This window comes from Lolium perenne, chromosome 4 (assembly GCF_019359855.2).
Source record: "Lolium perenne isolate Kyuss_39 chromosome 4, Kyuss_2.0, whole genome shotgun sequence".
NCBI classification, from domain to species: Eukaryota; Viridiplantae; Streptophyta; class Magnoliopsida; order Poales; family Poaceae; genus Lolium; species Lolium perenne.
The window spans coordinates 153674520-153745381 of record NC_067247.2 but is presented as its reverse complement, the minus strand read 5'-3'; the positions used below and the strand labels follow the sequence as shown (position 1 = coordinate 153745381).

At 44.6% G+C, this 70862-nt stretch overlaps 4 protein-coding genes and 1 long non-coding RNA gene across 9 annotated transcripts in view; 1 reads left to right on the top strand and 4 right to left on the bottom strand.

The window, feature by feature from the left end:
- LOC127294201 (probable alkaline/neutral invertase F) overlaps positions 1 to 3724 on the bottom strand; it is a 4750-nt gene extending 1026 nt beyond the window's left edge. The window contains exons 1-4 of one of the 2 annotated variants that reach the window (XM_051323955.2): positions 3485 to 3724; positions 2026 to 2439; positions 1184 to 1615; positions 1 to 521 (exon numbers count right to left, since the gene is read on the bottom strand). The exon at positions 1 to 521 is cut by the window's left edge and continues 38 nt beyond it. In XM_051323955.2, the coding sequence (XP_051179915.1) occupies positions 1 to 521; positions 1184 to 1615; positions 2026 to 2403 (1331 nt within the window). In that variant the 5' untranslated portion in view covers positions 2404 to 2439; positions 3485 to 3724. Of the gene's footprint in view, positions 522 to 1183; positions 1616 to 2025; positions 2440 to 2776; positions 3005 to 3484 lie in introns of those variants that run through there. The other variant, XM_051323956.2, reaches the window with a different exon arrangement.
- A 12121-nt stretch (positions 3725 to 15845) lies between these two features.
- Positions 15846 to 41171, bottom strand: LOC127294200 (uncharacterized). 3 transcript variants are annotated; one of them, XR_011742929.1, is made up of 5 exons: positions 40811 to 41171; positions 40648 to 40730; positions 40391 to 40516; positions 40220 to 40275; positions 15846 to 16546 (listed from the first exon to the last, which is right to left on the bottom strand). XR_011742929.1 is itself a non-coding variant. In XM_051323954.2 (4 exons), the coding sequence occupies exon 4, from the start codon at positions 39422 to 39424 to the stop codon at positions 38342 to 38344; it is 1083 nt and encodes a 360-aa protein (XP_051179914.1). In that variant the 5' UTR covers positions 39425 to 40275; positions 40391 to 40519; positions 40648 to 40730; positions 40811 to 41171; the 3' UTR covers positions 34371 to 38341. The 3 variants fall into 3 exon arrangements, 2 of the variants coding, with proteins under 2 accessions (XP_051179914.1, XP_051179913.1); XM_051323954.2 differs by lacking the exon at positions 15846 to 16546 and having other exon boundaries at positions 34371 to 40275; positions 40391 to 40519; XM_051323953.2 differs by lacking the exon at positions 15846 to 16546 and having other exon boundaries at positions 34371 to 40275.
- An 894-nt stretch (positions 41172 to 42065) lies between these two features.
- Positions 42066 to 44507, bottom strand: LOC127294199 (uncharacterized). Its single transcript, XR_007846429.1, has 3 exons — positions 44347 to 44507; positions 42521 to 42759; positions 42066 to 42402 (listed from the first exon to the last, which is right to left on the bottom strand). It is a non-coding gene; the product is annotated as an uncharacterized lncRNA (long non-coding RNA).
- Positions 44508 to 49262: 4755 nt separating this feature from the next.
- On the top strand, positions 49263 to 55305 carry LOC127294198 (uncharacterized). Of its 2 annotated transcripts, XM_051323951.2 has the most exons (15): positions 49264 to 49446; positions 49562 to 49715; positions 50161 to 50255; positions 50852 to 50913; positions 51003 to 51094; positions 51176 to 51311; positions 51413 to 51499; positions 52311 to 52404; positions 52834 to 52941; positions 53255 to 53355; positions 53460 to 53525; positions 53616 to 53703; positions 54016 to 54076; positions 54162 to 54225; positions 55020 to 55305. In XM_051323951.2, exons 1-15 carry the CDS (start codon positions 49371 to 49373, stop codon positions 55146 to 55148), a joined length of 1413 nt encoding a protein of 470 aa, XP_051179911.1. In that variant the 5' UTR covers positions 49264 to 49370; the 3' UTR covers positions 55149 to 55305. The 2 variants fall into 2 exon arrangements, with proteins under 2 accessions (XP_051179912.1, XP_051179911.1); XM_051323952.2 differs by lacking the exon at positions 51003 to 51094 and having other exon boundaries at positions 49263 to 49446; positions 51147 to 51311.
- A 7001-nt stretch (positions 55306 to 62306) lies between these two features.
- Positions 62307 to 64000, bottom strand: LOC127294197 (transcription factor PCF3). Its single transcript, XM_051323950.2, has one exon. The coding sequence runs from the start codon at positions 63685 to 63687 to the stop codon at positions 62548 to 62550; it is 1140 nt and encodes a 379-aa protein (XP_051179910.1). The 5' UTR covers positions 63688 to 64000; the 3' UTR covers positions 62307 to 62547.
- Between the last annotated feature and the right edge of the window lie 6862 nt (positions 64001 to 70862).

The window sequence follows — 70862 nt, the reverse complement described above, 5'->3', positions numbered from 1 at the left end:
TTCTTGGGGTCGCAGCCAGTAATTATTCTCCACTCATGGTTCTCAATTGCAGGATAGCAAATCTTCAGAGGCACCTCGCCCACTAGTTCATCCCACCTCTCCTCGATCAGATCCATTATTGCTGATGACTGCTCAGGAGTAGCCAGAGATGATATAATGGCAATACAGTTTCCAAGAGCAAACCACCTGAAGTCCATCATGGCAGGGCTGACGTTGCCAAGAAAGTAGCCTCCCCGGCATGGCATGAAATCAAACACCCAATCAGGGATTGAATCTGGGATGACATTGAATTTATTCACAGCAGTGTGGGAGTACTCCTCTGTTTTGTATCTATAGATATTGTTTAGATGTGGGAAGTCCAGCCAGAAGTAGTTTCTCATGTGGTAGGTTAATGCATGCAGCCGTTGCCCTATCTTCTCAATGAAGTCCTTCCCTTCACCATCTGGCTTAAGCATTTGGAGAGCACATCTTAATGCCATGTAGAACAGAGCTTGGATCTCAATAGGATAACCATATATACCCTGAAAATATAGATTGCATTTGTAGCATTACAGTCATGTAAAGATAGGGATATTCACTTCCAAATCAAATTGAAGTTGTTACTCAAAATTCAAGCAAGCAACAGGAAACTATTATATATTTCAGAATATTGTTTGCCTTTTAGAAATATTATTGCAAGTTTGCAACTCAAAAGTCAAACAAGCAACACTAAAACTTTTAGGATTATATTTTAGAATCCAAATCACCTTTTGCAAGTATTGTATTTTCTTAACTGTCCTAAAAATAATTGAACTTCCTACTAATGAAAAGTTGTATCTCACATGCCCTGTCTTAAAGATAAATAAATTAACACATACACCATTATCTTTAGAAGATGTCACCCTCTTGCTGTCTTGCATAATCTTTGCTAATTAATGGTTCCATACGACAATAATAAAAATAAAGGGAAACCTAATATTCAAAATCTGTAACTCTGCAATACCACCCAATCAGAGTGTGCTGTCTATCTGTAAATGTCTTTTTAAACAAAGTTATCTGTTTAGGTAAAAATAAATAGATGCTCATTTTGGTTGTACAAGAAAATGATAGCCAGTCTTGTTCTGTTACTGCCTCAACTGAATTGTGCTAGAACGTAAGTGTATATAATTCTGGATATAAATAAATATAATTGAAATGCACGTACCATTCGACGATCGATCATTGAGCACCCATCTGTGCAGAGCAGAGTTGGGAAAGTATCGAATCCCTCAGATAAGCAGAGATTCAGTATCAGTCTCATGCACTTCTGACAATCAGGAGATTCTGACAAACTAGCATCTCCAGTATACTTTGTATATGCCCGGAGCAGAATAATCCACCAAAATCCAGAATCCACTGGTGCCACCCTGCCAATCGCGCTCTCACCAAAATCTGCAACTAATGTTTCAGTGTTTCTGCTTTTATTACGGTCCACCTTGAAACTTGCAGGCATTGCTCCTGCTCCAAGCTTGAACCGGTCTACCATTTTTTCTGAGCTTTGCAAGTGGAGAGTTTTCAACAGAAAGTTCTTCACTATTTCGGGCTCGTTATTCATTAGAAAAGCTAATGCACTAGGAACAAAATCCCGGACGAAAACCTACCATTGCAAGGATAAAATCAATAATAGTACAGCATCAGATATTGGTTATTTAAGAAAAAGTAATATAAATGAAAATGCAAGAGAACAATGACTATGAAGCAAACAGAGTATCTGAAGCCATACAGCCCATGAAAAACAAATTCCAATGCAAAATTTCACCAATTAATCTCTGATAATACAGGGACCAAGTGAACACCTTCTGTTTTATCAGTTTATAACAGATAGTGTCCGCAAAAGGCCACATAATAATGTAGTGTTATCGCTATTATACATACAGCAGATGGAATGAAGGAAATTACAAGGCAACTGGATGTGCTAAATTACTGATATAGATACATCTAAATATCAGAATCTAATAGAAAAGAAAAAGGATGAACTGTGTTCAGATATGGGAAAGAGGGTTTTACCTGATCATAATTGAGCACTTCTTCAGATGCATGATCTACCGCAGCAATTGTACCAACTGGTTGGCCCCGAAAATACACTACAGATTTCCTGAGTGCCTCCCATGCTTCATTCACAAGGGGGTGTGGCCCACTTGGCTCACCAAAGTGTGTTCCCATTGAGAACGGTGAGTCAAACCCAGTGCGGAATGCAGGTGACTGCATTACACTATCAAAGCCGTCGTTTGGCCGATGGGTGTGGGTGAGCTCACTCCATGACTGCTCATCAAATGACCTCTTCCGCTCCAGCGTGTACCTTGGCTTGTCAATTAGTAACCGTGAGAGATCGAGATTGATCTCAGCCTCTGACGCAATGGAGACATGCGATGAGACTCTCTTCATGATTCCACGTTTTGGTCAACTGTTTCAGTTAAGCTCCTACAAGAAAATTTAACATCAGTTCAGGTTCAAACAATGGTTAATTGCAGAAAGTTTTCTTTTGCATTATAAAGTAAGTTAAATTATCACCGAAAGGTAAAACAAAGTTTACAAAAAGCTATACTACCTGCAGCAACTAGGTGTGGATAAAAGAAAACTTTGCATATACGAATAGTAAGCTAGCAAATAGTAATAGTTGGCCAAGAATCAATCAGCAAGATACAAGTATTCACTAACAATGGGTCGAAATTTCTCACAAATCCGAAGTGCTCTGACCGCTTGATGAGCCAACCAAAGTGCAAGTGTGCAGCAAAGTTGCTGAAGAATAATAACTCACAGGGCATTACGCGTCTGTTCCCAACTATATATCGGGGCAATCACTGGTCAGCTGCAATGAAGAATCAGTGCACTGGGCAGCAGCAAAGTATTACAGTACTACTAGGATCAAACAGCACCCGCAGCCACCAGACTGCGATGAAATCAGAGCCCGCTTAGGAGAGCGCTGACCCAAACAACTAGGGCCACCGACACAATAACCAACCAAGAGGCTGGATCTGAATCTAGAGGAATGAATGGCTCATGCACAAGAAAAAAATGGAGACACCGTCAGCTGGAAAGCTCAACAAGTCCAAGAAATTTATTCGGCCGCCGTCTACTATGACAATGACAGGTAAGATTTGGAAAGCTCTGTCACCATATCTTTCGTAATCCAAGTTTGCTAGTACCTTGAATCTGAAAAGCCCGACTATTGCAGGGAAAGCGAAACGGGTTTTTCCTCTACGGAGACCACAAGCAGAATTGACGCGGAAATCCAGCTCGGGAATCGGCACTTGACTCTAGCGCTATCGCAATCCATTGCTGAATTCATCACGCATCTAAAACCGAAACGTCGGTACACTAACACCAGCGATCCAGATCCATGCCCGGCAGTCAGCTACATCGATCAGGCTCCTACCGGAACCTGATCCGTCCACCAAGAAAACACAAGAAAGCAGGAAATCGATCGCGGGAAAGAAAAACAGAGGAATCGCCGGGAAGGACGCACCGTGGGGGAATGGACGCGGCGCCGGATCGGGCAGAGGGAGGAGGGGGCGGCGGAGTGGGGGTGGAGTGCGCGGGCGCGGGGAGGAGACGGCATGTTGGGGGCCGGAGCTGGGTGTATTTATAGGGAGGGCGCGAAATGAGCGTCGACCTTCCTTTTTCTCCTGCTGCTGCCGCAGCTTCGAAATCTCGCCGGTGATCGCCTGCCCGTTGTTGTTGCTTCGGTTGTCTTTTTCCTTTCCTTTTTGGTGTTTGTTTTTCTTACGAGTATATTATCTGCAGCGTGAATGGAATGGTATGATTTTCTTGAATTTGTTTCCGGGTAATGTATAAGATATTTTGTTTGTTTGTTTGTTTGTTAGGATAAACGGATTTGGGGATAATGTAGATTTGCCTCTTTTTTTCAAGATCGTGATGAAAAGCTGATTAATTGCCTTAACAATTACTACACCGTCTTAGATTAAGGAGCATTATCGGTGGAGGGTGGCTGCTAACCTGATATATGACCAATGAGATCCTTTTTTTAGGTGCAAAAGTGGCCAAGAAAACCTGACGTCGCAAAGTGGATAAGCAGAGGATGGTGGTGATCATTATTTCAAGATTTAAATGCAAAAGGAGGGCGGGCCACCGTGGCTGCTATGACCAAGACCATCCCACGAGTCAAAAGATGGGGCAAATGGGGCATACTTCTTTTTTGAAAGAAATAACCTCAAGAAAATATTGAAAAAAGAACAAAAATGCATTTTCTTCACACTACCTAACATGGACTCTCAGGAGGTCACTCATCCCTAAATTGCTAGATCCTATGGAGATGAGCTTTCAGCAAAGAATGTGCATGTTATTGGTATGGATAGCCTAATAATCCTATTGCACATTGAGCCGGTATGCCACATACTTCTAGAACATCGAATGCATTTATTTATTACTCAAAAAAGGTAAATGTTGGCTTTGTCTTCCACGGTATACATCTAGGAAAAATCCCCAGCCTCCCGAGCCGTATGATCTTCATAAAACATGAAATAGCGTCCATCTGATCATTACAATATACCCACCACCCATGTAGCAAAAGTTTTATAATATTGCAGCGTCACCGCAACATTTTTTCGTGGTGAGTTAAATGTACGAAAAATATCACAACTTTTCAAAAACACCAACGTAGCAAAAAAAATTACGAGTATGCATAAAATCCCACTAGTCGTAGAAAATCCACGTATTCGAGGCCAAATCCTCGAAAAAATTAACACCTATATGCAACATGAGAGGGAAATGTTTGCAGCTATTCATGATAACACAAGATTTGCACGAGGTGGCTAGAATCGTGGCACCATGTGGCTTTATGTTTGCAGTAAAATGCGCACGAGTTTAAAGCATTAAAGAAACACTCATGCATCAATAAAAATCCATGAAAACTAACATTGTGCTAGAGCACCGATATCGCCGGATGGGGCTCGCCAGTACCCCCTTGGCGCTAGATCTAGTCACCATAGGCTCACCCCCCATAGTACCCATTTGTTTCCCTTGAGTTATGTAGGAGGAAGTCATCAATTTCAATCTATAACTCGAGATCACCCTGAGGCAGTCCATGGTAGCAGAATGGGAAGGTGTCGGCTGCAAGGATTGGCGAGGAACAGACGCGAAGGAGATTGGGGATGGATAGAAGAGCGGTATCACCAGAGATGGACGATAAAGGGCCGCTAGAGATAGATGGTCCGACTGCTGGCTTTGGGAGAGATAGGATAAAAGAAGAGGAGGAGAAATTAGGAAGTCGTGTGGGCTTGCGAGTTGGAACACTAGCATTTTCCAAAGAAAATAAGGCCATGCCTTCTGGCAACGATGACATGGTATGTGTGGTGGGAACATAGGCCGACGACACAAGGTGAGATTGTTCAATCTTCGGCAAGATCAACGCATACAATCTTTACGTTGGCTCTATAAGCTACTCGAGAGCTAGAAAGAAGAATGGAGAAATTGTTATACACTGTTGGACAAAACCAGGGGAGGAATTCGTGAAGTTAAATGTGGATGTTGGATTGCTTCTAGATTTAGGTACATGGAGAACTGGTGCAATGATCAAGGATTACCGGAATTCTTCATCGCAGAGTTGCGGTATTCATTTTGTATCTAATGCTTCTACCGCCGAGGCTCATGCATTGCGAGACGGGTTACTACACATGTTTCTCTTTTTTAAAATAAGAAAATGTGAGAGGTGATTCCCTGATAGTGCATTATATTCTATCACAGTAAAGGATTCGATTTCAGTGCAATGAAAGCTCATTAGCTACCCAAGCTGTCAATTGTTAAAGGTGTCCAACCTCAAAAAAATGTTAAAGGTGTGCTGCTCTTAAGCACCACACGTGGTGTGTTAAATAACCCAAGGTGGCCCACTTCATCCATAAGAGGGAGAATATATTATTGATCCCGTGGAACAAGTTTTGTTAGGGCCTTGTTTATTATAATTCCAAGAACTAATGCACAAATAAAAAGATTAGAACATTGTGTCTTTTTTCCATGTGATTTTTTATGTTAATTTCAACCTATATAAGTATGAGTAATGGCAGTTATCCATGAAACTTAATCCAAGTGAGCTCGTAGGCAAAATACTGTGGGCTGCAGATTCTACAAATAGAAACCCCAACTTAAGAAAAAAATAGTAAGTTTAGTCATCCTAAAAAAAAACTTTAATCCAAGAAGCCACTAACAATTAATGCAATTTATCCTTCCCAGGTTGTAGCAATGAGAAAGAATTCAGTCGGAGGGAAAAGCAATTGTCTTGGACTAGGGTTCCTCCCTCGCGCAGCCGTCGCCGATAGGCCCTCCCCGCCTCCGTCCGCCCCCCTCCTCTCCCCCGACGTCCCGGCCCTCGTTGTCGCTCCCCGCGGGCGGCAGCAGGGCGCCAGAGCCTAGCTCCTCCCCGTCCCCCTCCTCCATCTCCCCTGCTGCCGTCGTCGGTGCGGGCCACCGGGCAAAGCCCCGTGCGGTGCCGGCGGAGCTGCTCGTCCCCGTGCGCTTGGAGGGGGTGGCGCGGGGCCTTCTCCTTCAGCGACGATGCGCCTCGGCCTGGGAGGTTCCGGCGGCGGCGCGGTTCTTCGGATGGCGCAGCAATGGGCGGGGGGCTAGCGATGGCGCGGCTGCTTGGCGACGAGGTGGCGCGCGGCGGTGCTCTCTCGGCCCAAATTCGAGCCCTTTGGGGCTCATCTGGGGCTGGGCGAGCCGGGCGTGGGCGCTGCCGGACTGCTTCTGGCAGGAAGGGGAGGTGGCTGGACCGGAAGTTGGATGAGGTGGAGGCGCGCATCCAGCAGCATCCCGACAGTGGCTTCACGAGCATGGACTAGGTGGCTATGTGCTTGATGAGGACATCCCTACCTCACTACTACCTCCGTCATTACCAACTGAAGATGAACCTGCTGTGAAGCTCAAGTCCAATGAAGTCAGGATTGGACCAATGACACGAGCTCGTGCGAAGCTACTTAAACAACAGGTGAACTTGTTCCTGAACGATACTTTGATTGATGAGAACTTTATACTACCTAAGTCCTATTACTTATGTATCATCAGGTATGAAGAGGAGACAAGCATCGCACGAGGAGGAGAGGAGCAGCTGGACGTGAAGATGGACGTGAAGCTGGACATGGAGCTGGACATGAAGATATCTCATGGACGCGCGAGGGAGGAGCGGGAGGAATGCGCGAGAGGAGAAGAAGAAGTCCAGGCCGGTCCAGCGCCCGGTCAGACCGGCCCCCACGCCGGGCCGCCCGGTCCCTGGCCCGGTCGACCGGCCGCCAACCGGCCGCCAACCGGAGGGAGCGTATCGTACCGGGCAGAAACCGGAAACTTCGCAGTTTCCCGGTTGCCGCCCGGTTGACCGGACCACCGACCGGACCGGCCGGTCCACAGCCCGGTCGACCGGATTCCAGACCGGACCAGTCCGAGTCTGTCTCGACCAGATCTATTCTGGGTCGGTTTTACTTGTATTTTTTCGACCAGAACTCGTCCCGGACGCCTATATAAGTGCCTTGGACGACCCCCTAGCTGCTTTAGACCACGTTTAAGATAAACCCTAGTTCTTAGTTGTTTGCTCTAGCAAAACTATTGAATCCCTACACCATATTGCTTGATATTGTGTAGATCCTGAAAAAGTCTTGTGTGATCTGCTGTTCCATTGGGAATTAGACGATTGCAACTTACCGCTTCGTGGTCAGCGGCTACGTGCGCAAGTGTGTGGAGTTGCGAATATCTTGCAGGGTTGAGAGCTGTTGCATTGGCGACAGGGACCAATCGAGAGATCTCGTTGCGTCATACAAGTTATCATCCACTTTATCGTCGTCTTTCTCCGCTGCCATCACCCCGTGATCATCATCACCACCGTTGCTTACTGAGAAGATCGGGCCACCCCTTATCATCTTGGTATCAGATTTCCAGTTTTCCACGGTAAGCCATCCGCAATCCACCCCATAGTTGAGTTGTGAGTGTTTTCCTCTACAGAAAAAGCCAAAAAAAAATTAGGGTTAGGGTTTGCCATAGCCATAGCTTGCACTAATTTCGAGTTTTAGTTGCTTTTCGTAGTTGTTTTTGCGTAACTTTATCTTTCATCTAGTATTTTAGGGTTTGAGTTTACTCTATCATCTTGTGTTTTTTAGTCGTCTAGTGTCAGTTTTTGTTACTCCGGGTCCACATAGCATACAGTGTGTTTGTCCAAACCATAGCTACAGCCTTTCGATATACATGACTAGGAACTTCCCCAGAAGAGACTAGTTTTACCGCTCGACAGGCTGCTCATTAGGGTTTTGGTGCTTTGTATATCTTGTTGGCCGTGTTATCAAGGAGTTGAGTCATAAAATCAAAAAAAAAGAGAAAATAGAAAAGAAGCAAAAAGAGCTACATAGCTGCGTGTGTTACAAAACGAATATACAAAAAGAAAAGTGTCGTGCTAGTTGAATTCAAGTGAAGGCCTAAGTTTTTCTTTACTGCACCTGTAGTTGAGCAATCTTGTGCCTGTCTCGTTGAGCTTTGCTAGCGTCTCTCTAGTGCATTGCAACCTTTCCTCCATATAGTTGCATTGCCCCATTATATCGCCTTGTGTGAGTATCATTGGTTGTCTACGGTCAGCGCTAGAGCTTGTTATTGGTGCAAATAGGTAGCCTACCTATAGCCCCACATATACCCTGCTTTGTCGTGTGATTGTTCTTATACCCTTGATATTCGCTTCGCTACATCCGTGCACTAGTTGTTACTACAAGTGGTAAGCAATACTAATTTACTTTGGAACGGTAAGATTTCCTTTTCTTATCAGTTTTGAGTGAGTTGTGAGAGTACCACCATATATTTTTGATTTAGTGCACTAACCTACTAATCATGTCTGCTAGTGATAATAAGATTGTTAACCAGAAAACAAGAATTCGGCAGATATCATCACATGGAGGGAGTATGAAGCTCTTCGTAATGAGATGCGACGTGAATTCCGCACTAAGGATGATGAGCTTAAGGGTACAGTTGACGAGATCAAACAAACGCTGGATGCTACTAATGTCACCGTCACTGGATTGGCTGATCAAATGACGGATATACAGCGCAATATTGCAGATATGCGCCTCGCTATTGAGAATTTGACTGCACAACAACAACAGCAAGACGATGATGAAGATTCTGAGCTTGAAGATGACGCACACAATGCTCGTGGTGCGCCTCGTGGTCATCGTCCTCGTGGCTGGGTTCCACTTGGCCGCAATGGTCGTGGACAAGATGAAGAAGATGGATTGGGTAAGCCCAAGTTTTCCATACCCAAGTTTGAAGGAGGAGCTGATGTTGAAGAATATCTCACTTGGGAGCTCAAGATTGAGAAGTTATGGAGCTTACATCCCAACTACTCTGAAGATAAGAAGATCAAGCTTGCTTCTTCTGAATTTGATGGTTATGCATTGCGTTGGTGGGATTCTTTGGTTCGTAACCGCGACGAAGATGGTGCACAACCTATCCGTACATGGCGTGCTATGAAGGAGGTTATGACTTCTCGTTTTGTGCCGACAAATTACATGCGGAATATATTTGATAAGCTAACAATATTGAGGCAAGGTGTGAAGACTGTTGATGAGTACTACATGGAGATGGAGATGCTTATGCAGCGTGGTCGTGTCCGTGAGTCTCTAGAGATGACAATGCAGCGTTTTCTCAATGGATTGAAGTATGATGTTAAAGGCATTGTTCGTCATTACACCTACACCAATATGAATCAATTGTTACATCATGCACGAGAAGCTGAATCACAGTTGGCTGAAGAAGCAAAGGTTAAGGGACGTGCTACGGGAGGTGGGCGTTTTACACCCCGTGCGCCTTCAACAGCGCCAGCGCCTTCGACGCGCTCCGCTCCTTACTCTACTCCGCCTAGCAAACCGGTCTCCAATGTATCTAATGCAAAGAAGTCCGAATCTGCTGCAAGTCCGAGTGGTTCTAGCATGTCTACAGCGCGCAACTGCGATATGCTTTGCCATACATGTGGTGGCAAGGGTCACTTCAAGAGAGATTGTCCTAACCGCAAAGTCATGATTATTAATGAGGACAATGAGTATGAGACTGGAGATGATGTTGATCCAAATGCTCAAGATGATGATGACTATGACACTGATGGTGAAGATGCCTATCCTTCTGATGCTCGTACCATTGTTGTGTCGCAGCGTGCTCTTAATGTGTTGCCTAGTGCATCTACTCAGTGCTGCAATTTGTTCCAAACCAAAGCTTTAGTTGGTCCTGACAAGGCTTGCAAGGTCATTATTGATGGCGGGAGTTGCCGCAATTTAGCAAGCAAGGAGTTATGTACCAAGCTGAAGTTGAAGTATCTACCGCACCCGCATCCATATTATATTCAGTGGTTGAGCGACAATGGTGAGATGAAGGTAAACCACATGGTGCGTGTTGAGTTTGAGATTGGACCGTATAAGGATTGCATTGATTTTGATGTGGTTCCTATGACGGTTTGTCACCTCTTATTGGGTCGGCCTTGGCTCTATGACCGTTCTGTGCAACACAATGGCTGAGCCAATACATATCACTTGGAGTACAAGGGCAAGAAAATTAACTTACAGCCTATGTCACCACAACAAATTGTCAATGAGTCTCGTCAGAAGATTGAAGTGAATTTGGAGGATGCACCTCTAGATAGGCGAGAGAATTGTAATGTCGTGAGTGATATAACGAAAAGTGAGAGAGTGAATTCCTTAGTTTCATTAGCCACCAAAGAAGACATGAGAGAATTTAGTGAGGATCCTATGGCCATGCCTCTTGTGCTTTTGTACAGGGGTACGGTCTTGGTTACTAACGATATAACCCATCTTCCTCTTGGTGTTTCTAATGTTTTGCAGGAATTTGGCGACGTGTTTCCGGAGGAGGTACCCGCAGGACTGCCACCTTTGCGAGGTATTGAGCATCAAATTGACTTGATTCCCGGAGCTTCGCTGCCCAATAGGGCGCCATATCGCACTAATCCCGAAGAGACGAAGGAGATACAGAAGCAAGTACAAGCGCTACTCGACAAAGGTTATATTCGCATAAGCCTTAGTCCTTGTGCTGTTCCTGTTATTCTAGTTCCTAAGAAAGATGGTACTTGGCGTATGTGCGTAGATTGTAGAGCTATAAACAACATTACTATTCGATATCGTCATCCTATTCCCCGTTTAGAAGATATGCTAGATGAATTGAGTGATGCTGCTGTGTTCTCTAAAATTGATTTGCGTAGTGGTTATCATCAAATTAGGATGAAAGAAGGGGATGAGTGGAAAACAGCCTTTAAAACAAAATTTGGTTTATATGAGTGGTTAGTAATGCCTTTTGGGTTAACTAATGCACCTAGCACTTTCATGAGACTGATGAACCATGTTTTGCGTGCATTTATTGGCAAATTTGTGGTTGTCTACTTTGATGACATATTAATCTACAGCCGCAATGAATCTGATCATACTATACATATTCGACATGTTTTGCAAGTGTTGCGTGATAATCAACTCTATGGTAATCTTGAGAAGTGCACATTTTGCAAAGATAAGGTCATATTTCTGGGTTATGTTGTCTCTAAGCATGGAGTAGAAGTAGATGTGTCTAAAATTGAAGCTATTCAAAATTGGCCTACTCCCATGAATGTGAGTCAAGTACGAAGTTTCCATGGTCTAGCTGGGTTTTATCGCCGATTTGTGCCCAACTTTAGTACTATTGCTGCACCTTTGAATGATTTGACTAAAAAGGGTGTTGTTTTTGAGTGGGGTGCAACCCAAGATCATGCTTTTGATGAACTTAAGAGACTGTTAACTTCTGCACCATTGCTTGCACTTCCTGATTTCAATAAGCAATTTGAGATTGAATGTGATGCTAGTGGTATTGGAATTGGTGGTGTGTTGATGCAAGAGGGTCGCCCAATTGCATATTTTTCTGAGAAACTTTCTGGTGCTAAGTTGAACTATCCTATATATGATAAAGAATTGTATGCTTTAATTAGAGTTCTTGAGGTTTGGCAACATTACTTGTGGCCAAAAGAATTTATCATACATTCTGATCATGAAGCTTTAAAATACCTGAAAGCCCAATCTACTTTGCATAAGCATCTAGCTAAGTGGATTGAGTTCATTGAGTCTTTTCCATATATTATTAAGCATAAGAAGGGAAAAGATAATATTGTTGCTGATGCTCTATCTAGGAAGAACATGCTATTAACTCAACTTGATGTTAAAATTCCTGGTTTAGAGATACTATGTGATTTGTATGCTACTGATCATGATTTTGCTGAACCATATCGCTTATGTGCTCTTGGTAAAGCATGGGAAAAATATCACATACATGATGGGTTCTTGTTTAGAGCTAACAAACTATGTGTTCCAGAATCGTCTGTGCGTTTGCTCTTATTGCAGGAATCACATGCTGGAGGTTTGATGGGTCACTTTGGGCGTGAGAAGACGCTACTCATGCTAGCTGACCACTTTTATTGGCCAAAGATGCGGCGGGACGTGGATAGATATGTGAGGAGATGCATTACTTGCAACAAATCCAAGTCCAAGCTGAAGCCTCACGGTTTGCATACTCCTTTACCGGCACCTACTACACCATGGGAGGATATTAGTATGGATTTTGTGTTGGGTTTGCCGCGTACTAAGAGAGGCCATGATTCTATATTTGTGGTAGTGGATAGATTTTCTAAGATGTCCCACTTTATTGCCTGCCACAAGAGCGACGATGCGTCGCATATTGCTAACCTGTTTTTCAGGGAGATTGTACGTCTACATGGAGTCCCGAAGACTATTGTTTCTGATCGTGACGTGAAGTTTATGAGCTACTTCTGGAAGACGCTTTGGAGAAAGCTGGGGACGAAGCTGCTGTTCAGCACTACTTGTCATCCCCAAACTGAAGTGGTGAATAGAACATTGTCACAACTGTTGAGATCCATGATCAAGAAGAACCTGAAGGAGTGGGAAGAGTGTTTGCCGCATGTGGAGTTTGCTTACAACAGGGCGGTGCATTCTACCACGGAGCTATGTCCTTTTGAGGTGGTGTATGGTTTCAAACCCATTACTCCACTTGATTTGTTGCCTTTGCCCATACATGAGAGAGTTAATATGGAGGCATCAAAGAGGGCAGATTTTGTGAAGAAGATTCATGTGAAGACTAAAGAGTTGATTGAGAAGAAAGGCAAGAGCAATGCTGCAAGGATGAATAAGAAGCGCAAGGAGATGTTGTTCAAGCCTGGTGATTTGGTCTGGGTACATTTTCGCAAGGATAGGTTCCCGAAGCTGAGGAAGTCTAAGTTGAAGCCTCGTGGTGCTGGTCCTTACAAAGTGCTTGCCAAGATCAATGATAATGCATACTCGATAGATCTTCCAGAGGATGAGTTTGGTGTCAGTAATTCTTTCAATGTTGCTGATTTGACACCATATGACGGAGAAGACCTTGGAGCGTCGGGGTCGACGCCTTTTGAAGGGGGGGAGATGATGAGGACATCCCTACCTCACTACTACCTCCGTCATTACCAACTGAAGATGAACCTGCTGTGAAGCTCAAGTCCAATGAAGTCAGGATTGGACCAATGACACGAGCTCGTGCGAAGCTACTTAAACAACAGGTGAACTTGTTCCTGAACGATACTTTGATTGATGAGAACTTTATACTACCTTAGTCCTATTACTTATGTATCATCAGGTATGAAGAGGAGACAAGCATCGCACGAGGAGGAGAGGAGCAGCTGGACGTGAAGATGAACGTGAAGCTGGACATGGAGCTGGACATGAAGATATCTCATGGACGCGCGAGGGAGGAGCGGGAGGAATGCGCGAGAGGAGAAGAAGAAGTCCAGGCCGGTCCAGCGCCCGGTCAGACCGGCCCCCACGCCGGGCCGCCCGGTCCCTGGCCCGGTCGACCGGCCGCCAACCGGAGGGAGCGTATCGTACCGGGCAGAAACCGGAAACTTCGCAGTTTCCCGGTTGCCGCCCGGTTGACCGGACCACCGACCGGACCGGCCGGTCCACAGCCCGGTCGACCGGATTCCAGACCGGACCAGTCCGAGTCTGTCTCGACCAGATCTATTCTGGGTCGGTTTTACTTGTATTTTTTCGACCAGAACTCGTCCCGGACGCCTATATAAGTGCCTTGGACGACCCCCTAGCTGCTTTAGACCACGTTTAAGATAAACCCTAGTTCTTAGTTGTTTGCTCTAGCAAAACTATTGAATCCCTACACCATATTGCTTGATATTGTGTAGATCCTGAAAAAGTCTTGTGTGATCTGCTGTTCCATTGGGAATTAGACGATTGCAACTTACCGCTTCGTGGTCAGCGGCTACGTGCGCAAGTGTGTGGAGTTGCGAATATCTTGCAGGGTTGAGAGCTGTTGCATTGGCGACAGGGACCAATCGAGAGATCTCGTTGCGTCATACAAGTTATCATCCACTTCATCGTCGTCTTTCTCCGCTGCCATCACCCCGTGGTCATCATCAACACCGTTGCTTACTGAGAAGATCGGGCCACCCCTTATCAGTGCTCGGCCGGGCCAGGAGGGCCTGGTATGCCCCTTGCCGGCGTGTCCGGACGGGTACCGTCATTGGTGGTGGAGGCGGTTCCCTCCCGCGTGGCCACTATCTCGTTGCTCCTCGGTCTCGAGATCCTCCTTGGTCCCGCTGGCCTCGGTTTGTTCGCTGCGGTAAGGCGGCGATGGTGGTTCTATAGCTGTGGGGGGCGCACGTTGGTGGGCTGTGAGCTTGGTGGAGCACAATGGAGCGTCCGGGGCAAGGTTGAGGGTCGAGAGAAATCTCTGTCAGGCTGGCCGACACCGATGTGGTGACGCCCGCGGGTGCCACCCTTCCTTCCTGAAGGGCGTTGGGTGAAGCCATCCCCCCTTGTCCCTATGCGTACATGGGGAAACCCTAGGTCCTGTCCGGGTAGCAGCGTCATCGTCGTCGCATTCCTTCTTGAAGGTGCTGCTTGATACGCGGTGTTTCAGAGTGCTAGGAGCGTGGTGGGAATTCTTCGGAGAGCCCAATGGCTTTTCGGCTTTCTTTCTCTTTTCTTTCTTTTATGTTTTGTCTTGGGCGTGACTGCCTCAATAGTTGTATCGTGTGGTTGCTATATTAATATAGCGGAGCGAAAGCCTATTTCGAGGAGGTAGCAATGAGAGAAAATTTTGGTTTTATGCGAAATGTCTGAATAAAATGAATCAGATAGTTGCATATTGCGATTTTGCTTTATAATTTTAGCGTGACGTTCAATCCACATCATGGCACATGCGCAAGTCTTATGCCACCTTTGCTTCACGCACTTATAGATCCACCACCTGTGTTAAAGTCTTCTATTACCACCTTTGCTTTGCACATTATTTAGTCCCACATGTCAAGTCTTCGATACCACGTTCGCTTTCCACACTAATAATCATGTTTCTTTATAATTGATCACACATGTGTATCACTAATTCACCCCTCAAGCCTGAGCACACCAATCGTCCAACATAATCCTATATATTAATATATGTTTTTTCCTCAACAAGTATATATCAAAATAGATGTGTTAAGGTGAGCTTGAGTTCATGTCAAACTTTTCATTTGTATAGAAGGCACTCATCTTCTCGCTTCATTTTTTTGCGAGGATCTTCTCGCTTCATAGGCCAAGTTGTCACAGTTGATAATGCATATAAAATGTATAACTCGGGTCAATACATCATTAGTTACTAAATTGGAATTCTTATGTTAACTGATGTGGCAAGTTATTTGGATGCTTCTTTTCTTACACTAGATAACACCCCACGCGTTGCTGCGGGAACATATAAGTATACACTCAACAAATATTTACAGAAATAAAATCAACGCCAAGGTTTCCAGTGGATAAGTAGAGAAAATTATTCACCTGGTTACCTTGTTCATTCAGCAACGAATTTCATATATGATAATATGATAGGAGAGTATGAGTACAAACAGACACTGGACAATACTAAAACTTGCAGAACCGTTGTCCTACTGGAGTCAACGCTACAAATAGACACTTGAACAGATATCATTTTACTTCCTTCTATAAAAATATGGCACGCGTTTTGCATGCTCTCGAAAAAAAGATGTTCATCAATATTGATGTTCTTGCTAACTGTAAAAGAACACAAAGGCGTATTAAATTTATAATCAGTAGGCAGCAACAAATAATTAACCTATACTGGGACTAATAGAAAAGTAACAATGTCAGCATTTTGTAGCAGTTATAATCAATATAGAGTTAATCCCTATCATAGTTTCCACATAATATGATAACAGGTACGATAGTGCCAAATCATATAGATGGCAAAAGAGAAAACGTGAGAAGAAAATAGAGGCAGCAAGAGTTCACCATCTTCTTTTTAAAAACACTCACCAGCTAGCTTGCCAAGAACAGTGCCTATCAACTGCTTGATACCAAAATAATCTTAAACTGCAACCACATAAAGTGATTGGAAGATGTGGAATCAAGAAACAAATAATTGAAGTTCAAAGCATTGCCTCACCTTCTTGGATAAAATTCCTTCTGGATAAGAAAGAAAGCAGTGAGTCTATTGATAACCGCTTCATGATCTGCTTCATGATCTGCTAATGCACGAAGCAAATAAGAGAAAGAAGATCATAGATTAATGGACAAACAGAACATGTCTGCGTGTGCATATCCACAATTGAATTCTCGAGTTTAATTCATTGCATTGTCAGATAAAGGAAAGCAAAAAAGAATGCTTGGAATATCCACGACATTAAAAATGTAAAAAAGAGAAATAAAAATTTGCACGGCCAATTAACAAAGGGAAACCTTTTTGGAACTCGACAGGCTTAGATTTAGTACTGCACATACTAAAATATACTCATATGTTCATGCACTTAATTTCAGTGGCGGAGACAGAGCAATAAAGCTGTGATGTCAAGTATATTAAATCTCTAAATTTTGTATTATTTCCTGAATTTATACATCAATTTGTGTGTGTGTGTGTGTTTTTAAGGTTTTTCTCAAAACCTGTGTAGTCAATTGACTACAGTGACTTAACGTGGCTCCGCCACTGCTTAATTTAACCAAACAAACGCCAAGAACGGGATCAACTGCCACAGCATATGTGCATCCATAACAGGAGTAAGCCTGTGCCATAATTGTACAAATGAAAAGCATTGTTGCAGACGTTGGTTCACAAAAAAAAAAGATTAGACCGTCATGGGCCTAAGAAGTGATGAACTACTTTGGAAATCTGAAAATGTACAGCACAAGCAGATAGAGCACAGAACAGACGCTTGTACTGAAGAGGAAGAAACCAAGATAAAACAGTAGGTATCCACGCTAAGTGCCAAAGTGAACTATGAAGTCTCTTTGCTTATATGCTCAATGTCAATACCAGCTGCAAGCTCATTCAGTTATAAAGTTAGAGAGCCCCGGTCCCAAGGCTTCATCTTGTGTCTGTCGTTGCCTATTCGACGGTACCTCGGAGGAGGGATCCTCACGAGGGGGAGAAGAAGTAGGGGCCATAGGGCGGAGTGCACACGGGACGGTGGTACGCGATTTACCCAGCTTCGGAACACCTGCACGAGGACAGAGCCTACTGCTGCTTGTCTGGAATTATCTGGGCGCTTTCGCGTTGTTACAATGAGTTGTGGTCGTGCCTCTAGGGCTCCCGGGATCCGGCTTATAAAGGCGCACGGATCTAGGGTTTACATGGAGAGTCCTAGCCGGATTACAGATTGCCTAACTACGGTACAATGTCTTGCCGTGTACGTCAAGGATCCGCCTTCCATATACGTCGTACCGGATCCGGGTTCCTCATGGGCCTCCTCGGATCCGGGTTCCTCCGAAGGTCGGTGCGGATCCGGCTTACTGATCCTGGGCCGGACTTCATCCTTTATGATCAACAGCAACTGGGCCGCCCGATGGGCCGCATGCCACATCACCGTCTATGGGCCACCCGGGCTTGCCGGATCTAGGCACTGTCGATGGTACACCCATGAAGTATACCCACAATAGTAGCCCCCAGAGTTCTCCGAGTTTCACCTCCTGTTTACGCCTTGCTAGCGCCTTATGGTCTCCGGCAATGTTGGTAATGCGGAGAAACTTGAAGAACTCCAACTTCGTATTTTCTTTTTCCCAACACTTGGTCGGAAAATCCCCCCATCCTGCGGGACTTCATCCATCGACAGCGCACAGCATGTCTCCGGGTTACTCCCCTGCAGCGGACAAGGATCCGATTATCTTTGCGCTGCAACCCGGAACCTTAAAAGATTCAAACGGTTCCGCCAATTCTGGCGCCATTTTTGCGCGATTTGAGCGGTAACTTATCCTTAGCCATTTTTACCGTTTAGGGTTTCGACACGTGTCGCGCATCCAACGGTGCGATGCTTGCGTTCCGACCACAGGATGCAGAACACGAATCTCCTCCCACGGCCTATAAATATCCACCGTCGACCCCTAATCTTCTCATTCACCCCCCCTTTTCACCTCTCTGCGCAGCGCCGCCGTTGAGCCTTCTCCCCGCCGTGCCGGAGTCCGCCGGAGTTTCGCCGGAGCTGCTTCACCACCGCACCGAGTTCATCCTGTTCTTAACTTCGGCGAGCCACCGCGCAAAAACCTCGTCGCCGGCGACTCCGACCACCGCGGAAACCATTACGGTGAGTCCTCGAGCTTCGTCCCTGCGCCGTAGTTGGTAGAGATGAATTTTTAGGACGACGATGTGGATCCGACTAAGTCATGTCTTCCGCCAATGATTCATTTTTAGATGTCTTCTACGACTCCGCCTCCAACCTCTGAGCCAATCATGGCAACCCCTATCTCCTCCGCCCCTCCTCCCATCGTCCCGGTCCACCTGGGTCCGACCAAGGACTCCGGTAAGGACACCGAAGGAACCTCTGCTAACCCGGAGAAAGCCTCCGGGGAGGAACAGGCAGAACAAAAGGCGGAAGAAATCGCCGCCAAGAAATCCAAAGCTCGTCAGCGAGATTCTGAAGCCAAAGGGAAATGGTGGCCCTGCACCACCACTGAAACGGAACTGAAGAACTTGGAAGCGGAAGGTTTCCTGCTTCCCGGAAGCTGGCGAACAGTTCCGGGTGCCCAAGCTCCAGCCCCTCAGGATGGCGAAATGGTGGTAACTAAGGCGCTGGTGGAGCGAGGTTTCTCTTTTCCGCCATCGGATTTCTTCTCGGAAATCCTAAAGGCGTACGGGCTCCAGCCCCACAACATATCGCCAAACAGCGTCCTGGCGATCAGCAACCACGTCACTCTCTGCGAGGGCCATCTCCGGGTAATTCCCGAACTCCCTCTTTTCCAATATTATTTCTCCGTCAAGAAGGAGAAGATCCGCCAAACCTCTGAGTTGGCAACATGCGGGTCCATCACCTTCATGCTCCGCCCCGGCCGCGTCTACCCCCATACCGACCGCCACGAATCCGCACGCTACTGGTCCGGAGGCTTCTTCTACCTGAAGGACGTCTCCGACCCAGCGAGCAAGAGGAACTTGCCATTATTCAAGAACAGCCCCGCCAGCGAAACTCCGGCATGGACGCAATGCCCTCACCTCTCCGAGTCACCTCAGCTGACCCGCGCTGTTAGGCGGATCTGCAAGCTCACGGAGGGGGGCCTGTCGGGGAAGGATCTTACCATGTCTTGGTTCACCAAGAGGATCCAACCACTTCAGCATCGGGACCGCCTGATGTTCCATTACACGGGGCGCGACGATCCGATGCGCGCCACAAAAGACAACCTCTCCGCCGACGCCATCGATAAGAGGATCCGGCTCCTCATCAAGATTCCGCGTGAACTTCACGTTCACGTGTGTAACAAAGACATCCACACCAACGGTTCCGGGACCGCGGTACGTTATCTTGACGCGCCTGTCAATTCCTTCATACCTTAAATTTTGTCTAAGTCTTGGTTTGGTAACAAAGCTCGAAGCCCTCGAGGAAGGCGAACTCGGAACTCTCCTCCGGGCCCCGCAAACCGGCAATACCGACCCGGAAGCCGCGTCTGAAGCGGAAGCTCCCGAAGCTCCGCGCCTTTCCAAGAGGAAGAAGGCTGCCCCCTCCAGCCCTGCAGCCAAACGTGCCCGCGAAGCGCCCAGCATCGCGGCTACCCGTAAGTTAGAGGCGGAGAAGAAACGCCTCAAGCTTATCGATACCAGCAACCACGCTCAACCCAACATCCAGCAATTCTTTATACCAACTGGGTAAGCATTTGGTTTCCGTAACAAGATCTTTTTGCTGCTGTGAGTTAACATACACTAACTTGTTTATGCTCCTTATTCTTTTATTGCAGCAGAAGCTCCGGAAGCCAAGCCCCCAAGATCGCCAAGAAGAAGGTCAAGCCGTCTCCGGCTTCTATTCCAGTTACCCCAGAAGTGGAGGTTCCGCCCAAGGCCTCTTCCGCTGCCAAGTCGGATCCCAAGGACGTCATCAACATTGATGACCTTCCGGAGGATCCAATTGTCGAATCTGACAAGGGCGATTCCGGCAAGGGCGCCTCCTCATCTGCACCTCCGCCTGAGCAGCCCATGGCTACCTCCACTGAAGTTCCGCCTGAACTAGTTGAGCGGAAACTCCTCTTGAGCGGCGCCACCGGGACGCCCCAAACTCATCCCCACTTCTTCCCCGTTCTGCAAAAGGTCTCCCTTTCACAACGCCACACGGAAATTTCCTCCATGATGGAGCAAGTGTGGGGGCCTGCGAACACGGAGGAGCAGGAGCTGAATGAGCTTGAGGGCGGCATCAAGGCGTTTTTCGCCAAGCACAAGAATGTGCGTCAGGTAACACCAGCCCCCAGGCATTGGTTTATGCATTTTTCCGAGTAACATGTATGAGCCAATGTCTTGAACTGTAGATTGTAGCGGAAAATCAAATTTTTCACATGCTAAACATTTTAACTTCTGTCCAGCCCCCACAAGTTTGAATTTCCGTCTAATCCTTAATCTGCTCTCACAGAACACGCGGAAACTGCATGAAGATTTGCGCACCCATGTGCTGGAGCAGAGACAAGAAATTGAACTGCTTCAAACCAGGGACGCAGATAATCAGAAGGCCATTGCGCTGCTGGAGACCCGCATCAAGGGTTTTGAAGGTAATAACTCCGACTGAGCCCCCAGTATCGTCAATGTAACTATATTAACTTTTGTTGTTTGAAATTCCGAGTTCCATATGAAATTGCCAAACGCCCCTCCATCGACTCCCTTTCCGCCAAGATCGAGGTTCTTGAGGCGGAAAATGAATCCCTCAAGAAGTTCCTGAAGGAATCCTCCGAGGAGGAGGCCAAAAGGAAAAAAGAACTCTTGGAGAAGCATACCCAAGAACTGTCGGATCTCGCTGAGAAGCTCAAAAGGAGTCAGCAGAGAATCCAGACCTTGGCCGCCAAAAACAAGAACTACAAGGCGGAGGCGGAGGCAATTGACAAGATTATCTTCCGTAAGGACCTCTTTTTTCTTTCTTTGTGACTCCGACCTCTTCAGACTTGTGCTTCTGTTCGCGGAAAAAACTGATCGTATTTTTCGCAGCGAGCCTTGGTTTTGAGTGGACGAAAGATGCCACCCTCAAGAGAACTGAAGCGTACTAGGAGGCGCAGAGCTCTATTGATAGCCTCTTTGAAGCATGTCGCAAAGTCGCCAAATCGCTATCCCTGAAGAGAGCCGGAACTACGGTGATCGACACCATGACCAAACTTATCAAGCAGGTGCCGGAACTCATCAAGGATTGGCAGGAATCTTCCGCCCACGGAGTTGCTTCCCTTGTGTTGGCGACTGATGCGTGCAATTAACACACGTCCGTTGGGAACCCCAAGAGGAAGGTGTGATGCAGACAGTAGCAAGTTTTCCCTCAGAAAGAAACCAAGGTTTATCGAACCAGGAGGAGCCAAGAAGCACGTTGAAGGTTGATGGCGGCGGGATGTAGTGCGGCGCAACACCAGGGATTCCGGCGCCAACGTGGAACCTGCACAACACAACCAAAGTACTTTGCCCCAACGAAACAGTGAGGTTGTCAATCTCACCGGCTTGCTGTAACAAAGGATTAGATGTATAGTGTGGATGATGATTGTTTGCGAAGAACAGTAAAGAACAAGTATTGCAGCAGATTGTATTCAATGTAAAAGAATAGGACCGGGGTCCACAGTTCACTAGAGGTGTCTCTCCCATAAGATAAATAGCATGTTGGGTGAACAAATTACATTCGGGCAATTGACAAATAGAGAGAGCATGACAATGCACATACGTGATATGATAAGTATAGTGAGATTTAATTGGGCATTACGACAAAGTACATAGACCGCTATCCAGCATGCATCTATGCCTAAAAAGTCCACCTTCAGGTTATCATCCGAACCCCTTCCAGTATTAAGTTGCAAACAACAGACAATTGCATTAAGTATGGTGCGTAATGTAATCAATAACTACATCCTTGGACATAGCATCAATGTTTTATCCCTAGTGGCAACAGCACATCCACAACCTTAGAACTTTCTGTCACTGTCCCAGATTTAATGGAGGCATGAACCCACTATCGAGCATAAATACTCCCTCTTGGAGTTAAGAGCAAAAACTTGGCCAGAGCCTCAACTAATAACGGAGAGCATGCAAGATCATAAACAACACATAGGTAATAGATTGATAATCACCATAACATAGTATTCTCTATCCATCGGATCCCGACAAACACAACATATAGCATTACAGATAGATGATCTTGATCATGTTAGGCAGCTCACAAGATCCAACAATGAAGCACATAAGGAGAAGACGACCATCTAGCTACTGCTATGGACCCATAGTCCAGGGGTGAACTACTCACTCATCACTCCGGAGGCGATCATGGCGGTGAAGAGTCCTCCGGGAGATGATTCCCCTCTCCGGTAGGGTGCCGGAGGCGATCTCCTGAATCCCCCGAGATGGGATTGGCGGCGGCGGCGTCTCAGTAAGGTTTTCCGTATCGTGGCTCTCGGTACTGGGGGTTTCGCGATGGAGGCTTTAAGTAGGCGGAAGGGCAACGCAGGGGGCCACACGAGGGCCCCACACGCTAGGCCGGCGCGGCCAGGGCTTGGGCCGCGCCGCCCTATTGTGTCGGCGCCTCGTGGCCCCACTTCCTTTCCCTCTCGGTCTTCTGGAAGCTTCGTGTAAAAATAGGCCCCTGGGCGTTGATTTCGTCCAATTCCGAGAATATTTCCTTACTAGGATTTCTGAAACCAAAAACAGCAGAAAACAGCAACTGGCTCTTCGGCATCTTGTTAATAGGTTAGTGCCGGAAAATGCATAAATACGACATATAATGTGTATAAAACATGTAGATATCATCAATAATGTGGCATGGAACATAAGAAATTATCGATACGTCGGAGACGTATCAGCGACGTGCAAAGCGCACTTCCCAACGATGAACTTCGCTGATGTCGCACGCGGAGCCCCAAGGGCACCAACATGAGGCTCCTTCTCGTGGAGACCCAGGGGTATGAACGGCTCTTTGTAGGACGAGTTAACCACTCGTTCTGGTACAACAAGCATGATCTTCCCGCGGGATTCTCTGACGCGGAGGATGAAGATGAAGAGGACCTCCCCGAGGATGACTTCGCTGAGGAAGGCTCCGGGTCGAGCGCGGATCATGAGGAAGAAGACTCCGGCGATGATTCTGGCGATGGCTCCGCCTACATTGCTTCTGATGAGGACCAATCCTCCGAGTAGCACCTGTGAAACAGTCAAAACCGATGCATCATTTTGGCCCCGGAGTGGGTTTGTAATATAACTTAAATTTTTAAGTAGCTAGGAACGAAACGATTATGCATGTGCGGAAACAACTTATCCTGCAATCCTTTAATATTATTTGCACGTTTCGTTTTGTTGGAAAGCAAGTGCTGATTTCTATTTTTTCCGGCTTACTCGCTTGACCTTCCGCGAGCCGGAAGACCTTTAGCCGGAAACGCTCGCCAGCGGTGACGAAGCCCAATGGCAATCCGTCAATAACCGCGGAAACAAGCCCCCAGCCAAGGTGCCGGAAGTCGCTACTAGGAATCCACGAATTCGCAACAGAAAATATTTCCATCAGAAAACTTAAGCTTACGTCCTACAGGACGATTTTGAAAATCACAAGTTTCATACACGCCTAGGCGGAAATATCCAGATCTGCGGTTTTAGTCGGAAAACATACATGATCTAAAATGAACAAGTAAAGGAGGTAAAAGACTCAAAGAGTGAACCAAAAGCTTTATTTCATTGATCATGTATAACTGTTACAAAGTATGTAAATCTATGCTAAGTGTGGAAAGGACGTAGTTGTGCAATGTTCCAAGGACGCTCTGTTTCATCGTAGATGTCATCTGGATCCTCCCTCTTGCGTTTTCGGCGCCAATTGGCAAGTCTGTCCTTTAGCTCTCAAAAATCGACAAGGTAGTACGATCCGTTGTGAAGCACTTTGCTAACGACGAAGGGTCCTTCCCATGGAGATTGCAACTTATGATCTTTCACCTGGCGAAGGCGGAGAACCAGGTCTCCGGCCATGAACGAGCGATTCCGGACTCGACGACTATGATAGCGTCAGAGCTTCTGCTGGTAAATGGTGGAGCGTTGGTCTGCTAAGTTCCGAGCTTCTTCGATCAGGTCCACAGATAGCTGTCTGGCCTCGTCAGCAGTTTCTTCATCATAGGCGGAGACTCGCGGTGAATCGTGGATGATGTCGGAGGGGAGCACAGCTTCGGATCCGTATACCAGGAAGAACGGAGTGAATCCTGTTGACCTGTTGGGGGTAGTTCGTAAACTCCACAGGACGGAATCTAACTCCTCAGCCCAAGCTCCGGCTGCGCGGCGCAGCGGTTCTTCAAGGCGTGGTTTTATTCCGGATAAGAGGAGTCCATTGGCTCTTTCGACCTGACCATTGGACTGTGGATGAGCCACTGATGCCAGGTCTAGTCGGATCCCAACGTCATGGCAGTAATCCTTCAATTCTCCTTGGGCGAAGTTGGTGCCATTATCTGTGATTATGCTGTGCGGGATGCCGAATCTCGTCACGAGGCTGCAGACAAATTTGAGTGCCGTAGCACCATCGGCTTTTCTCACTGGCTTTGCCTCGATCCATTTACTGAATTTATCAATAGCGACCAGGAGGTACTCAAAACCGCCAGGAGATGATTTCTTTAACTTACCAACCATATCGAGCCCCCAGACCGCAAACGGCCAGGTGATAGGGATGGTCTTCAACTCTTGGGCCGGAGCATTTGGTTGAGTAGCGTAGTGATACGTCTCAAACGTATCTATAATTTCTTATGTTCCATGCTAGTTTTATGACAATACCTACATGTTTTGTTCACACTTTATATCGTTTTGATGCATTTTCCGGAACTAACCTATTGACGAGATGCCGAAGTGCCAGTTCCTGTTTTCTGCTGTTTTTGGTTTCAGAAATCCTAGTAAGGAAATATTCTCAGAATCGGACGAAATCAAGGCCCAGCATCTTAGAATTCCACGAAGCTTCCAGAACACCCGAGAGGCACCAGAGGGGAGCCCTGGTGGCCCCACACGTGTGGGCGGAGCGGCCAAGGAGCCAGGCGCGCCGCCCTGTTGTGTGGTGGCCCCAGACCCCCTCCGACTCCGCCTCTTCGCCTATTTAAAGGTCCCTGACCTAAATCTTCGAGACGGAAAAGCCACGGTACGAGAAACCTTCCAGAGCCGCCGCCATCGCGAAGCCAAGATCTGGGGGACAGGAGTCTCTGTTCCGGCACGCCGCCGGGACGGGGAAGTGCCCCCGGAAGGCTTCTCCATCGACACCACCGCCATCTTCATCAACGCTGCTGTCTCCCATGAGGAGGGAGTAGTTCTCCCTCGAGGCTAAGGGCTGTACCGGTAGCTATGTGGTTAATCTCTCTCCCATGTACTTCAATACAATGATCTCATGAGTTGCTTTGCATGATTGAGATCCATATGATGAGCTTTGTAATCTAGATGTCGTTATGCTATTCAAGTGGATTTTACTTATGTGATCTCCGTAGACTCCTTGTCCCACGTGTGTAAAGGTGACAGTGTGTGCACCGTGTGGGTCTCTTAGGCTATATTTCACAGAATACTTATTCACTGAGTTATGATTTGAGTTGGATGTCTTTATGAAATTGTGGTGTGTTAGTACCTCCTATGAATGCTCAAAGTGACAGCGTGGGGTGTTCATTAGTACTTGGGAATACATCTTTAAGGTTTGCCTACATGATGAATTAGAGTTCGTTATCTTGCCAGAGAGTAATTCGGAATAGCATAGTGAAGTGCTTATTTATATTCCATTATGATTGCAATGTTGAGAGTGTCCACTAGTGAAAGTATGATCCCTAGGCCTTGTTTCCAAATACTGCAATCATCGCTTGTTTACTGTTTTACTGCATCTTTACTTCCTGCAATATTACTACCATCAACTGTACGCCAGCAAGCACTTTTCTGGCGCCGTTACTACTGCTCATATTCATTCATACCACTTGTATTTCACTATCTCTTCGCCGAACTAGTGCACCTATACATCTGACAAGTGTATTAGGTGTGTTGGGGACACAAGAGACTTCTTGTATCGTGATTGCAGGGTTGCTTGAGAGGGATATCTTTGACCTCTTCCTCCCTGAGTTCGATAAACCTTGGGTGATCCACTTAAGGGAAACTTGCTGCTGTTCTACAAACCTCTGCTCTTGGAGGCCCAACATTGTCTACAAGAATAGAAGCACCCGTAGACATCAAGCACTTTTCTGGCGCCGTTGCCGGGGAGGAAAGGTAAAAGGCACTCATACTCCGGTCCCAGGTAACTAAGTACCTTTCTATTGCCGTTGCGTGTGTGCTCGGAGCTATTTCCTTTAGATCCTGCAATTGCATCTTTTTGTTTCTTGTTTACACTAGTTAGGCTTAATGGAAAACAACAACAAAATGAGAGATCTTTATGAACTTTATCTTGAATTAGGACATGATGTGTTTGAAGAGAGAATTAAAAAACCCATGGAACTTTATATGCATGCTAATGGGAATGTTATCAGTATGAATGCTTTGAACACTATTGTTGCTAATGCTATGGAAAATTCTAAGCTTGGGGAGGTCAGTTTTGATGAAAATGATCTCTTTAGTCCTCTGGGTATTGAGGAGAAAGTTTATGTTGATTATGATATGCCTCCCATATATGATGATTATAATGATAGTGGTCTTCTGGTGCCGCCTACTATGGAGGATAAAGTTTATTACGATGATACTATACCTCCTATATTTGATGATGAGAATAATAATGATAGCTACTTTGTTGAATTTGCTCCCACTACAACTAATAAAATTAATTATGCTTATGTGGAGAGTAATGATACTTTTATGCATGAGAATAAGAATGCTTTATGTGATACTTATATTGTTGAATTTGTTCATGATGCTACTGAAAGTTATTATGAGAGAGGGAAACATGGTTATATGCATCTTAATAATATTAAGTTTCCCCTCTTTATGTTGAGAATTTTGAAGTTGCGCTTGTATTGCCTTCTTATGCTTGTCACTTTGTTCTTCATGAATTTATTTGTGTACAAGATTCCTTTTCATAGAAAGTGGGTTAGACTGAAATGTGTTTTGAATTTGCTTCTTGATCGATGCTCTCTTTTGCTTCAACTCTTATTTCTTGGGAGTGCATCATTAAAACTGCTGAGCCCATCTTAATGGCTATAAAGAAAGCACTTCTTGGGAGATAACCCATGTGTTTATTTTACTACAGTACTTTTGTTTTATATTTGAGTCTTGGAAGTTGTTACTACTGTAGCAACCTCTCCTTATCTTTATTTTATTGCATTGTTGTGCCAAGTAAAGTCTTTGATAGTAAAGTCAATACTAGATTTGGATTACTGCGCAGAAACAGATTTCTTGCTGTCACGAATTTGGGCAGGGTTCTCTATAGGTAACTCAGAAAAATCTGCCAATTTACGTGCGTGATCCTCAGATATGTACGCAACTTCCATTCAATTTGAGCATTTTCATCTGAGCAAGTCCAGTGCCTCTAAAAAATTCGTCTTTACGGACTGTTCTGTTTTGACAGATTCTACCTTTTATTTCGCATTGCCTCTTTTGCTGTGTTGGATGGATTTCTTTGTTCCATTGACTTCCAGTAGCTTTGGGTAATGTCCAGAAGTGTTAAGAATGATTGTGTCACCTCTGAACATGTGAAATTTTGATTATGCACTAACCCTCTAATGAGTTTGTTTCGAGTTTGGTGTGGTGGAAGTTTTCAAGGGTCAAGAGAGGAGGATGATATACTATGATCAAGAAGAGTGAAGAGTCTAAGATTGGGGATGCCCTCGTGGTTCATCCCTGCATATTTCAAGAAGACTCAAGCATCTAAGCTTGGGGATGCCCAAGGCATCCCCTTCTTCATCAACAATTTATCAGGTTTCTTCTCTTGAAACTATATTTTTATTCGGTCACATCTTATGTACTTTACTTGGAGCGTCTGTTTGTTTTTGTTTTGTTTGAATAAATTCATGCTTGTGTGGGAGAGAGACACGCTCCGCTTGTTCATATGAACACATGTGTTCTTAGTTCTATCCTTAATGATCATGGCGGAGTTGAAAACCGCTTCGTTAATTGCTATTTGGTTGGAAACAGAAAATGCTTCATGTGGTAATTGGTATAATGTCTTGAATAATTTGATACTTGGCAATTGTTGTGCTCATAAGGATCATGTTTAAGGTCTTGCATCATGTACTTTGTACCCATTAATGAAGAACTACATAGAGCTTGTTAAAATTTGGTTTGCATGATTGTTCTCTAGAGTCTAGATATTTTCTGGTTAAGGTGTTTGAACAACAAGGAGACGATGTAAAGTCTTATAATGCTTACAATATGTTCATATGTGAGTCTTGCTGCACCGTTTTATACTTGAGTTTTCTTCAAACAACCTTGCTACCCTAGCCTTGTATTGAGAGGAATTCTTCTCGTGCATCCAAATCCTTGAGCCAAAAACTATGCCATTTGTGTCCACCATACCTACCTACCACATGGTATTTCTCCGCCATTCCAAAGTACATTACTTGAGTGCTACCTTTAAACTTCTATTCTTTGCCTTTACAATACATAGCTTATGGGACAAATAGCCTTAAAAACTATTGTGGTGAAGAATATGTACTTATGTATCTTATTTCTTAATAAGTTGCTTGTTGAGCGGTAACCATGTTTCTGGGGACGCCATCAACTTTTACCTTTGTTGAATATCATGTGAGTTGCTATGCATGTTCGTCTTGTCTGAAGTAAGGGCGATTTTCATGATCAAATGGTTTGAGTATGCATACTGTTAGAGAAGAACATTGGGCCGCTAACTAAAGCCATGAATCATGGTGGAAGTTTCAGTTTGGACATAAATCCTCAATCTCTTATGAGAATATTAACTGTTGTTGAATGCTTATGCATAAAAGAGGAGTCCATTATCTGTTGTCTATGTTGTCCCGGTATGGGTGTCTAAGTTGAGAATGATCAAAAGCGAGAAATCCAATGTGAACCTTCTCCTTAGACCCTTGTACAGGCGGCATAGAGGTACCCCTTTGTGACACTTGGTTGAAACATATGCTATGCAATGATAATCCGTGTTAATCCAAGCTAATTAGGACAAGGTGCGAGCACTATTAGTATACTATGCATGAGGCTTGCAACTTATAGGATGTCTTATACATAACACATATGCTTTATTACTACCGTTGACAAAATTGTTTCTATGTTTTCAAAATGAAAAGCTCTAGCACAAAAGTAGTAATCCATGCTTCCCTCTGCGAAGGGTCATTCTTCTACTTTATTGTTGAGTTAGTTTACCTACTTCTTTCTATCTTAGAAGCAAACACTTGTGTAAACTGTGTGCATTGATTCTTACATGTTTACCTATTGCACTTGTTATATTGCTTTATGTTGACAACTATCCATGAGATATACATGTTGCAAGTTGAAAGCAATTGCTGAAACTTAATCATCCTTTGTGTTGCTTCAATGCCTTCTACTTTGAATCTATTGCTTTATGAGTAACTCTTATGCAAGTCCTATTGATGCTTGTCTTGAAAGTATTATTCATGAAAAGTCTTTGCTATATGATTCATTTGTTTACTCATTATCTTCATCATTGCTTCGAATCGCTGCATTCATCTCATATGCTTTACAATAATGTTGATCAAGATTATGTTGGTAGCATGTCACTTAAGAAATTATCATTGTTATCGTTTACCTACTCGAGGGCGAGTAGGAACTAAGCTTGGGGATGCTTGATACGTCTCAAACGTATCTATAATTTCTTATGTTCCATGCTAGTTTTATGACAATACCTACATGTTTTGTTCACACTTTATATCGTTTTGATGCATTTTTCGGAACTAACCTATTGACGAGATGCCGAAGTGCTAGTTCCTGTTTTCTGCTATTTTTGGTTTCAGAAATCCTAGTAAGGAAATATTCTCGGAATCGGACGAAATCAACGCCCAGCATCTTAGAATTCCACGAAGCTTCCAGAACACCCGAGAGGCACCAGAGGGGAGCCCTGGTGGCCCCACACGTGTGGGCGGCGCGTCCAAGGAGCCAGGCGCGCCGCCCTGTTGTGTGGTGGCCCCAGACCCCCTCCGACTCCGCCTCTTCGCCTATTTAAAGGTCCCTGACCTAAATCTTCGAGACGGAAAAGCCACGGTACGAGAAACCTTCCATAGCCACCGCCATTGCGAAGCCAAGATCTGGGGGACAGGAGTCTCTGTTCCGGCACGCCGCCGGGACAGGGAAGTGCCCCCGGAAGGCTTCTCCATCGACACCACCGCCATCTTCATCAACGTTGCTGTCTCTCATGAGGAGGGAGTAGTTCTCCCTCGAGGCTAAGGGCTGTACCGGTAGCTATGTGGTTAATCTCTCTCCCATGTACTTCAATACAATGATCTCATGAGTTGCTTTGCATGATTGAGATCCATATGATGAGCTTTGTAATCTAGATGTCGTTATGCTATTCAAGTGGATTTTACTTATGTGATCTCCGGAGACTCCTTGTCCCACGTGTGTAAAGGTGACAGTGTGTGCACCGTGTGGGTCTCTTAGGCTATATTTCACAGAATACTTATTCACTGAGTTATGATTTGAGTTGGATGTCTTTATGAAATTGTGGTGTGTTAGTACCTCCTATGAATGCTCAAAGTGACAGCGTGGGGTGTTCATTAGTACTTGGGAATACATCTTTAAGGTTTGCCTACATGATGAATTAGAGTTCGTTATCTTGCCAGAGAGTAATTCAGAATAGCATAGTGAAGTGCTTATTTATATTCCATTATGATTGCAATGTTGAGAGTGTCCACTAGTGAAAGTATGATCCCTAGGCCTTGTTTCCAAATACTGCAATCATCGCTTGTTTACTGTTTTACTGCATCTTTACTTCCTGCAATATTACTACCATCAATCGCACGCTGAGCAAGCACTTTTCTGGCGCCGTTACTACTGCTCATATTCATTCATACCACTTCTATTTCACTATCTCTTCGCCGAACTAGTGCACCTATACATCTGACAAGTGTATTAGGTGTGTTGGGGACACAAGAGACTTCTTGTATCGTGATTGCAGGGTTGCTTGAGAGGGATATCTTTGACCTCTTCCTCCGTGAGTTCGATAAACCTTGGGTGATCCACTTAAGGGAAACTTGCTGCTGTTCTACAAACCTCTGCTCTTGGAGGCCCAACACTGTCTACAAGAATAGAAGCACCCGTAGACATCACGTAGCACTGACAACCTCGGCAGGTTTTTACCAACTTATCAGCATCTTCTTTAGCTGTGAGCCAGTAAAATCCAAGCCGAAAAGCTTTAGCAACGAGGGACCTGGGAGCGGCGTGATGCCCGCAATCCCCTGCGTGGATCTCTCTGAGGATTTCAATGCCATCTTGATTGGAGACGCATTTGAGAAAAACTCCGGTTGCACTTTGTTTGTAGAGTTGTCCATCGACTATTGTGTAGGATTTTGCTCGTCTGATGATCTGTCGTGCGAGGACCTCGTCCTCTGGCAACTTCTGATCAATGAGGAAGTCCAGGAAAGGCTGCGTCCAGGACGGAATGATAACCATCACTTCCTTTGCCGGAGATACTGCCACCTCTGGGTTTTCCGGGTTAGCGCCCTTGACTGAGGGTATCCGTAGGTGCTCTAGGAAAATACCGGATCCGAGCTTGGATAGCATATCTGCCGCTGTGTTATCGTCGCGTCTGACGTATTTGACTTCGTATCCGAGGAAGCACTTGGCGATCTCGTCAACTTCATCTCTATAGGCCGCCATGATGGAGTTTCTGGTGTTCCAGGTTCCGGCTACTTGTTGTGCCACCAAGTCGGAATCCCCGCAGCAAATTATGTGCTTGATCCCAATTTCCTTAGCGATGCGCAGGCCGTGTAGTAGAGCCTCGTATTCTGCCATGTTGTTTGTAGCTTCGAAGTGAATCTGCAGAACGTACTGCAATTCTTCTCCGGTAGGGGACTTCAGGGTGACTCCGGCTCCTGAGCCTTGGTGCTACTTGGATCCGTCGAAGTGCATGACCCACGTTTCTGGTTCCGGCTCTAGATTTGCATCCGGAGCTTCTGTCCAATCTGCAACGAAATCTGCCAAGACTTGGGATTTAACCGCGGTCCTAGGCTTGTAAGAGATGTCGAAGGCAGATAACTCGATGCCCCATTTTGCTGTGCGTCCTGTTGCGTCAGCGTTGTTGAGAATGGTTGACAGCGGAGCCTTGCTCACGACTGTTACTGGGTGCTCTTGGAAGTAGTGTCTCAGCTTCCGGCTGCCTAGGAACACTCCATAAGCTAGCTTCTGAAAGTGAGGGTATCTTTGCTTTGACTCCGTCAGTACCTCGCTAATGTAATAGACTGGTCTTTGGACGTCATACTCATGACCTTCTTCCTTTCGCTCCACCACGATGACGAGACTGATGACTTTGTTGGTGGCTGCTAGGTAAAGGAGCATTGGCTCTGACTCTACTGGGGCCGCCAAGATAGGTGGGGAGGTGAGTATTTCCTTCAACCCCTGAAGTGTTGTATCTGCTGCGTCATCCCAGACGAATTTGTCTGTTTTCTTCAGCAGTTTGTACAAAGGTAGCGCCTTCTCGCCAAGACGGCTAACAAACCTACTGATTGCTGCGACACAACCAGTTAGTCGTTGCACATCTTTTAGACAAGTTGGCCGTTTTATACATAGGATTGCCTTGATTTTTTCCGGGTTAACCTCAATGCATCTATGAGAGACTATGAAGCCAAGGAGTTTTCCGGCAGGCACGCCAAAGACGCATTTCAGCGGATTCAACATCATCTTGTACCGACGGAGATTTTCGAAGGTTTCTGTGAGGTCGCTGATCAAGTCGGATCCTTTCCGAGTCATGACCGCGATGTCGTCGACGTAGGCGTGCACGTTCCGGCCAATTTGGTCCTTCAGGCATCGCTGCATCGTACGTTGGTAGGTGTGATGTCTACGGGTGCTTCTATTCTTGTAGACAGTGTTGGGCCTCCAAGAGCAGAGGTTTGTAGAACAGCAGCAAGTTTCCCTTAAGTGGATCAACCAAGGTTTATCGAACTCAGGGAGGAAGAGGTCAAAGATATCCCTCTCAAGCAACCCTGCAATCACGATACAAGAAGTCTCTTGTGTCCCCAACACACCTAATACACTTGTCAGATGTATAGGTGCACTAGTTCGGCGAAGAGATAGTGAAATACAAGTGGTATGAATGAATATGAGCAGTAGTAACGGTGCCAGAAAAGTGCTTGCTGGCGTGCAGTTGATGGTAGTAATATTGCAGGAAGTAAAGATGCAGTAAAACAGTAAACAAGCGATGATTGCAGTATTTGGAAACAAGGCCTAGGGATCATACTTTCACTAGTGGACACTCTCAACATTGATCACATAAATAAATAAGTTCTCTTCCTTTGTGCTACATATACTCTTGTTTGATAATGAACACCATTCGTTGTGTAGGGCTACAAGAGCACCTCAATGCCAGAGTTAACAAGCTCCACAACATTCGGCATTCATATTTAAGTAACCTTTAGAGCATAATAGATCTTTGCAATTTAAACCGAGTACTAACATAGCATACACACTGTCACCTTTACACTATGAAGGGGGAATGAATCACATCAATACTATCATAGTAATAATTAACTCCATAACCTACAAGAGATTATGATCATAACCTACGCCAAGTACTACACGATGCACACACTGTCACCATTACACCATGAAGGAGGAATAGACTACTTTAATAACATCACAAGAGTAGCATATAGACTAATAGTGATACAAAGCTCATATGAATCTCAATCATGTAAGGCAGCTCATGAGATCATTGTATTGAAGTACATAGGAGAGAGATTAACCACATAGCTACCGGTACAGCCCTTAGCCTCGATGGAGAACTACTCCCTCCTCATGGGAGACAGCAGCGGTGATGAAGATGGCGGTGGTGTCGATGGAGATGCCTTCCGGGGGCACTTCCCCGTCCCGGCGGCGTGCCGGAACAGAGACTCCTGTCCCCCAGATCTTGGCTTCGCGATGGCGGCGGCTCTGGAAGGTTTCTCGTACCGTGGCTTTTTCGTATCGAAGATTTAGGTCAGGGGCTTCTTATAGGCGAAGAGGCGGAGTCGGAAGGGTTACGGAGGCTCCACACAACAGGGGGCGCGAGCCCTAGCCTGGCCGCGCCGCCACCATGTGTGGGGCCCACCTGGCTCTCCTCTGGCCCCTATCCGGTGTTCTGGAAGCTTTGTGCAATTATAAGATGTTGGGCGTTGATTTCGTCCAATTCCGAGAATATTTCCTTACTAGGATTTCTGAAACCAAAAACAGCAGAAAACAGGAACTGGCACTTCGGCATCTCGTCAATAGGTTAGTTCCGGAAAATGCATAATAATGACATAAAGTGTGAACAAAATATGTAGGTATTGTCATAAAACTAGCATGGAACATAAGAAATTATAGATACGTTTGAGACGTATCATGGTGGCACCTGCATTTTTCAAACCAAAAGGCATGGTGACATAGCAGTAAGTGCCGAAAGGGGTGATGAACGAAGTCGCCTTTTGGTCAGACTCCTTCATCCGGATCTGATGATACCCGGAATATGCGTCAAGAAAACACAGAAGTTCCGCCCCCGCCGTCGAATCAATGACTTGGTCAATGCGCGGCAGGGGGAACGGATCCTTCGGACAATGCTTGTTCAAGCCGGAGTAATCGATGCACATTCTTAGTATTTCAGTGTTCTTTTTGGGTACAAGGACGGGATTTGCGACCCAATCAGTATGGATAACTTCTACTACAAAACCTGCCTCTAGTAACTTAGCTAGTTCCATTCCTATGGCGCGGTGCTGCTTATCTCCAAAGCGTCGCATAGCTTGCTTCACCGGTTTAGCCCCCGGATTTATGTTGAGGTAGTGCTCGGCGAGTTCCCTAGGTACTCCGGACATGTCAGAAGGTTGCCATGCGAAGATATCCATGTTAGCGCGAAGGAACTCGACGAGCGCGTCTTCCTATTTGGGGTCCATGTTGGCTCCGACTGAAACCTGTTTGGAGGCGTCTCCTACGATGAGGTCGTGCTTCTTGGTTTCTATCGCGGCCTTGAACGAGGTCTTCTGTTGGGAGATCTGCTTCTTGGTGGTTTGCATCTCAGTTGGATCCACCGCGGCTCTGTAGCCTTGCAGCTCCTCTCCAAATATCACAGACTCTGCGAAGGCGGCTTCACCTAACTCGCATTCATGAGCCTTCTTGTAGTCTCCGGATACGGTAATCATACCTTTGGGACCCGGAATCTTGAGCTTGTTGTAGATGTAGCACGCTCTTGCGTGAAACTTGTGGTAGGTGGGCCTGCCGAAAATGACGTGTAGGAGCTCTTGAAGGGCACGACCTCAAACGTGATCATCTCTTGGCGGAAATTATTTGCATCGCCGAAGGCCACGGGAAGTCTGATGCTGCCCAAGGAATTTGCCTTTTTACCCGGAACCACACCATGAAATTCAGTGGTGCTGTGCTTTAGCTGTTCCTTGGTAAGGTTCATCCGCTCCAGAGTTTCCAGGTACATGATGTTCAGGCTGGCTCCGCCATCCATGAGGCACTTGGAGAAGTCATACCCATCGATGCGGGGACTTGCGACCAAGGCATAGCACTCTTTCGGAATGACAGTAGGATGATCCTACCTATCAAACGTACACGGAGTTTCCGACCACCTGACATACTGCGGCACAGCGGGAACTGTGGCGTTCAGGATCCGGAGAGCTGATTTGGTTGCACAGACTGTTGGAGTTCCAAGGAAAGTGTGGTATGCGCCCGCACTCTTTTTATCGAAGGGGTTGGGTTTAGCTGCGGATCCGGCTTTGGGATCCGGCGAAGCGTCATCCTCGTCCATCGCCTCGGAACTGTCTTCCTCCTTGTCCTTGTTCTTGCCTTTGCCTCCTTTGCCGCGTGGGCGGTGCTTCCGGGCTCGCTTGTATCCTGCTTCCGGGTCAGATTTTAGATCATTGACCCACTTGCAGTTGCGGTTGGTGTGAGTGGACTTCCCTGTAGCCGGATCCAGGTGGGCTAGGCAGGGCATGTCTCTGTACTCTTCATAAGTTTGGGGGGTGCGGGTTCCGGCAGCGGTGACCTCATCACCACGCTGCTGGCCCCTTCCAGCTCCGCCACCGCGGCCGCGGCCTCTTCTGCCTCCTTGGCCTCCACGCTGGAAGGCCATGGCGATCAAGTCGGATCCGCCACTCTTTTGGTCATCCGGGGGTTTTTCCGCTTGGTGCCGCTGCTGCTACCGTTGTCACGGTTCTTCTTTTGCTGATGCAGGGGGATTGCTGTAGCTGCTAGATCTCCACCTGCGTCGTCATCGGCGGCAGTATGATCACTGGCGATGGTGATCATGTCATCCAAAGTCAGTTTATTTGCATTGACCAAGCAGGTCAGCTTGTGCCACAGCAGTCCTCCCCTCTGCAAGCCACCAATGAAGGCGTGCATTGCTGTGCGGTTATCTACATTCTCGCACTCATTTCTGCATGCCAACCATCGGGTGAGGAAATTCCTCGATGTTTCACCCTTCTTCTGGATACATGCCTGTAGGTCGCTTGTTGTGGCAGGTCTCTTGTAGGTGCCCCTGAAGTGTTTCTCGAAGGCGTTCTTCAGGTCAAACCAACAAAAGATGGAGTTCTTCTCGAGGTCACTGAGCCAGATCCGGGCTGGACCTACAAGGTACAGCTGAAGCATGCGGCAGGCGATATTAGGGGTTCGTCCGGCGAAGGTTACTGCATTATAGTAGTCCTCGATCCAGGTATCCGGCCTTTCCGTGCCATCATAATTCTTCAGGTTTCCGGGTAGCTTGAGATTCATCCTTGGCTTTGGTTCCTCTCGAATCATCCTGCCAAAGTACTTTGGGCCGATGTAATCAGATCTATACTCATTGAGGCGTTCTCGGGCATCGCGTGGGCCGCCGCCCGGGGTTTTTGAGCGAGAACGAGATCTCCGGCCACCGCCTCCGCCTCCGCCACTAGGTGGTGGTGAGGGAGATCTGCGAGGGGGCCTGTAAGATTTTTTGCTTCCGCCCTCTGACTCCCGGCGATCTTCCCGTGGCTCGCTCCGGCTCCGGTGGCTACCTTCACCTTGGTGATAGTCTCCTCAGTCGTTCCGGCTTCGGCGGGGCTCCGGCTCACGTTCCGCGTTCCGGCTCCTCCTGGGCTCAGGCTCGTGATCGTTGTGCCTGCTCCGACGTGGTTCCGGTGTACGCTCCCTGGTTCTCGGCGGCGGCATGTCGCGGATGTTGATTCCACCGGCCCCATGGGGCCTGGTGTTTCCGACTGGACTGCGGCGGCGAGGAGGCGGGGTACGCGGGTACCCGTTAGGTGGAGGTGACGGGTTCCGGTACTTATCCCTATCAGTGTACATTGCATCCTTTCCCTTCCTCGGATCTGACGGAGGCCTCTTTGACGGTATGGGGATTGGATTCGGGTGTTCCTTTGTTTTTCTTCTGCGCTCCGTGGATCCGGTGCGCGATTCATCATCAGGGTGGCGATTGACGCGGGCGTCCTTCTGCGCGGTAGAGATACAGTGATCCGGATTAGATTCCAACCTGCGCGAAGTATCTGCCTTACTCTGCTGCTTCATTGCTGAAGCCACGAGCATACGAACGTAAGCGATATCAATCTCCTCATCCTTCTTTTTTAAGATCTCCGCAGCCTTTTTCATGTTGTCCTTTGGGGTTGCAAGTGGCTGTTGCTCAGTGGGGGTCGCGAAAGTGATCTTGCGAGGGGGAATTGCCTCCCGCCTGATTTGATCGACCTCCTGCTGAAGCTCGGTGACCTTGTCTCTCCAGTGCTGTTGAAGCTCCTTGACTTTAACGAGTTGTTGGTCAACCTCAAGTTCTCGCTGCTGGAACCCTTCCACGAATTGCGCGACTTCTTTCCTTTCATCCAGCATTGCTGCTGCGGTTCGAGCGATTTTCTGGGCTGTTGCCAGCATCTCTTGCCTTTTTTGCTTCTAGAGCCTCCGGGTCTGCAGCCTCCTCGGGGGTTATTGGTTTGTTGAGGATCGCAGAGTGTGCTATTGCGTCCATGCCTGCCTGCTGAACCAGTTCTTCTGGCGACAGGATTTCCTGACGCGGTCGTTCCCGCGATAGCGGAGTACCTTCGTAAGATGGCTGTGGGTCGGAACTGGTTTGCCCATCTGCTGATTCCTGCTGATCCAGCGCGGCCAAGGTTGCGAGAACCTGCTTTGGCTGGGCGGAATCTACTTCAGGCTGTTCACCGTATCCGAATTCCTTCACCTTGCGATCGAACTCGTCGGTATCCATGGAGGGGGTGTCGTCGGAGGTTGGGCTGAGGTTGCCCAGGATTGATTCTTCACCCGGGGCGTCGCTTTCTCCGACAGCCTCCTGCTGACCCGGAGCTTCGCCGTTTTCCGGTGCCTCTACCTGCATGGGGCCTGCTCCGACTTCTTGAGGGGTGGCCGCTGCGGTATGGGCTATGAAGTGTACGAAGTGACACCTTTGCTTCTCTAACACTTGGGAGACCCAGGCGGATCTGCATTGGTCTTCCACCTTTATTTCCTGCTCAGGGACGGATTGGGTGGGCTTTGAGTTTCCCAGATCTAAGGCGGAATCTTCCTTAAGAAGTTCCTGCGACTCAGATCGGATCTTCGCGACTGCGTCCTGCTCAGCGGTGGTCGCGTCAGTGTTACTTACCAGTGCGTTCCCGTCGGAGTCGACGGTTTCGCCGATGAAGATGTGGATGCCGCCTATTGGGACGATGGAGAGCTTGACGGGAGCGGTCTTAGCCGGAATCCAGCACTCGTCCGGGGGGACGATCGGAAGGTTTCCGGCGTACAGAACACGCCCTACCGCGATCGTGTCGTCGTAGCTTCCCATGGCGGAACCCTCCCGGTTCCGGCCTCCAGACGCCGCAGGCCCCACGGTGGGCGCCAACTGTCGTTGCCTATTCGACGGTACCTCGGAGGAGGGATCCTCACGAGGGGGAGAAGAAGTAGGGGCCATAGGGCGGAGTGCACACGGGACGGTGGTACGCGATTTACCCAGCTTCGGAACACCTACACGAGGACAGGGCCTACTGCTGCTTGTCTGGAATTATCTGGGCGCTTTCGCGTTGTTACAATGAGTTGTGATCGTGCCTCTAGGGCTCCCGGGATCCGGCTTATAAAGGCGCACGGATCTAGGGTTTACATGGAGAGTCCTAGCCGGATTACAGATTGCCTAACTACGGTACAATGTCTTGCCGTGTACGTCAAGGATCCGCCTTCCATATACGTCGTACCGGATCCGGGTTCCTCATGGGCCTCCTCGGATCCGGGTTCCTCCGAAGGTCGGTGCGGATCCGGCTTACTGATCCTGGGCCGGACTTCATCCTTTATGATCAACAGCAACTGGGCCATCCGATGGGCCGCATGCCACATCACCGTCTATGGGCCACCCGGGCTTGCCGGATCTAGGCACTATCGATGGTACACCCATGAAGTATACCCACAACAATATCCTAACTCTTTATGTATAATAGATTTTTTTGATGAGATAATGACTCAATTTTTCAGTGTAAATTTGCCATAGCGAGTTACGTAGCAATGGCTGACAAAGCCTGGAAGCCCGCATGTTAGTTTTCTGTTCTATCTGTTTCCTACTTCCTTCTTCATGTCTACTTATGATTCAGAGATCGAACCAAACTGTGGCATACAAAATCATAGAAAATCACCTTTTACTAAACCAAGATAGGACAGAAATAATCAAATAGGAAACTCAGTACATGGCGACAGGAGTTTAGGAGAAATCTTTACTGACCCGATCTAGAGAGCAGGCTGGATCGCCGACACCGGCAAGAGCTCGAGCGAACCAAACTGTGGCATACAAAATCATAGAAAATCACCTTTTACTAAACGAAGATAGGATAGCAACAATCAAATAGGAAACTCAGTACATGGCGACAGGAGTTTGGCAGAAATCTTTACTGACCCGATCTAGAGAGCAGGCTGGATCGCCGACACCGGCAAGAGCTCGAGATTAGTTCAGTCCAGCGCGCCCGTACTGCCCGGACCGTGGATGATACAGGCCAGCGAATCTTTTCCATCGAGCGCAAATCTGCTAAATCAGAAATACCGGTGGAACGGAAACTCATCGACAGTTCCAATAGAGATTCTAGAAAAGGAAGGAGGAAGAAGAATGGAGAGGGGAAGGCAGGAGGAATAAGAAGAATGGAGAGGGGTAGCTACCGGCGTTCGAGCAGCTGCCCTTGTTGGGCGCAGCGGCATAGTTTGGCCGGATCGTTGTGGAGGCGGACAACACCATCGGGGGCCTTTAGGGCATGTACAACGGAAGCCTCTTAGTTGGACGCTTAGGTGAGAAAAAATAAATACAAAAAAATCAGATAATTACCTAAGCGTCTTGTCCTCCAACGCTGGTGCTTATTTCTGTCGCTAACAACATGGTTCGAGCGCTAGTCAAACAGCAGAAAAGAGGCTTAGCGCTCGACGTCTACCTTTGCGTCGACGCAACAAGAAATCCCAAGATTGGATGGGAATTAGGCAAAACGGCCGGGAAACTAAGCCTGGCGTCCGCTGTTAGCGCCGGCGTTGTAGATGCCCTTAAGACAGCGGCGGCGGATGAAATTTTCGGAGCAGTTTCTATTGCCTTGAAGGACGGATTTATTGTGTTGAATGGGAGGAGATTGGCATGAGTGGTGGCGATGGATGAAGAAAACAGAGGCGGAGTCGTGGTGGGGGAGAGATGCGAGGAAGACGAACAGAGTCGGCCAGCTGCGTTTTTTTTTTCCGCAACTGTACCTAGGTCGACCGGGGTCATGGGCCCATACCATCAGTCCGCCCATCTGGTCCATGTGCGTCGGTCTGGCCAGAAAGGGCGATCGGTGGCTTCAAATCTGTCGGTCGGTAGGTCTAGCTTCGGTGGCTTCAACTTTTTTGATACGGCTGGGAACCAAATAAGGAAGGTGAAAGTTAATCACTTGACGTGGCTCGCTGTGAGACCAGTAAAATGAGATCATCTATTAAGAAAAAGAAGATAGATGTATTTATTTGCGACGACACTGGAGCCTTCACGGTCTGGAGTATCCTAGCAGTCTTGGATGCAGCAACGGCTGAAGCAAATAGAAATGATTTACTACTCACAGGGCAAGCCGGATGTATCAGATTAACTGTCAATGGAGATTGCATGGTGATCTCGACCATGCTAGATGGTGGCAGTTTCGTTGGAGCGTCAACTATCTATGAGGAGTGTTCCTTAATTTCTTTCTCGTGATTTTGCCTATGTTAGTTTTGCTCATATATAGTCATAGAGAAAGCAATATAGTTGCTCATATTCTATCTTGGAAACTGGAGGGACCTCATGCAATTTCGATGGGGATCCACCAAATTTTACTTTTGATCTCCCCATAAACTATGTGTTCTTTTATAATCAAGAAAGCCGTCATGATTGCTTTCTCTCAAAAAATAAAGCAGTAAATAATTATGCTAAATATTAACATAAGATCTATTGTACATTATGTTAATCAAACATGTCGTGCACGTGCATCATTAGATTTCATTGCTACTGCTTAAAGCTATCCCAACTACTAGATTTAAATGTGCGCCTTGGCGCACGATCCCGTGAAACTCGTGCGAATGCAAACTCAATATAATAACGCTAAAATTAGGTGATATAATGATAATATATTTTGAGGTTTTGCAAAATAAAATTGACAGTACAAAATTCAGATAAAGCACACGAAATTACAAACAGTAATAGTATAGGTTTAGATCAAAACACACTGCTCTTTCATACATAAGGTCCTCTTCCATACATAAGGATGCATGAGAATCTTCAAGTTCCTTCACTATGATATATCCAAACCATCAGAAAGCTCAGTTGGTAGTAATATCTCCTGCACGCGACAATTTGTCCATCCTTCTCATTCAGCTATCCCAGGAGACATTCACGTCCAACCTACAATAGTTGTCCCTCGGCACCTTCCTCTGAAATGATTGCATTGGTTTGTCATGTGCTAGTGAAACACATATGTCCAAAAAAACTCGGTTGCACTCCGCACGTATACAAGTGAAGATTCAAATGAAAAAAGGCTGTAGAACACACCTTATATCAATTAATGCATGTGTGCACACAATGAGCGCCATGGAACATCAAGTATTTGTCGTCTTGACCTTGCATACCCTAGCCAAAGTTGTGAAAAGAACATTTTTGTAGCATGCCACAAGCTTGTTGCTGTGCAGGTCAGCAGATAACTTCTCTCCCAAGTCTCACTCTTGGCGTTATGAGAAGCCTCTGGCTCTCCCGAGTGCCCAGCAAAGATCACCTTCTCCGCCATGGCGCCGCTGAATTTCAAATGGCAGTTTTCACAAATCAGGGTGAGTGCTATTACAAAAATCTGAACTCATCAGGACATGAAAGAAGGCATCGGGGGTCTACTGGCTCGTGAAATGAGGACACTCAACAAAGAGCGAGGGGAATGGGGACTGGACAGAAAAGCCAGAGCAACCGTGGCCAAATGTTTGAGGCACAAATGTGGGGAGCTGCAACAGCATGTGATGGTGCTCCACCTCTACTGCTTACTCATCCTAGTCGTCTCCTCGGCAGCCACGGCACAGGAGGTGCTGCACGACCTCAAGTTCCAAAAAATCTGAAATTGAACCTACATATAGACAATGTTGTGTTCCACCAATGTACAAATTTTCAACTCGAAATACCTTATATTCTGGCCGGTTTTATGTGACAGTGTCAAGCATTTGGCCATGGCTTTTGTTTACAGTCATAGCATAGCACAAGCATACTGGATACTGGCGACACGGTAGTATAAAAGGCCAGCTTGTCATCGGAATACATTCAGCATTATACTTGGAATAATACATACCCAGACGAGTTTTCAAGCATGATAAATGAACTAAAAAATAAAGCTTTTGCTCTGATGAAAAATCTATGTCCGGCAACAATGTTACTTGTCTCATCATTTGTGCGATAAATCGATGTTCTTGTGGTTAATTTCAAAAACAAAACAGCTAACAAACAATTACAGTAGAAACTTAAGCAACCGATGGAAAATCAGAGAATTGAAGGGACAAGTAAACGATGTCAAACTATCATTTTCCGACATCAGCATTTCATGTCATTTCGTCCCACCCCCAAACTGTCCAAAGTTGCAAACTAAGCCAGTAAAAACAGAAACTGAATGAGTTGAAACCAGAGAACCATGTAGCTTGAGTTCAAAAGGCTGCATTTTAGATTAAACCAATAGTTTTAAGATGCATATAGATTATATTCGTTAATCTATTGCTTGTCTAAAGTGCTTGGAAACACACATTGGTATTTGAATTGTCATGTAGGCAGGTGCTTTTTTAATTTGACTGGTGTACTTTGCTGGAAAAATGTTTAGCTCAGGATTACACAAAGGAACAACAGATTTTGAAATGAATGTTCATTAAGCTTGATGTAGAGTATGATAAGAAACCAAATGGTAATAAAATTAGTTTCTAACTGGTAAGGACAACCTTCTCTCCTTGGATAAATTAGAATCGACCTAAAAAGCTTCATAAAAGGATCACACCAACGGTATTTCTATATGCAATGTACAAACTAAACCATGAATCCCTAGTGTACCTAACACCTCAGAAATGCATTAACAGAAATGCTTTCTTTGACATTTTTACAAAAGGCCACCTAAAAAGGAAGAAAGTGAAGTCTCTTTCCAGAATAAGGAGTGCACAATACTAAGGGAATACATAAGAACGTTATACAAAAGAAGATGTTCTCTTTTTTAGACTACACATGAACCAGTTCAGAGAAACAAGCAGGCAACATATATAACATTCTTTGGCGCCACAATATCAAGGAAATATATCGAAGTAGAAGAAAGTTTCGTATTGATTCTGTACTCGTAATGGTTAGTTGGGTGGAGAGGACAATACCTTGCAGTAAAATTCAGAGTGACAACAATCCCAATATATTTTTATAACATCCACATATTGATAAGAAGACCATGGCCTGAAATTATCAATCAAACAATAATGATAAGACAAAACCATCCAAGACAAATTATCCAAAAAGGTCTAAATTCGAACAAAAGAGAGAGATTTTGGCTACCTGCAAGTGGTGAAATGCTGCGGCGGCATGTACACCAATAGTAGTACTACACACACGTACAGTTTAGCGATCATTGGCAGTAGCAGTAGTAGTACACATAAGTATAGAGAGAGCCTCTGGAGGATTGGAGAGATTGAGAGCAGAGTTCAGAGGCTAGCTTAGAAGACGTCAAAGAGCTTGGCCTTGAGCCACTCAAAGGTACCGCGGACAACTTAGCGGAGGTCGGAGAGCCTGACCTTGAGCCACTTGAAGCGGGCGCGAACAGGAGTTGGTAGCTCAGCGTAAAAAAATCAAATAACTATAGTCTGATCATAATGATGATGACGACGATAACAGCGACAACTCATGGCATGAGTAAGAGGGCATAGCTCACATGAGCGTGTCCCTGAATAAAATCCGTATAGTTTGCTGCAAAAGGCCAAAGCAAGAGAAACATCAATTATGTCTTCAAGGAATATGGATTTAACCCCACATGCATATAATCAAACTATCCTGTTAACTTAGAATGCTATGTACCCACAAGATAGCTACTTAACAAATAAAAACATTTTATCTCCAAAATGGTCCAAACCGTTCTGTACATGTAAGAGAACCCTCATAGAAAGTGATTGAACCAGTGTCAAATCACATGCCAAATGCTTGAATCTTTACTGAATCCAAGAATCTCTTCATCTGCGCTCAATCAAGAGACCAAAACAGCGAAGAATCTGCGTGGTTTTTTGTATAAATGACTAATGAGCACATCAATGAGATATAATCTATACAAAACCATTGGAAAATCAGGTAAATGATATGGGAAACCAAACTGAAGATAACATTTATACGTAACTGAATTATTTCAAAGCTCTCCTTTTTTGTCTTGCACACATCTTTAAAATTTAGTCCACAATTCCATGAAATAGTTTAAATGAGGTTCAGCTTCATCTTTCACATATTTATCAGAGTAAATGTATTAACGCATACAAATAATTAATCAACTTATTCTAGTGGGTTTGACCAAAAACCAAAAAAAAAACAGTCAAAGAAGATGGATGCTCAAGTTTGACAAACCTCGATCGACGTCACAGGCTGCAGAAACAACAGCTCTCCACACCATTGGAGATTATCCCATCGACCTCCTCCTTGTGAGATGTGGAATCAGCAAGCTCGTCCTCGCTGAGCATTCAAACAATCTACATGAGCCAAATGAAATTAAATATGTAAAAACCAAGTAGACTGGCAACATTTCAAAACTGTAACTGCTTGACATGTTTGGTCCTTCCGTATATGAATAAATTCTTATTCCCTCCTCCTATTTTAATCTATTATCTATTAATGTGTGTTAAGTATCCTCCTCGGAAATCTTAAGTTTCTTGCAAATTTAAAGTTTGCTTATTCAGTAAGTGTGAAGCAACTAAAAATCTGAAAGGAAGCTAATGTAAATGCTTATTGTAATACACATTAGCATGGTCCCTTTGCTGGCTGCAAATTCATACTTCCCATTTGTCTTCCCCTACAGTTTATTCTAGGAACAAAAGCACTTTTTAAGAGCCGGCGAAGATAAGCAATGTGATGTACCTCATTTATAAGTCAAGTGACCACCGGAGAAGAGGCGTAGGAGGGTGAGGAGCTGCACTGACGGTTGGCATTCTCCATGACATTGACGAAGCAGTGTTGAACACATCGTGTGGGCCTGCCGCCTGAGGAAGAGCAGCACAAGATGCACCTAACAAACCTAGCAGCGCAACAGATATGTCTTTTTAGAAAGCCACAAGATGTCAGGTGAACCTGTATCTAGCCTCCATCCACATCAGGAGAGCAAATAGGAAAATGATAAAAGTAATAAAGGGAGTTTTCTGCTCAAGGACTCTGATATGCACCACAAATTGGCATTTTTCCCGTTTCTAGGAACATACCATGGACACCAACCAGAAAAAGGAAAGAATGAGATCCTTGAACTGAGCACTAGTTGGCATGAAAATCCTGAAATCAAATCAGAGAAACAATCATTAGAAAGGAATCTGGGAGGGAAAAAATGGAATCACCTCAACCGGTTCCACACTGGCCAGATGCCATCGAAGCCTCATACTGCCTTGTCGATGCAAAGACTATGGAGACAGGGGCACCTCCAGTTGAAGGAGAAAAGCAGCAGCGGGGCTAGGCTTCACCTCGAATCGTCGGTCGGTGCAGGGAACGGCGAGGTCCGCGGTCGCCGCCTGTGCCGCTCCCCTCTGTCACTCGGACAGCGCAAGGTGGAACATCACGCGGCCACCAGAGGCATCATGGAGGAGACGGGGAGGAGGGATCAGCACATCAGCGAGGGAGGCACGCTGGCGGAGCCTCCCTCCATGCGCTCGTCGACGGCCTGGCCCGCACTCCTCGCGCGCGTCGATGCGCGTCTCCTCGTTGACGGCGGCATCCTCCTCTCGCCCGAGAGGAGCTGGCGCTGCCGCGGATCGGAGGCGCGGCCGCGGGTCGGAGCCATCCAGCGGTAGAGCGGCGACGAGGCGGTGACCTGCTGCCTCCACCGGCAGCCGCCGGCGATGGCGACGACGAGGCGGCGCTACTTCCGCCGGGCAGCCCGACGGCGGCGACGACGAGGCGAGGGAGGATTGGGCCAGGGAGGGCGACGGGCAGAGATGGGATTGGGGAGGAGAGGCGCGACACATGATTGGCGGCACGACCGGGCCAGGCGGGCTTTTAGTGACCCATGGATAAAAAGTGGGTCTGCGGGAGGGCCTCAGCGCCCTGGACGAACGGCCGGCCGAGATCGCGCCACGTCAGCTCGATCGGACGGCCGAAAATCCAAACGCCTGTGAGAGCTCCATGGGGGTGCAGCAATCATACCGTGGGATTCCTAGCAAGAAAATTGTGAACCAGTAAGGGGAGGCAAAGAGAGACATACGATCCTAAGGTGACTAGAAACCCATCTAGGGTTTTGTCCCCTTTGCGGGTAACGTTTACTGGTTCGCTCTAGATCTAGTGGACTTGGGGTCTTGGAGGTATGGTGGACTACGCCTCTTGCAGGCGGAGGGTTTTTGTTCTTTATTTAGTTTATTTTTAAGTGTGTTCTTTTAGATGATTAGGCGGGTGCTACATCTTCAAATTAGAATACGGTCCTACCTGCCCTATCCTGGCTCCGGTGGTGTGTATGTCTAGCATCAACGGAGTGTGCATGGCCTTGTGCTTTCCACATATCTTTTGGAATTAGTCAGTTTTTATGTTCGTTGGTGTGTTTTAGGTCTGCCTCTTCCGATCTAGGTATCTCAACTTTGGTGATGTTGCTTCTCTGGTGCGTTGGTCCTTTAGGTCTTTGCACGATAACTTTCCGATTATCTACTATAAAAACAAGCTCTATAACTATAAACTTTGTCTATCTCCAGTGATGGAGGGGTGAAGATAGTGGCGCTTAGTACTGGAAAAAAAGCTCGAAGCTCAGCGAGTTAAATGAGTGCACGTTTGCTCGACTCGTTTTTGTTAACGAGCCGAGCTGAGCAACAATTTTTGCTCGTTAAGGTTAACGAGCTAAACAATCGAGTCGACTATGTTCGTGAGCTACTCGTTAAGATCGGTAACAAGCTAGGCTTCACCTGTTTTGACCACAAGTCGCTTTAGTTTTCTCAAATCTTTGGCAGGAAGGGGCCAAGCAAAATGGTGATTTTTAACCGTGCTTGAAGCTCCTTCAGTAGGATCCAAAAACCTATGCTTCCACTCTTCAATGCACACATGTTTGCTTTGCATTGCCTAATCATAATGCTAAGTAAATAGCCTAGAGGTTGCTTAGCTGCATGTGCATGTATATCTTACCATGTTGATATGAAAACTGATGAGGTAGATATATATGCTTAGCTACATTCACATGTCTATCCCTTAATGAACCTTAACGAGCCGGTCGCAAGAACATAACGAGTCGAGCCAAACAATGAGTTCAGCTCGTTATTCTTAACAAGTTTAACGATCCGATCCTTAACGATCACAAGCTTAACGATCTGAGCAACTCGTTAGTCCACCCCTAGGTTTTGGAGATCCGCGTTCTACCAAACTGAACTAAGAGGGCTTTCTTTCATTCAAAAAGAAAATAAGAAGAACTCGTCTTCTTTCTTTTTTGATTACCTTCCTCAGGTATGTATACGACCGAATCCATTCTTTTTCGAAATCGATTATGTTATGCATGGTCGTGCCTAAGAGCATATCGATTGAAGTAGATTCTTCTTTTTCTCTCAAAAACCCCTTCCCAAATTATACAATCTTCTTCCAAAGCATGCGGCTTTCTAGATGTATATGACGATCTCTAGACAGATAGATCTTATATGAAACATTTGATGAAGTACCACATGAGTCGATATATAGGAAAGGAATCCAAATCTGCCGAATCGCTCATGTTATGATCTTCTGTCGGTGCTCCTTCGGCTCGTGCTAGTGTTTGTAGTCGTCGCTACGTGGTCTAAAGATCAATTTGTAATTTTTATTACTTTTTGGTTATACTACTAATACTATGGATTAGTATGAATAGATCCATGTTTTTTTTGAACCTGTTCCTAGAAAGAAAAAAAACGTTACTATCCGTTTGATCGGTTCCAAGATCAGAAACCGACTATTATTGGTTTTAGGAAGTAAAATTACGCTCCCATTAATCGGAGATACTGTGGGTCCTATCCAAAGCTTCCATTTGAGGTGGTCTACTCGTTGACCTGGAGCACCTGATAGGCTGAAAATGACCTTGGGCCCCCGTTGCCCTACCCAAGCCCGAACTCTGAACAGAGTATACCCCCGACCTGTACGGCACGGACACGCGCTGCCGTCGCTCCACGCACGTCATCTCCTATTCTCCTTTGCTTCCTCCCCGGCCGGCGCGGCGGCATCCTCCCCCATGGACTCCGGCGAGTGCTCCAACTCCACCCCCTCCTCCTCTTCCCCGCCCGCCGCGGCCGTCTGGGCCAGGCTAGGTAACCGGCCGACCCATCCTGTACCGTTCTTGTCCTCTTTTCTTTGGGTTCCTTCCACAGCACGGTTTCTTGATTCCTTCTGGTTTCTTGGCCCGCCCCGCGCATCCATTTCCAGTGCCCGCGGATTCCGCCTACCCGGCGGTGGCCGTCGCCGAGGAAGACGCCGTGGTCTGCTCCCTGGTCGCCCCCGCCGCCGGAGGGGAGGAGCTCGCGTGGTGCGAGATTAGGCGCGGCGGCGACGCCTCGTCGGCGACGATCCGGAACCTCAGGTATGTATGATCAGTGGTCGATTCTTTCATTGTGCTGCCTATTTCCTGGGGTGCGCATTGTAAGGAAAGTGCGGGTTTTGGTGTGGTTTTACGGTCCTATTCTGGTACGGTTGATACCATTGTTCCGTTTCATTTTTGTTCTTGTGTGAGGGGATTGCGATAAAATGTCAGAATTGGATGTGTCTGAAATTTCTTTCGGTGATTATTGGTTGGTTTACGCTTCAACGGTGGGATTCGGCAGATCGATTTATGAGAAAGATGTTTTTTTCCCCATTTTTGTACTGTACTACTGTATCCATGCTCTTTGGTAACTTAAATTTTAGTACGATCTTGCTGGTTTTATCAGACCTTCATGCTTGTCATATGCAATCCTTGTGTCATTTGTATCTCATTACGTTCTTGCTAATGTTCATGCTTTGCCATTCTCCATGCACCATTGATAAAGTTCGGATGCAATAATTGTGGATGGAAGAGTTATCCAACAAGAAGTTGTTGACATTAAACCAGGGAGCGAAATTGTCCCAGGGCCCCAGAAAGAAGGTACTAATATAATTTGTGTTTTCAATTTGTACTACTGTACTATACTGTACATATTAGCGGCACTGCAATGTTCTGCATCCTTCTTCTGTGAGAGAAAAATATACTATTTTTTTTCTGCCTTGATGAAACTGACCAAATCTCTGTGCATCTTTTCACTAAATGTGAATTCTTTGATCGATTTTGCATTGTTATGTAGCAAAGAGGTACCATTCTGCGTACATTAATTTCTGGGTTTACAATTACAAAGCGAAACATGTGTCTGCTACAATTCTAAATCTATGTGTGTGTGTGTGTTAACTCCGAAGACCCCAAAGTAAATACCAAAAGGCAACATTATAATTTGGTATTATATGTATATTCTGATATCAATTCAAATTTTCTTGAATACTTTCTCAGTCCACAACCCAGAATTTCCTTACTATCTGCCAACCTAATACTCCCCAGGTTGTAGCCACATTGAACTAATATGGAGTCTTTGTAGTTTTGCATCAGCAGAACTTTACAATTTAGGGGTGCTCTCATTTCGTGTTTCTCTAATTCTGAACAGATGAACTGGATTATGTTGTAATGCATTCTCGTATTCATTTTTCTTCCAGGGCATCTAGCGTATACCTTTGATATAACAGCCTCAAAGGACCATAACGAAAACAATGTACAGGTAATCTGATGAAATAAATGTTATTTTATAATGATATTCTTTGTGCACTAATTAGATGTTACTAACTTGTATTTAAATGATGATATCAGATTGTACTAGATATTGATAATGCAAAATGCAGCATATGCTTGAATTTGTGGCATGATGTTGTTACTGTTGCTCCCTGCTTCCACAACTTCTGGTACTTCTCTAGTTTTCCTAGGCGCTCTGAGAGTCTCAGCTTAAAATTTTAGGTGATCATGCTTTCTCTATCTCTTTTAAGCAATGGCTGCTTCTCTGAGTGGTTGAGGAGGTCTTCAAGTAATTCGCGTGATAAAAGTCAGAGTGCTGCCTGTCCACAATGTAGGACAGCAGTGCAATCAGTTGGAAGGAATCATTTCCTTCATAATATTGAAGCGGTATGACAATTCCTGCTAGTGATTGCATTCTTCTGAGTTTGGTTCCTATAATTGTTGTTGATGTATACTTGATTTCATTTCATTGTTTTTTTTTCTTGTAGGCTATACTAAAAGCTTTTTCATCACTTCAGCGGTCTGATGAAGAAATTGCTTTGTTAGAGTCATATGCCTCAGTTAAATCGAATATCGTGAGTTCAAAACCTTACTAAGAATTGCCAGTGTCCACTGTTTACGAAATGCATCAAGTGTGGTTATCTTATTCTTTTTACGAAAGGAAACCCCCCTTTCATCAAATGCCTGCGGTAGTTGCTTTGTAACTAATTGCCGAAGAAGTTATATAGTTTACAGTTAATAACTCTAGAGCTTTTCAAGTCCCATGAGATTAACTAAGTAAGCTATTCTATCGATTATCACTAGCAGCATCTAAATATAGGCAATCAATGGCCTGTGACATGATTATGTGATGAGGCATCTTTCTGGGGCTTGACGAGCATCACATTTCTGTGAGGTTTGTCATACAATGTATCTGCTATTTTTTATCCTAGGAAAGTCAAGGTCAGTTTCAATTTGTGAGTTCGACATATGGAAGTTTGATGGTGAAATTTTAACATTAAATATGAATGTAGCTGTTTATATAGCGTTTTTGCAAGTGAACTCATGGAATATAGAACCTGCAGAGATTCACCTAGCATGTTATGGTTAGAATTCACAGGTACTCCATTGGATGCAATGTTATGATTTGAGTTTGTTAAAAGAATTCATAGGCATAACACTGGATGTAAATTCTGCAATGGTGTTCCAAAGTTAGTTTGGCTTGTAGTTGCTAACATGTATTATTGCCAACAGGAGTAGTTGCTCCTTGCTAAATTTACTGAGTCTGAGGTTCATAGATGCTTGTTCTACTATATTATCTACTTACAAATCTATTTTCTTGTATATATTGTCTTGCTCTGTTCCCAAGATTCTAAATAGCTGGTGACGTGTTATTTCATGCTGTAGGTTTTGGGTAACAAGAAAAATCAATCAAGGAAGCGTCCTTTGCCACGACCAAGTGATGAAAGCAACGATGCTGAACTTCCATGTCCTCAATGCGGTAAATATGAGAACTCTGCCCTGAACACTATATTGCAGTAATCTAGTGTTCATATCATTTTGATCAACATGGATCACTACATGCCCGCCATTAGGTTTTTAGAATATGGAGATATTTGATCACTATAGAAGTTGTTTCCTGATACAACATGGCGTCTGCTACTTTTCACATGAAGCTAGAATTAGTGCATTAGTTTTGAATTGATGTGGTTATATTAGTAGCTTCTGCATTCTTTCATCAAAGTTAAGGCAGAGATAGAGCTTAGTTTTTTTTTTATGTTATCAATTAAAGTTTTAAAATGTTACTCTCGAACGACATCTAAAAGAGGCCAGAGCAGGAATAATTAATTGAGTTCTATATCCAGCATTCAAGGTTTTAATTGTTTCATTGGAAGTTTGTTTCTCTTTTGATTACATATGGCTATTGCAGGTACCGAATTTGCTGGATTTAGATGCAATCCGGGAGCGGCACACTTGCAGTGTAGTGGATGTGGAGGAATGATGCCAGCTAGACCTAGCACCAGCATACAACAAAAATGTAATTGCCAATTGTGATCGCCTGTACTCTTGTAAATTACATAATCATATTGATTTGTTCATTTGATATGCTATTTAACATTACGCTGGTGTAGTGCAATGTTATTGAACTGAAAATTTAGCGTGTTATATTTTGTGTGGCTTGGCCTAGACATTTGACTTAAAGCTATTTTATTCACAAATCTGCATTAACAATATGAGCATCATTCCTTGCTTCTGAAAAAAAAAGTTGCCATGAGCAGTTCAACTGACTAATGAAGTTTTATGAAACCGATTAACTTTGCTGTTGCTGACCTACCAAACTGATGTTGCAGGTTTGGGGTGTGATGGAGCATTTTGTGGTGCTTATTGGTATTCTCAAGGAGTGAATTCAAGACACCGCGGTCTAATCTGCAACCCTGAAACTTTCAGGATGGTAAGTGAATCTATCTCTGATATCTGTTAGCCACTATTTACCTTAACATCATCATACACAGCAGTTTCAATATTTTGACATGATGTGTGGCTGCTATATTCTAGATCTCTCAGCACCATATCTCCAGACTTCCTGACACGCTTCATGGGGGCAATCCAGTTGAAAAAGATGTAGGAATATTCTGCCATGATCTTATCTCTTACATTGATGACCTTGATTATAATATCACGTCTGAGTACATTGTGTTTTGTCCTTTCTAGATTACAGAAAGATGCATACAGCAATCTGGCAAGACATTGCAAGCTGTAATCTCGGAGTGGATAGCAAAGTTTGACAATAAGGAACTTGGTAACCTTTTTTTTTTTTACTTTATTTTGATGCTTGTGTGATAGCTGTGTAGGAATTATTTTAAAAACTTCAATTCTAGGGTGACATAATTCTAGACTATTGCATACAGCTTGATTCATAACTTGAAGAAGGAAAACCTACTACTTTCAGGAATATCAGGCACTTGGTTTACACTATGCAGAATATACACTAGACCCTATTCTACTTGTACTACAGTTGCTTGTGCCCCTGTATATTTTTTTATGAGGAATTCTTGCATACATCAATTGGATAATTGAATTATTAAAGATGTGGTGCTCTTGCTACGTGCAGATCGCTCAAGGCTGCAATTGAATAATGTGGATGCAGTTACTTCCAGGACATATCTTTGCAAGTAATTGCTCCCTGAGATGACAGAAATACTTTCTTTATTTCTTCTTGGTGCCTTTGCTAATTTTATTTACTTCAAATGAATGCAGCCATTGCTACAACAAGTTTGTAGATTTTCTCCTGTATTGGTTCCGTGTGTCAACACCCAGAAATGTATGTACACTGCTAACTCCTAGCGTCAATTTATACTGTCATCGTCTTATGCTAATCATTTAGATAATTTTAAATATGCCTTGCACTTTATGTCATGCCATGTCGATGTTGTAAGCGCATTTATTTATTTAACATACAAACGTCACCACAAAGGGCTACCGTATATTCCCAAGTAACTTCACCAATTAGAACAAAAATCTTCACAATCATCCCAAATACAACACCAGGTACATGGTACTGAGTGCAGAGTGGGCATTAATTATTATTAGTTTAAAGGCTTATGGCTTTGCGAATTGTTGTATATGTTTGGTTCACCCAAGACAGGAAGCTGTTACATCTCAGATCACTGTCTCTTATACATACTAAAAGATCTAACTGCAATTTTTCCTGTGGTTCCCAACCTGTTAGTTTGGTACCGTGCTGAAACTAGTAATTTGTTTTGATGTCGAGCATTTGTGGTAATGAACGTAGAATTCCTGCCATTGCTGACTAGAAATAGCGAGACACTGTTTATTCCCAAGATTTATCCAGGTTCTTAATTTCTTAACAAGGTTGCAGAAAATTGGTAATGTGGTGGACCTAACCATTGTCATAAAATATCATGATTACCAGTTATGGTTAGCTGGTTCATGTCCGATAGATCGTTTGAAGCAACAAATTTCTGGCACAACTGGTTTATTATAACATCATGCAGTGTAATCTATTAACGCCTGCATTGCTCCCCTGCATGTTCCTTATTTATTCTGCATACACACTGTCAGTCTCTTAACGGCGATGGTGATGTTTATTTGCAGCTGCTTCCACCTGATGCTGCTAGCAGGGATAGTTGCTGGTACGGTTTCATGTGTCGTACCCAGCACCATCGACCAGACCATGCCAGGAAGCTGAACCATGTCTGCCGCCCAACAAGAAACATCCCCTAACTTGCCTGATCTCCTCTTGAGGCCGGTCCTCCAACAATAGAGAAGGTTGTACAGAACAGAGCAACACACGCTCCTAGGGTCTTGCTTTGCCTTCCAGTTTGATTTGTGGGAACATTTGTGTTCGGTGGATCATATTCATAAGAAACAGTTCACGTCATCTTCCAGTGATGTTTCATATTCCGAGCTGTCATGATTAGGTTTTTGTTGATTTCTCATCACGTCCAAGTCTGCTTCTGCAGCACTAGTCGTTGTGCCGATGCAGCGCAAGCGGCCATCGTTTTGGTTTTACATTGAAACCATTTTATCCTGAGCGCACCAGCATATTATTTTTAGCGTGGAGAACAGTGCTTTTTTCATTTGATGGCGAAGGCACGGCTGGTGCTTTGCTCTGAAAGAGCTGTCTCGAACCCTGTTAGAATTTGCCTGTATGACAGTGGATGTGGATGTCGCTGATTGGCCATCCTGTCGGCAGGTTAGGGGTGTGTATGGCTTCCAGGATGCATGCATTCGCAATTGGCCTCTCGCTTTCAAACGCATGAGATGGCCAATGGGAAATGGTGATGTGTACAGTAGCTGAGGCTTCGAGTTTTCAACCCATCTCTGTCTCGCAACTTGTTAGCACGTCGATCGTTTTCAGTTTATTGTGGACATGAGCATCTTCGGTCAGTGTCGGTAGTGGCAGTATCAGTTTGAAACGATAAGCAGCCGACACTACTTTAGCTCTCTAGCAACTTGTGAAGTATCAGTACTATCCCTAAATGGGGATCGGGTAGGTTGCCCACTGAATCCACACACACAACACACACATCCCTTTTTGGTGTTAAAAAAACGCCGAACTGTACTAGTGAACGACAACAATGCTACACTTACGGGCTGTTTTCTACGGGATCTAAGTTACGGGCAGACGTAGAGCTCATGGGGAGATTTCAGTTCCTAGAATCATGGGAGGAGAAAAAAAATGCACCAACAGAATAGGCCCACCTCATCCCGTAAATATTTCCCGTAGCAGAATTCCCGTAACTCTAGCATTATTGTAGTGAACCTCATAGCCATGCAAACCTTCGTCTTGGTTGAATAACGAAACGGGATAAAGTGTGGTAATTCTGCATTTAGATTGGGTGCAATATTGACAAAATATTTAAATAAATTGTGGCATCCTCTATCACTCGTGACATCGTTTGGGAGGGGGGGCTTACCCTTTTCTTTCTCTCATTGTTCCTCTTTTTTTTATCATACTCCCACCATTTTTGTATATAAGGTCACAATCAAAGTACATTTTGCATCTAAAGAATATCATTAACATTAATCGAAAGAATTGATTAGATTTCTACCCCAAGGATGGTGCTCATGTCATCCAGTGGATCTTTGTCAAGGTTTGCTGCTCTTCGGTTGCCCCTGTCATGGAGCGGTTGACTCACACCTATCAGTTTGCCTTCCTCAAAGGTAGGATATAAACGATGGGGTGATGGCTCTCCATGAGATCATCCATGAGGTAAAGACCAGACGTCGTAAATGGGTCTTCCTTAAGTTAGACTTCCAAGGGTTTGATGATCAGTTGATCACTTGGATCATGCAGTTGGCAGCTCCGCGATCAACATTAATGGAGAGGTGGGCCCCTATTTTAGGTCATCATGCGGAATGAGACAGGGGGACCCCATCTCACCCCTTTTCTTTAACTCCGACGAAGATCTTAGAGAAAGCTAAGATCTCCGGCCACATTTCTGGTGTAGTAGGGCATCTTATCCCTGGGGAGGGTTAACCCACCAACAGTATGCCAATGACACTGATCATGGTGGAGGGGTCGGAACTATACATTATCAATCTTAAGTTCCTTCTGCTCTGCTTTGAGGAGAAGTCAGGCCTCAAGATCAACTTCGATAAAAATGAGGTTGTGGTTTTGGGCTACCCCCGTGAGGACCAGCATAGGATAGCTAACAATCATAAATGTACACTATCATCATTCCCCATTACTTACCTAGGGATGCCGGTCCGAGATACTAGGACCCTTATCAAGGACCTAGACCCGTTGGTAGGGAGAGTTAGATCGAAGGCTAAACCCTGGCATGGCAGGTTCACCTCTAAAGAAAGAAAGATGACCCTCATTTATTCTTGCCTCTCTAGTCTACCCATGTATATATTGGGGCTATACCTCCTACCGAGTAGAGTGCATGACACCTTTGATAGGGATGCATCACACTTCTCCTGATAGGATACCAATGGCCGCCAAAAGTATCACATGGTTAAATGGTTTGATACATGTGCCCCCAAGCATTGTGGGGGCATAAGCATTTTGGTCTCTAGACACTTTAATAAGGCCATCATGCTCAAATGGGTTTGGCGCATTCTGAGAGAAGAGAGAGGCCTTTGGCTGCAGCTTATTAAGGCAAAGTATCTCCAAGGTTGTCCCCTTTTGGCGTGCGATCATCGTGAAGGGTCCCAATTTTGGAGATCTTTACAGGACATTAAGCACGACATCCTTCTAGGGATCTCCTTCTCCATAGGGAATGGGGAGAGTACCTTGTTTTGGCTGGACCCATGGCTTGACGGTCGTCCCTTATGGAAGGATTCTCCTAGCTTCTTTGCCATTTGCGCAGAGCCGACACTGTTACTTGTGCTTCTCATGAGGGGAAATGGAACATCGCGTCCCGTATAACCTTTGGCATGGAGGAAGCCACAACATGGGAGGTGCTTAGGGCGAGGCTCCCCATCCCCCTCTCAGCCTCAGTACATACGGTTTCTTTGCGCCTCGCCCCTTCGGGAGTATTCTCGTTTAGTTTGGCATATCAAGACCTATTTATTATTGGGCCCACTTTACCTTGGACCGCCGGGCTTTGGAAAGCCACTTGAAGACTAAGATCTTCGTTTGGCAACTACTGCGAGATCTCTTGCCATCGGGGATTGAAGTGGCTGAGCGGCGTGGGTCGGGGGAAGGGTGATGTCCATTATGCGGGATGCCATTTGGACTATTCGTAATGAGATGGTTATTGAGGAATTTTTCTTATGACGTGCTTCTGACTCTATCTTCAAACTTTTGGCGGTTTTGCAGCAGTGGTACCTGCAGCATGACAAAGAGCGGCTGGATGATATTTCTACATGACTTGCTTGGAGCGGTGCGCCGTCGTCCTTCTTCGTCTAGTCGATGAGCTACATCCTCCAACCAGTGGGGCGCTGCGCTCCTTCCGGCTAATCGTACGCAACAAGAGCAAGGGAACTCCTCCAGGAAGGCACATGAGTCCGAATGCTATTATGAATGTGCGACCGACACTACACTATGTACCATTTGTTTCTCTTTAGGGCTTGATCGCAAACTTTGTATGGATGTTGTTGATTTATTTATAAAGCGGAGAGAAAACCTGTTTGGAGGAGGATGGTGCTTATTAATGCAAATGTCGAATGCAACTATGTAGGTTAACCCACAACATGCAACATATTTAATTAGCCCGAAAGACGGAAGCATTTCAACATAATTAACCATACTATTTATTAGTTGAATATGTTTTAGAGTACCTGAAATACATGTTTGTGACTTTATATATAAAAATGAATGGAGTATTTGATTTTCTTCCTCGCAAATTCGGTATAGTACGTTCGCATCTCAGGTTCTATAGTAAGGTTCTATATACACATGTTCAGGGTGTTTCCAGGTATCTGCTCCAAACAGCAAAAGCCTCCGGAAAACCTGCAACGAGAAATAGGGAGAACAGAGCAAGTCTCACTTCAGTCGCTTCACGGGCCGGCCACATCCCGGTGGCTAAGCAAAGATTGGTTCCTAGTACGGAGCTGTTTGCCTTCCTCTTTGTAGTTGCAAGTACCGAAACGATCCATGTCAGCATACATGCCCATCGTTCGCGTTCCACAAGTCACGGCTTGGCGTGTTACATCATGGACAGTTGCATAAATAGCCCATATCCTGCTCATAACACGACCCGTGGAAGATAATGATGGGTTTCTTTGGCCCGTGTAGCACCGGTCAGTCTCGACAACCTTGACTGAAAGGTGCTTGGGAGGACTTGCTCGCTTTTCAGACAATTGTTTTTAACTCTATCCAAATTTTTCAAAAATTTATATTCCCACATGCAGAGTCATGGATTGTGTATCCAGATTCTGTGAAGGAAACAAACAAACCCAGATCTTCTTTCACAATCAGAAATTGCAACTTCAGCTCAGATCTAGTTTTCTTTTCATGGAGACCGCAGAAAAAAAAATCACAAAAGCTTTATGATACATGACTCATTCTGTGTACCTGATTTTTTGTTTGTTTGGATTTCCTATCTAAACTCAGTTCCTGAATTATCGAAAAAAGAGACCACATGTGCCTAATTAGGGTGATGAAAATTTTCATTCCAGTCATGGTTCCATTCAGTTTGTTCTTTTGGCTATATTTCCTCTCGACACGGGCAATCTTTTCTTGGTTATTTTGTAGCTATATTTTCTTGTTTTTATAATAAGGACACGTTATATAATGTGCATATGTTTGTAATCGTTCCTAGTACCGACAGAGGCGCGTGAAATTGTTTGTCCCGCAAGATCCAACTGATTTTCGTGTTTGTTGGTGTAGTTTCAGTATATCTCTTCCTATCAACGAGAATCATATTTGGTGATGGTTGTTGCTCTGTTCCATTGGTCCTTTGGGGCCTTAGCACGATGACTTCCTGTTTGTCTACTACGTCAAGCTATGTCCAGCTCCATTGATGGAGCGGCGAGGAGGGCGGCGCGCCTTTGATCCGCTCCGGTGTTTGTAGTCGTTGCTAGGTGGTCTATGAACCTTTTTGTAATCTTATTACCTTCTGAATTCTTTATACTGCTATGAATGATTATCAATATATTGGTGAAATTTTCGCAAAAACTAAACCTTCTTTTAATCCATGAGTATTTGAAGACACATGAGCATATTGTTTCACCAACTTATATGGTGGGTGTACATGCAAGATGACGAGACTTGTGCCGGCGGTGTGGGAGAATGGTGAAATGGAACCCATGTGGCAAAATTTGTGAAGCTAGCGATAATCGCAAGAATGAAAAATATGGAGGAGCCAGGTGAGATAGATCTATAAGTCAAATGCACCACAAAATTTTCCCTTTTCTTTACCTAATGTCATGAAATAGTGGTTTTCTACTACTCCATGTGCAGTCTTACACTATAAGTGCCATTTACAATAACCCTAAAAACCCATTTTGGAAACAATGGTTCAATTAATATGATTTAATACCAAATTTTATTGATTTCACATGCTTTTTTTTTTCTTCTAATATTCCTCCAGGGATTCCCGCCCTTTAACATGATATATGCCTTTTTGAAACGCAAGGTTATGTTTCTTACAAGAATATCCTAGGTCATATGTTATAAAGATCAGTACCTTCCAAGCATATTTTTTCCTACATTTCTTGAGGAATCCAACCTCCTCCAAACAAGACTTACCTTGCATGGACAAATAGGCCACTTATTTTTTTTCTTTTTACAGCTCAAATAGATACCCGAGGATATATCATAGAAAATGTAATGATAAAATGTGCAAAACTCCGCCTTCTTAAGATAAATAGTATATTCCTCTTACAAATAGTGCCTAATTCAATGAGACATGCTCCTAACCATCACCTTCATTAGCACAAACCATGGATTAACAAAAGGAAAACTATAGAAACCCCCAATATAAAGGAACATGCTAAGAGATTGGTAACAATGGTCCAATACAATTCAATACCAAGAGTTAAGGTTTTTTATGTTTTTTTTCTTCTAAAATCCTACTAGAATTTCCCGTACTTTCTCACCGATTGAAAGAGCAGCTAGATTGCATTATTGGGACGACCATATATTACTTTTTGAAACACAAGGTTATATTCCTTACATGAATACGTTAGGTCAAACATTTATCTTCTCCACATGTTATAAAAAATTCTGCCTTCCAATAATACCTTTGTTGTTTAATTCTAGAGGAATATGCGCTCTCCAAGCAGGACATACCTTGAAACGAGAAAATAGATGACATTTCTTTTACAAATCAAATAGATTCCTGATGATATTGCAATCTAAATGCAACGATATAATGTGCACAACTTTGCCTTCTTAAGATCAATAGACCAATAACAAATAATGGTTGATTCAGTTGGACCCGCTCTTAATCATCACCTCCGTCAACATAAACCATGGATTAACAAAAGGAAAACTAATAAAAACCAAAGTGGAAAAGACCAATCTATATATTTAGTAACAACAGTTCATTAAAATTTAGTACCAAAAGTTAAAAAGTTTTCACATTGTTATTTTTCTAAAATCTACAAGAATTTCCCACGCTTTAACACCGATTTAAATTAAACGTAGAAAGCATTATTAATATGACCATATATGCCTTTTCGGAATTCAAGGCTACATTTTATAGGTCAAATAGTTTTCCCTCTAAATTTTGTAATTTTTTTCCTTCCAAGTCGAGAGGAACGTGTGCTCTCCAAATATGACTTGCCTTGCATCGAACAAATATATTACTATTTTTTCTTACAACTCAAAATTGTTACCGGGTATATAGCAATAGAAATTGTAATGATAAAATGTTCGAAGCTCCTCCTTCTTAATATTGATGGACCATGACAAATAGTGGTTGATTCAATTTAACCCACTCCTAATCATCACATCTATCAGCACAAACCATGAATTGGCAAAGAAAACTAAATAAACCCCAATAGAAAAGAACAAGTTAAACAATTGGTAATAACAGTTCAATATAACTCAATACCAATAGTTATTGTTTTCACATGGTTGCTTTTATAAAATTCCCTTTAACACTGATTGAATGTACAGATAGAAAGCATTATTGAAAAGATATATGCTTTTTGGAACGCAAGTTATAATTCTCACACGAATGTGCTACGTCAAATATTTTGCTTCTCTAAATGTTAGAAGAATTTTTGTCTTCAGAACATGCCTTACCTTGCCCTAAAATTCTAGAGGAATCTGCTCTCTCCAAGCATGGTTTATCTAGCATGCATGGAGCAGATAAATCACTTACACTAAAAAAGTAGATTACAACCCAAATACTAGGTCATTGGGTATATAGTTGTGAAAAAGGTTATTGAGTATTTAGCACTAGAAAACGAAACGATAAAATGAGCAAAAACAAGCCTTTTTAAGATCGATCGATCGATGGACCATAAACAAATGGTGTCTGATTCAATTGGACCCACTGCTAATCATCACCTCCATCAACACAAACAATGGATTAATGAAAGACAAACTAAAATAATCTCCAATAGAAAAGAACAAGCTAAACAATTGGTTGATTTGAGTAATAAACTAGTGCAACATCAGCAACTAGCTAAATGCTCCAAACACTCTTATCAGCATATGGCAGATGCTTGCATGATTGGTTGCTCAAATGGATGGTTCGTTGGTTGCTAGCTTGCTGGCTTACTGCGGGCTTGCGGCGGAGTGGCCGGCCTCGCCGCCGTTCGCGCTGGCGCTGGTGCTGCCTCGGCGGTTCTGATCCATCTCGGGCGGCTGACCTTCCTCCTGCTGCTGCTGATGCTGCTCGCCGGCGCCAGTGGAGCGACCGCAGGAGTTGAGGGCCGCGAGCATGCCGAGGTTCGGTTCGCCTATCCCTCCGGGGTAGCTGCTTCTCGCCATGAACTGCAGCGGCGCCTGCACCGTGTTCCCAGCGGCGAAGGTCCACGCCGGCTGCATCCAGAAGGCGCCGCCACCGCCTGCGCCGTTGTTCGGCGCCATGGCCCACATTGCCCCCGAAACAGCAGTTGGCGGCGGCGTTGGCCTTGGTTTCTGCTGCCCGGAGTCACCGCCACCCGCTGCGGCGCTGGCGGGGTCTTGGTGGCGTGCACTGTCCTTGAATAGGTCGTCTGCCTCCCTATACCGCTTCCTCATGAACTCCCCGGCGCCAGGATCTTGCGGCGCCTCCGGGTGCTGGTGCTGCTGGTGCTGCGGCGAAAGCAGCTGGTGCTGGTGGTGGCCGTGGAACCCGAGCATGGCACCGACGTCGTGCTGCGGCTGGTGGTGGAGGTGGTGCTGGAAGGGCGCGGCGCGGGAGGAGGCCCCGGGGCGGAGGGAGGCGGCGAGGGTTGAGAAGTTGGCGGGGACGGTGCCGGTGCCCGTGGCGGCGACGATGGCGGGCTCGGCCTGCTGCAGGAGCCACTCGACGGTCTCGCCGTCGGTCTTGTGGCCGAGCTCGCGCGTGAGCTGGAACACCCGCGCCGCGCACAGCGCCGGCATCCGTATCCGGCGCCCGCGCCCGTCCACCTTGGTGTGGCGGTCCTTGGTGGGCCGCTTCGCCACCTTCTTCTCCGCCGGCGGCTCGGCAACCGTTATCGCCTGGTGGGCAGTCTGCCCTCCCGTCGGGGTGGCCACAGGAACCATCGCGAGCGAGCCCATGAAGGACGGCGGAGGCGGTGGCGCGGCGCCCGTAGCCGCCGCCGTGGCTGCGTAGTAGAATGGATGGTGGTGCTGCGCGGCGGCGTGGTGGGGATGGTCCGACGTGCTCCGGCTGCTGTTGGTGCTGGTGCTGGTGCTGCTGGACGGCGCCGCCCCCTGCTGCTCCATGGGCAAAAAAAAGCTAGCTTGCTAGTCACATGCGACGGCGGCGCCTGTTTCGTCGGAGGCGAGGAGGAGGGCGACGCACGTGCGTGTCAGGGGACGGCGGTGGGGCGGGGCGGGGCGGGGCGGGGTGGGGCGGGCCTGGCGGGGCGAGAGGAGCGAGGTGTGGGGCTGGGAGATTTGCGAGGAGAAAGAGAGGGACAGAGGTCAGAGGAGGAAGAGAGAAGGAGCTGAGAGAGGTGTGGGGTTGGTAGGTTTGGAATTTGATTATGACCATCCTAAACCCCGAAACGCCATTGGGGCCTACCTAAGCTTTCCTCTCTTATACACCACCCTGGTTTGTGTTGGGTAGGGCTAGGGCTAGTTTGCGAGGTGTCATGTATATAGCTGTCCATCATGTCTCCATGGATGATACGACAATGACCTGGATAATCCATGAACAGCTAATCGTGGTTAGACACTGCCAAATTGGGATTTGTGGTTGTGTTCAAACATGAGGTTTGTATGTGGACGAAATTTGGATTTTGAAATAGAAACATGGGATCTTTTTTGTTAAACCCCTCTAAATCATTTGAGCAGTGATGCATATGTTTATCCATTTCATCACGACAAACCAACCAACGAGGTTCATCTTATTGTCAGGTATAATATGATGCTTAAACCTTATTGCCTCACTTGTTTAGCATGATTTTCATATTTTTTATTGGAGTAATTACATTTTTACCCCTACCCCTTAGTTTTAACATTGAGATAGGCTTTATCTCTTTTTTTTTTAGAAAAATCTCCCCACATCTCACTCTATGATATTATGATGAATTCGAATTTATTTTCAAAATAATTTTCAAACTGCAGAAGCTAGATCCAATTGTCAGTATGGCATGGTGATTGAGTGGGAACACATCTCGGATGCGTGCACATTCAAATTCCATCATGTTTTCTCAAATTCACTAAAATTCTTTCAATCGTGCCAACTTTCACGAGTAAGTGTGGCTAGGTGCACCACGATGCTCATGCACTACATTAGATACAACCCTAGCGACTATGAGTAGTATAAGTTGTATGTATGGTAAGCATCCACTTCACCGTGAGAAATGAGTCGGCCGTGTTTGCTTGGAGAAAATCAAATAGGATAAAGACCAACAAAAAGTCATAACTAAGGGGTTAAATGTGGCAAGATCATTTAGATGGATGAAAGATTAATTACCAAAATATCACAACCAATATGGGTAAGAAAGTAATTTTGCTCTTCGTTTAGAGAATTAAAAAATGTTACCTCTTGATTCTTGTGAAATCAAAACTAATGATCACTCCTAGTGGATCATCACACACTGTTCAATTATGCCATCATAGACGATTTACTGAACTATCTGACTATGGGTCATCTATATATACCTCTAACAAGAGGTAATCATATATCACACGCTTCAGTATCACCTTCGGTGTCATACGTAGGACTTCTGATATCATCTCAATATCTCATTCCATATTTAATTTCAACAAAGATCCTACTGGCTAACCATGCATGCTGCTCCAGTTGCACTTCAGAGTGAGCTGTGGTCTGTAATGTGATGGAGTATAGCAGCTAAGCTAGGCCGCTCGTGGGACCTTGGAATCATGAACCCAAAGAGCGGAGAAAGCTAGACAGAGAGGAATCCTTTTCCTTTGCGCCTGGACACAAAGTCGATAAGCGCTAGGGAGCCCCCTAGTGTGCACCCAGCTCCTCCGCAATCGACCTCTTGCGTAACATTTTTTTTGTGGGAGGATATTTAAGGTGGTTCCAAGAGCATATGCTTATGGGTGGAATAAAAAATGCTCTTAACATAAAAGAGATCTAAAAAAAACCACACAGACATATTTGTGCTCTAAGGGTGCATATAAATTTTCATGAAGAAACATTAGTTTTGTAACATGTGCCAAACAAATAAGTTTAATGCTAAAACTTTTTTTTGCATCTGACACAACATATTTATTTACTTTGTGAAAACATGCATTCACAAAGACAAAACGAGTATGTATAATGTCAACAAGATTTATATTTTTTGTCTTCAGATATCTCTAAAGATTTACTATTCATCATGTGGGTATGTGCTTTCGTAATCAAAATGTAACCCCCATGTTTTGCAAATCAATCAAAGAAGATTCAATTAATTATTATCCGAGTCACAATGAGGCAACATTTTTATGTGATAATGGTATTCTTACACATGACATTTACTACTATCAAGTATGGTTAACATGAATCTTTGGTTGACCATGTTTTCTATGCACCAATGGATTACATAATTATTAAAGACGTGTCTTGCTATAAAATAAAACAATTGAATCATTAAAAAACATAGTAATTAGAGCGTCCACAATTAAATGTAAACACTTGCATAAGCACGAGAAATTGAATGTCCGGTGGTCATTAATTTTGTGTTGACTGTTTAAAATATCCTATGGAATCGGAAGTTAGACAAATTAAGGTACCCCCATTCATAATTAATTCGTGCTCTAGGTTTTGTCCTAACTCAAACGTTGTAAAGTTTAACTAAATATTTAGGAAAAAAGTATCGACATCTACACTATCCACAATGTAAAAGCTATAGTATTAGAATGTTCATAAGATATATTTTCATATTATATGCATTTGATATTATAGTTATTGATATTTCCATGTTATATTTTCCCCTCATATTAAAGACAGAAGGAGTAATATCTTCTCTTATTTCTTCTCATTTCACTAACAATTACTCAGTATGTTTTCTAACCAATTCTAATGTGTGTTTTCTTTTAAAAAAATAGAAGATATATAGTCTTCAGTCTTTACATTATGCATGACCCTTTGGGAAATTCAATTCGGCTCCCGGGTGCGTATGCTCCCTCTACTAAAAGATTATATTTCGAAATTTCGAAAAATTTGGACAAAAAATTCTACATTTACATCTTCATAATATACGTGCGTTCGTCAAGTTTCACGAAAAACCAATATTTTGTGTGGTCTATATAAAAAAGAGAAAAATTATCTTGTGAAAAGCATTATTTTTAGCAGTGAATTTTATCTTTTTTACACACGTCACATGCATGATAAGTCGATTTTTTATGAAACGACTTTGTGAGTCCATAGCACGTGAAGATGTACATGTGAACTTTTAGTTTCAATTTTTTAAATTTAAAATGTATATAAGATGCATTTCGAAATATAGAGAGCATATGGACTCATGTTCCAAAACACCGCTCCTGACCCTTTTATCTACCATAGTGAACCATTCTAGTTTTGTTTGTGGAGCGCTCTTCTGTTTCAAACCTAGCTAACCCTAGATCTGAGGTCACTAGCTTTTGTTTGGAGAATGCCATTTTCCGGGGTGGAATGCAGGGGGCAGCGAAGAGGAGGGGGACATCGCAGGTGCGCGGTGTCAGAGGGGGGAGCATCTAATGCTGCTGACAGCTCATCCCAACAGCACCAACCACAGGTCTCTTCACTCACACTCGCACACTCACTCCCACACACACACATGCACTCACTCACTCACTCGCTCCTCTCTCTCTCATCTCTCATCACGGAGAGAGAGGAGCTAGCTACAGTTCTACTCATGTCCTGACGAGAGAGAGGCCGGGTTAGACGAGCTACAGCTATAGTGTTGGGTACTCACGTCCTCCACACAATCATCGAGCTTCGAGCATCGACCATAGGAGCATGGCATCATAGGTTAATCACAAAACGATGCCCGATCCTAGACTGGATACATAGCAGCTAAGGTTAGCTAGTCGTCCCGTGTCTCCTACCGGCCAATAGACGCTAAACAAGGACCAGCTAGGTGTTTGCTCCTGGATTTTAGCATGCATGCAGCTGGCTAATCTCCAACATCTTTGTTTTCTAGTCATTCCATCGAGTTAATCTGTCATATCCCTTCCCTTGCTAGTAATATTGTTAATTCATTCACCTAGCCATGCACTATGAAGGCAAGAAGAAATAAGTAGTGTTAGGGTATGATAGATAAGATAAGAGAAACAGGGGGAATAAGTTCTTAACTGAACCCCGTTCTCTTCTTTTGAATTTTTGGAGCCTTTTATTAATAAACAATGATATGGCGCATCATTTAATTTGATGCAGAGGCCGGGATACAACCTCCATTTCGAAAAAAAATAAACTAAGTGAATAGAGGCCTAATTGAATAGTGTCAACTGCAACTCGTGTCTTCAACTGCATTGCTTAGTCAATTCTGCGTGCACTCGTTAGCCAAATGCAATTTTTAAAGCCTTTGGGCTAGCTAGTTACCTGACTTGGCCCCATTTGGAACATATGTCAAAAGAGAAGGAGACTGTTAAAAGGATCTCAATCTTGTAAACCGTTCCCCTCAAGATAAATTCCCACAAGATCTTCTTTTCATTTACAATATTTTTTCTTGTCGGGACAAAAAATGGTTTGAAAACATCCCTACATTATCCTCAGATATAGGAGGTACGAAAGCATTTCAATGACAAAGATGCCATGGGTTTGCACTATTCTAGAAGAGTCTTGCAACACAAGATTTGCATTGCCCTGTGTTTTCAAACGCTAAAATCCCTCCTTTCCAAAATAGGATACCTATAATCTATTGACAAAGTCAAACTTCACAACGTTTGACCAACTATATTGAAAAAGTATCTACATATATAACACCAAACTAATATTGTTAGAAACATCATGAAATACAGTTTCATACTATGTGCACTTGGTATTGTACTTGTTGATATTTTTTGTATATAATTAATCAAAGTTTAAAAGATTTGACTTTGACAAAAAATTATAGGCATCGTAATTTTTGGAAGGTTGGGATACATGGTTTTATTTGGGAGATATAACAATTTGGCACCCGGACACATATGATATGTCGCTTTACTCAATACTTTTGTGGGCGCCTCGATATATTGCAACAAGTTCTAAAATTCTGGCCATGAGGCTTTCAGCTATATGATGGGCTGTCAGGGAACTTCACAACATAGCTTACTTTGAGGGTATGTTTTTTAGGTCACATGTTGAATTGATACTTCACAAGTGTGTCACATTGCGAAGGGCTTTTGCCACATTGGAAGGCTTTGCAATTTAGAAATATAAGCTTTGCAATACCATGCCAGAGTGGGGTAGTTACACCTAACACACACACACACACACATGATATATGATAGTTGGGAAAGTCAATAGAAGTGAGATCTCTTGATATCAAAAGATTCTAATATGAGGAAGGAAATATAAAAGAGTAGGAAATGTTCTAAGATTTTAAGGATAATGTATATCCTGCTATGGAAGTATGTGGAATTTTTGGAAAATTCAATTCCTTGTGCGTTAATGAACTTATCATGTCTAGCATCTTGCAACATACACTGTTAATTTTAGTTCTATTTTTGGACATGGATCCTAGATCTTGTTATTCCGTTATATGATAATGGTGGAATACAAAATTCTAACTGTCAGAAAAGGCTATGGTTTTATTGCACAACAATAAGAAAGTTTGAGCCATCACTTGGATTTTTTCACTCTGAAATGGAGGCAGAAGCACATCGATGAGCAACCACTGTATACATGAAATTTTTATGAATTTTAATTCATATGAAAATCGTTTTAGTCAAAGACCTAAACCTAGTCAAGTATATGCATAGTAAACTTGCATATGATAATAAAGAGCAAATTTTAATTTTTCGGTCCTATTTCTGCAAAGTGTCAACAATTTTTTTACTTATGAAACAATTAAATTTTTATCCCACACATGCGGTTTAGTACACAATTTATGCCATTTTGATAACTGTTGTACAACCTAATTGGGTGACCGACATGTCACAGCATGAGGCGGTTTAACGAGATACCATGTCAAAATAATAATAATAATATCGATGAATGCATATCAAACTCAATCTACATCCGAAGTAAATCTTGCTAATGCATTTTTATAGTTGCATTATGAACTACTATCATATGGAAGCATTTATTTATTATTTTAGTTTCATGTTCAAGTTTTAGGCACTTAAAGATCCTTATAAATTAAGGTAAAAGTTTAAATAAAAAGTTCCAAAACTGACTATATACTCAGAATATGGGTTTTTGAAATTTTATGAAGTAAAACTTAAAATTGAAGTTGGACAATAACTATAAAGGATATGAAAATTAATTTAGAATTTTGTTTGGTAAAAATTGTAACAAAAAAGGACAATATGAATTGCAACATTATAATAACATAATATGAGGGATACTTTTCGAGGAGAAAGAATTACAATTAAAGTTGAATCAGCTTAATTTTAAAATATATAAATTATCTTACATTCATCAAACGTGGAAATTGGTAATGTACAACTAGAGTTTTGTAATATTTTTTATACAAATTAACAAACATTTTGGGACATGTAACACAATTTAGACTTAAAATGATGAAGATATGTTTCCCCAAGATTTAAGAGAATTCTAATAATGTTTCTCAATATGTTGTAACGTAGAGTCCAAATTATATTAGCTATCATATAGGATTTTTTTGTACCGAGGCTGGGGGTCTTCGAATATAAATGAACAGTTGGAACAATGCACAACTATGGGTGGTAATCAAATATAGAATGCATTTAAGATCAGGTGAATATGGATATGTCATGTTGCCAAATTAAACCCACTCTACCTGCGGTGGATCGATGACGAGTCGAAGAAAGAGATGGATCGCGAGGACAGTCGCCCATGCAGGCACGCATGGAAAGCACTACTAGTAGCAGGCTGCTAGGCGTAGGCCGTACTTGTAGCCATGTTGCTGGTCTCTCTTGCATCGATCATGTACACGTATGTAATGTTTGGATCCCAAATCCAACTTTTGAAAGCGTTGAAACAATAGCTACCAGGCGAGGCCAGGCCTCCTTTTGAACGTTGATACGTGGTGGATCTAAAGGCAAGGGAGAATCTCCAGCGCGCCTCATCCGTCTTAGCATGTCTCAAAGCCTGAAGCGTACGTACACACACACATATACTTTTGTGACGACTCGAGCCGACTAGTCAAACCTTATCATGCATCCATGCATGCATGCGCGCCACTCTTTACTGGATACTGTAGCTACGATCTTCTACCAAAGGGTTGTAACGTGGGCATGTGGCCCCAATCATCGCCTCCAACTCTCGAGATTTTCTCCACCCCGGCGGCATTCCCTCTCATAATCATGCACCATCGTCTCGCTTATAAAATCAATCTGCA

What these genes read in the sequence shown, in the direction of transcription:
- LOC127294200 (XM_051323954.2), bottom strand. Translation starts at nt 39,424, where the DNA reads ATGGCCCCTACTTCTTCTCCCCCTCGTGAGGATCCCTCCTCCGAGGTA.
- LOC127294198 (XM_051323951.2), top strand. Translation starts at nt 49,371, where the DNA reads ATGGACTCCGGCGAGTGCTCCAACTCCACCCCCTCCTCCTCTTCCCCG. An exon ending in ATAACGAAAACAATGTACAG is followed by an intron (nt 50,914 to 51,002) that starts GTAATCTGATGA and finishes TGATGATATCAG; the next exon opens with ATTGTACTAGATATTGATAA. An exon ending in GTGTGTCAACACCCAGAAAT is followed by an intron (nt 54,226 to 55,019) that starts GTATGTACACTG and finishes GTTTATTTGCAG; the next exon opens with CTGCTTCCACCTGATGCTGC.
- LOC127294197 (XM_051323950.2), bottom strand. Translation starts at nt 63,687, where the DNA reads ATGGAGCAGCAGGGGGCGGCGCCGTCCAGCAGCACCAGCACCAGCACC.